We start from the raw sequence: 72,089 nt of genomic DNA on the forward strand, positions 1-72,089 counted from the left end.
TTATAGGAGAATATAACAGCATAGACGTAGAGTATTTCTTGGGCGAGCAATTTTATTGAGATTTGATGCATTCAAATTGCATGCTATAATTCGAAATTGCAATTTATTATTGCCCTGTTGTCAGGATATATATTTATACCATGCAGTGTCTTACCACATATAACGTACAGCGTTCTACCTTGACGAGGATAGGCTGGGCATAAAAGGTTGGAGCTGTTCTGTTGTTTGTGAGATGGTTCCTTTCTCCGTCCCTATCCCTGACATGGATATCCTGCTTGCGGGGCCTCATAGTGGCATCAAGATGGACTTTACAAAAGTTTTCCCAACCAAAACTATGACTTATAACTTTGATGAGTGGCGCCCCTCGACGAAATTAAAGCCTAGTAAACGACACAGCACTTGCATCGATTCTGATGAATGGATAATTCTTCTGGGGTTGGCTTGTTTTAGTGGGCTGAAAAACCTCTTCCTAGCTAAGTTATATATTATGGGTTGTCTCCCCGTAGTAACATAATGTTTGTAGGCATAAATTTATAATGAGTCGGAGGTAATGGGCTTGAAGTTGTCTCTGCAGGATTTCGACTCTTGTTGATAGAAAAGCATTGCCAAGTGTGGAAAATCATGTTATGAGCAAGATGGGCCCAAGATTACAAAAATCCTGCATTCAACTGGGAGCCCCAGGCACTTCTTGCTGTCCGGTTCTAAGCCAGCTTAAGCACTTCCTGTTGACTTGAGAAATTAGTCATATATTAGTCCATGTCCTGCACTAGTTCTAAGACCATTGCTTTTCCTGAGGCTAAATTGATTTCATGCAACTTCGAATGTTACGACGTTGAAAAACAACTATCTTACCGACATTTTGACTGCCGAGTTCAGGCGTTTCGAACTGGACTTATTAGGAGTTTCAGAAACTCATATCCCTGGGGTTAGCAACATAAAATTAGGTGATATAGAATTTATTTACTCAGGCAGGAGGGGTGGGGTGCATAGGCAGGGAGTAGGGTTCATCATGAACAAAGAAGCTGCCAAGTCTAGTTTACGTTGGGAAGGTATTAATAACAGAATGCAAGTCGCTCATTTTATGACTTCAAACTGCAGGGTATCAGTCACAGTAGTATCTGCCCCTGTAGAACCAACTGACGGAGATAGTAGTGACACAGATAAATTTCACTTACAGTTACAGGAACAAATAGACAGTGTCCCAGGTAAAAATACATTATTACATCGCTGATAGTGTCTTAGGGAAGGAAGTGAGAAACAGCTAGAAATATTAGTGAAAATGCTTTATGTTGGATAGAAAGGAGGAGGGGCCTATAGAAGAATTATTTGAGTGACTGATCATACGAAAATAAGAGGAATGTAATGAAAGTGGAGAAAGCATTAAAATGTGAATTAAGGAAGTATGAAGTGGAGGCCATGAATAAAATTGCCGAAGATCTGAAAGATACAGCCAGGCGGCAAAATAATTAAAACACTATAATTGCATTTTTTTTTTATTATTATTGTTTATCTTTATTATTATTATTATTAAATGAATTGATGAGAGATTGATTTTTTTTTTTTTTTTTTTTTTTTTTTTTTTTTTTTTTTTTTTTTTTTTTAGTGTTTGTATGTAATTTGTGTGTGTTGTTTTTTAGTGTATGTACCCGCCCAGTCACAAGTGCTTTTTGGTATCTTTCTTGGGGCGCGTATTGGCATATTTGTTAAATGTATTTTGATGTTAAATAAAATGAACTGAACTGAACTGCATGTTAATAAATTGAGAGGGAATTGTCAATCTGGACTTGTCCAAGTTAAAAATAAGAACAGGACCACAATTAGTGAGAAGCAAAGAATTAAAGAGAGATGGGCAGAACGTTTTGAGAATGTGCTTAACCGTGATAGAGTTACAGGAAAAGATATAGAAAATAATGATAAAGTTTTGACAATTTGGATGTGAAGGGAGATTTATTATCTGAGGAAGAATTAGTGACAGTACCATCCAGGGTCATACGAACAGCGGGTCGTCCCCGAACATGGTGGGAGGGTAAGAAAAGACTTAAGGGAAATGGGAACTTCGTGGTAGGGTGTAAAGAAGGAGCCTTTGGATAGATTGGGATGGGGGGGAGGAGCGTGCGCAGCTGTGTTGACCTCAGGCGGCTGGGTGCAGCAGTTGTTAGTAGTAGTAGTAGTATTAATTCAATCTTAAAACCTGAATTGCAAAATTCAGGGGAAAGCGGATTGAAGGATAACTAAACTCCCTTGGCACCCCGCAGCCCAAGAGGGTATGGGATCATACTCTCTGATATTCGTTTTAACCAAACAACCGAAAGCGCCTAAAAATGTCCTCTATGGGTAACATAATCCCAGTATCCCCAAGGGTAAGGGCTGAGAGTTGTACAAATGGTTCATTTGACAAAGATATTTGCCACTGTTAATACATACACAATACTACATAAATTAAAAGATTAACATAAATTAAATTAGAAAACGCAATTGCTCCATGACAATTAAGAATTGAAATTAAAACTTAAAATAAACATTCATTAGCTTATCTAAAGCCTCAATCTTCAAACGAAATCATTGTGAATGAAGAAATGAAGCCTCAAACGAGCAGACAGTGAACAATGAAGTCAAAACTTGAAATGAACAGAAGTAACTGAAATAATTTCTAGGGAAATTTGTCCCCCCCCCCAAATATTCTAATAGGATACTTCTAATGAAAGTAAAACCAAAAAGAATATTAATTTTTATAACACCTAAAATTTCCATTTTTTTATACCGCATAACAAAAAAAAGTATCCCAGTACAAATTATCTTCTGTCGTTCAATTAAATTTTATTGTTATAAAACAGCACTAATTTTTGTAAATGTTATTTTTCTTTTAAATTTAATAATTTCAAATTCATAATAATTTTACTAGCTTTTTAATTTGATGAGTTCAGAAACCATAGATGATGGTGAGCCCCTTGACGAATCCACTAGCTGCTACTCAGTCACATAGTTTACGGATCCGTAAATTATATGGTAAAGTACTTATGCAGTTAGTGACTGCATAATTGAATATTTCTTATCAAGCTATCAAGAATATTTACTGGCTAGGTATAATGAAGAATTCTTCTAGACAAGAGTGCACTCGCTATATTGTGATGTGAGATTTTTGCTCTTTGCAAGCTGTAGGATAAGAATTTTACACGAATTATTTTCGTCCTTGGTGGTAGATGTTTCCCCAATACTTATTTTATACAGAAGCTGTGGATGTACTTGCTTTACTGGCAAACCTAGTTGTAACCTTTGAATGAGCAAGGAGTATTTGAAAGCAAGAGGACTTAATTATTTACTTATCTAGGGCTGCAAGCTCTTTGGTCCTCATATAGTTGAGTCCAAATTCCAGGATCGAGTGCATATGGTGCGGAAATTTTAGTCCTTTAGAGATATTTGTTAAATTTGTTATTCATGATTAGAGTTGGCAGCAACTCTGTGGCACTTGAAAACAGCAAGAAGTTTCCAAAATAGCCAACGATTCTCACGATAAAATCACAAATATTAAAACGGTAAATGTTTTCATCACAGTTACGAGGACCTGGAAATTTGTTGAGTGTTCTACTAAGTACGTTCTGTTTTATGTTGTATTTTCTATTATGCCACTGGGGGAATCCGGTAACGTTAAGAAAAAACATTTTTCAAGAAAGTAGCGGCAGGTCTTTCTGTCATGGGAATTTCGAGCTAATTTTCAAAAATAACGTCAAATTCAAAGCTTTGCTTAAGTTATTTTGCCGTCAGAAATATTTTATGTTTGTCCCGTTTTTTCTAACGACGCCGAAAAATAGCCAGCTGACTTCAGATCCAGTTTCAGTGTATTCGGTCCAAACCTAGTCTGTCCAACTTGCTTCTTCTTTCAATGAGCAATGGGTCTACAGTTCAGAGCTTGATGAGGTGCAGCTAGTATTTAATTTACAAGGCCAGACTCACGATCGCTAGGTGAAGTTTTCTAACCGGTATATAAATGCCAAATTTCTGATGGCAAAGGAGTCAAACTTAAACTCTGCTTAGGCAAAAGGTGATTTCTTTGCAGTTCCAAGAGGGATTTTTACCTAACGCTGGAAATTGGGTAACTGAGAAAAAGAAATACCACGATGAGTTACCTTTGAGATAATTTAGAAGACCTTCTTTAAAAAAAAAAAAAAAAAAAAAAAAAAAAAAAAAAAATCCTTACCTAGCCTCTGATATAAAATATATGCATGCATTGAATAGAAGTGTATGCAGCTTTATTATCTCTTCCAGCTATAATATAGACAGCGTATAACATCACATACTTCTGTATGTCTTACAAAACAGGAAAAACTCAAAAAAACTAGGTACGTTTATATATAAAGAAAAAAACCCAAAAAACTTCGGGATGATAAAAGGAACAAAGGTTAAGCCTCAAGCGCCATTTTTGCGACATTTTCACCAAGGGCATCAATTGCATCTGAATCTATTGCTTCGCAAGGCTGTTTAACACTTGTCTGCTCTTGATCAGCAATTGAAACTTTCTTCTGGTGAAACGAGCGTGACCGATTCTTATGGGACTGCGAACGACGTCGATATTTCTCGCCACGATCTAATCTATTATCTGGATTACCTCCGTTTCGCAGAAGGCTTGGCATATCCTTTCGTTGCATTTGTGGGTCAAAATGAGTAGAAATTATATCAATCAGAACTTCAATTTCATCCGGTTTTCCTTTTACAGACTCTGTAATCATTTCGCGGACACCGTCTTTTCCTCCTTTACGAGCAAATGTTTCAGCTAAAGAAGCAAATTCTAGGTCAGCATCAACAAGAAGCCGTCGGAGTCTTGCAGCGTATGAGCGAACACCCATTCTTGTACGTGGGCCGAAGTAATAACTGAATATTGGCTTCAAATTGGCTTCTTTACTAACATATTCTTTGATCTTGTTCAGCTCAGCTTGAGCACTGGATGGTGAAAAGGTAACTGATTTTAAGGATTCCAATTTAAGCTCTTTTTCTTTAGTTTGAATCAAGTAAGCTTTTTCAAGGTAAACAGCGCGCTTTACAGCAGCATCAAGACAAAGTTGATGATCTCCAACAGACGTAGCAATAAACTTACGACAAGACTTGAATTCATGTTCTGAATCATTGAGGTTTGCAAAGCCTTTGACAATTTCAGTAAAAGCTTCAAACATACCATAGCGCATGTAGGCCTGGACTAAATGAACTGCATTGCTCTTTCGTCCATCACATCCAACAAGAATAACTCCGTCTTTCTCGCCTTTCACCTTTTTAAGCCATCCAAGAAATTCATTTAATCCAGAATATTCAGTTCGGGATGGTATGATAGCGTTGCGAACGCAGTCTTTTAGTTCTCGGTACTTACCACCAATAGTAACGACTCGCATGCCGTACAGATTTTGAAGATTCGGGGGTAAGTCACAGTAAGGCATAATAGCGGCTGAAAATTTGTCTTTGTTGTTGCAGTAGGCCCCAATGTCAATGATTTCATCGATGAGACGGAAACCTGTCAAACTTAGGTCATAAAACACAAGCATGTAGTCCCCATCAGGAAAAGATTCAGTGGGAGTAGCCGCTATTACAGCATCCGAGATATCTGGGGCCATTTTTCTGAAAAGGAAAAATCACATATATAATTTAGAAATTTCTGTTTCTTTTTTCTCAAGAAAAAAAGAGGTAACTAGAAGTGAAGCTAGAATAACATTTTTGAATGGTTGAAAGTACAAAGTAAACTCTGCAAAAAATAGGAAATTCGGAATATGCTTATAATTTTCCAATAACTTTATTATTCTTTATTTTTCAAAAAGAAATTGGAATTCTTATATGTGTAAGTCATTTGACTGTGACCCCACTCTCAAGTGCGATAACAAGTATACAATTGTAGTGGGTCCTAATAAGAATTTTAGTACTTCGGAATTTACGAGCTATTGAATCATTCCTGGGGTTCAAACAATTACTAATATTAAATGCAAAAGGCGCTATATAACGAATCGACCAGGGCCTGTTTACAATTAGATTTAGCGAACGTTCAGATGTACCCATTGCTAAAATTGGAAATGGGCTGATTCTGAATCTATCCACAGTGAAATTTAGCTAGTATTCAGAGCTAGCTCGAGCCAAAACCCAACTTCAATTTATACTAACATTTTTAAAGTGAGTTAAAGCCATCCAGATAGAGTTTGGTTATCAATCCTTAGATGTAAAGAAAAACCGACCAATCAAGAAGAAGAAAAATCATCAGCGAAATTAGTACAAAATATAGCGTTAGCTAAGTCTCAGTGTGGATTGAGTCAACCAAATTCTCGCAAATTTACTCGTAGATTTCAAATTGACATGATTTCAAACTTGGAGAATCTCGACTGCAACAGCATCTCCGAGAAAAATGTAACTTCAGTTGGACCATAGAAACAGCGCGTGTTAAAAAAAGTGAATTTATTTCTACTTGGTAACTAAATACAACCCAGTAAGATTTTACATGTTTTAAATATACAGTATATACGGTTTACTAGTTGCGTTAAAGTTTAAATTTAACCGCCGTATCTTAGCTAGCGCTTATAATGCATTTGCTGTTCCCTATCTACTTGCTCTTGCACCATTTTGGTCTCTTCTTACTGCTTCAGATATTAAGGATATACGGAAGTGTTTCTACAAGTATGCGAAATATTTGCTAAGGTTGCCTCTCTGGACTAATAACAGCTCACTATCCTTGCGGTATGGAGTTGCAAGTCCAGTGCCCGCGGTGCAGAAAAGAAAGGAGAGATATCGGAGGCAGATTATTGGTGAAAGCACCTCTGAGATTGTCCGTCGCTGATGATATGTTTGTTCTTACATAAAATTGCCCTTATCTGTATATTTTTTTTCTTGTTAATTCTTCTTTGCTTTGGTTTTGTTTGTATTTGTCAGAATTTATTTGTTTATTTCCGTTTTCTTTCTTTATACTCCATCAGTGTTGTATTTTACATTTATTATGAGCAATAAATTTATACATACATACATACATAGATGTAAAATTTGTACAGCGCAGTAGCTGTAAAAAATCCTGCCCATAATAGTCCGAGCCGAGTCTGTCCTAGCGGATTGGTTAGCACGCTAGACTTGAAATTCTTTATCTCTGAGAATAAGGGTTCGAGTCCTGGTGTCATTGAATATTTGCTTTGGAACAGGGGTTTGTGGCGTGACTCTAAGCTCAGCCAAAGTCAACCAGGCTCAAAATGGGTACCTGGAGAAATCTAGGAAAGGTAAACAGGAAGGGTGTGCAAAAGCACAGGATGGCCGGCCCCGAGCCCCCCATAGCACTTCCTGGATGAAGAGCCATGAAAAGGAGATCGGCACCGCCGGTAGGGACTGTAAAGTCCAATACCCTATTCTTTACCTTTACCTTTTTACTATAGTCTGTCAACTAAAATGGAACCTCAACACATATAAAAGGAAAATAGGAGATTAGCTCGATATTCCGCTAAATAATTTGCAAGAGTTGTTCTACAGCCGCCGCAGGAAGCATCCAACCGAGATATAAGCTAATAACATCAGGTTCCCGATTATATACCAACTAGGCCTACAAAAATAAAGATCTTACATTTACAGGTATCATCAAAATTGCAGACACGGGGAAGACAAATAACTGATGTAAAATATCGCTCCATCCCTCAGCCCGAAATGACAGCCTTTTCTTGAAAAAATTGAAGTTTGTTACCTAAGAACGTATTTTTCCGTGTTTTCGGCCCCTCACTCCTTCAAACCATCCTTTGATGTCCTCTCTCCGAGCGTAAGACCTGTGAGTTTTTACATTGCGTACCAACTTTTTTTAAATGAACAAGAAACCTTCAAAAATGAAGGTTTAAGAAATATTTGGAATATTCTTTAATTAAAGTGTTTATTTGTTTTTATTTATTGTTTCACTGCTTTACTAAAATTAAAACCCATTTTTTCTTGCTTAATTTTTCGTAAGAAACCTTCAAACGATTTTAAATAAAAAAAAACATTAAACGTAAGGTAGCAAATACGTTAATATACTTTTTTAAAATTGAGTTTTTAATAAATTCCGAAGTCTGATAAAAGCTCGTTGTTTACGTAAAAATTGGTTCTATGGCCAAGATTATTCAAGTCTTTTTGTTCACAGGTTAATTACTTTCTACATAAATGCTTCCGAATTGTGTAGAAAAAATATATAATAATGAAATCAAGGCCCTAAGCAAAGGGGTTTATGGGATTGAAGCTCAACTCCCTTAAAATTTAAAAATTCTTTTTGGCAATGTAGTGGCTAAAAAAGAAAAAACGCTAATAAGGACTATTGAAATAGTTAACCATCACCCACAGTTTACCGGCAAAAATTTCAGAATCTGGAAAAACCTATGGTATTCAAGAGAATGACCTAAAAAATAAAACTAAAATGAATAAAAACCAAACCGTAAAAAAACAACACTAAAATAAAAGTAAATTAAAACGTTTCTCAAGCCCAAATCTTACGACTGAAATACCAAGATCATGCGAGGAATCCCAAGGAGTGGCACCCTCGGCTCCTAGTGGTTGTTGCTGGGGCTTCAATGCTCAGTCCCATCCAAAACTTGAGATAAAAATATCAACAATTGGGTGACCGTTCTGAGTCATTTAACATTTTGATCGTTTGGTTATTCATCCTGCATATGTTCCCATGTTTAATAGCCAAACACCTTATTCCCAGTATACAAAAGAAAAAAAGAAAAAAGTTTAATTTGAAAACACATGTGAAACACAACCGTGTTGCCAAATTTTCAAAATTTCCGCATTTAAACCAGTGGTATGGCTAGAATCACATATAAGATGGAATCTGACATTTCTGGGATGAAAGAGGGTCTATGTCGGGGGAACAATCTATACAAATATACATAACAAAAACTTTTCTGTCACAAAAGTATAAACACTTCAACAGAATGTCACGGGGAGGGCAAGATAACAAGTTAAAAGTACAAATAAATTCGAACGCTAATTTCAAATTTAGACACAAAATATGCTCTAAATTGGTCTTAATTATTTTTGGTATGAAATGTCACGAAAAATGCGTTACACAACATATTTCTATGGGCCATTTTTTGAAGTCTGCATTTAGCCTGAAATCTATTGTGTTAAGTTTGGCCACAATGAATATACAGTATTGGATATAGTTTATCAAAAGCAATGGAATTATCTAGTTGGAGCACCTTCTGCAGTGGTGCAACTCAAGGGAGGTGGAGGGTGGATGTCTGTTTATTATTCTATTTCGCCTAAGACCCATTTTTCCTCTATATTTTACGCAACTTCGTAAATTCTATAAATTTATTTTCTAAACCACAGACGGCGAGACTGCGGTTGATGAGTCTCTTGTATTTTTATGATGATCCTCCTCAAAAATAAATGAGTTTTAGTTTTGTAAGAGAAAAAACGCTGGTAGTAAGGCTTCAGTGAAGGACCAGTCTTTCCACAAATTACATGGGACCCACTAAAACTAAATTTAAGAGTGTATTGATACATGCAGGATAGGTTATCTAATGGCGAGAATTTTTTCTTTTTTAGAAACTTATTGAAACTATGAATGTTTTACTTTGTTTGGATAAACCGCTCAAAATAGATTTACATAAAAAAGATTTGTCTAAGAGTTTAAAAGACAGTTTTTATTAAAATTTGTTGCTACAAGGTTACTCCATAATCAATAATTCATATACCAAGAATAAGCAGAGAATTGGACCTTTTTCCAGGGATTAACATGAAAAAAAAATCCCGGAAAAAGGATCGTCTTTAAAGTTCCGAATTCGAAGTTAGAACCAGAAAGCTTGTCTTCTACACCGACAGAATTAAAACTTCTTCTGTCACCAAAGGCGTTTGGCTACAGGAAGAAACTACTGTCCCCGAATTATTTGTTCAAGTCCTCAATAAAAACCAAAATTCTGTATATTTTGTAGATAAGCTTTCTGGGAGTAACTTCAAAATTAATATTTTCTTTTCAGATTAATTTTGTCGCATGTCTTATAACTAGTGGGAAAAGACCTTAATTTTTTGGGCTGATTCTAGACAAATAACTCTTTTAATTTTGGAGATACCAATCAGAAACTAACTTGCACTGGAACAACATGAGAAACAAAATACTTTCAAGAAAGAGGGTTGCTCAACGAATCTCAGCTATGTAAATTCCTTTTGGGTGGTAAATAAAAATTAGATAAAGCTTGCATGTTATCAATCAGTGTCATGGCAGCCTATGAGAGGGCAGGGGGCGCTATTCCCCTCCCCCTGCCATTTAAATTTTTAAAGGGAAAATCGTGTGAATAAAGTATATACAGATATTCAAGGATAAAAAGTATTTTTATAGCCCCCCCCCCATCTAAAATTCAGCTTATGGGTGCCAATGATCAGTGTCAATGGAAGATTTGTTTCACAACATTGAACAATAAAAAAGGCCAAAGTAAAGAAAATGTCTTTCAGTAGAATTTGAGAACTTTAGATCCCACCTGGCAAACCTTACTTCAACAGCGGTCAAGATTTAAACTTTCTCATTCTAGACCAAAAGGAACGGAAAGCACCAGGAAAGGGTAATCAAAAAGCAGCTTTTTAGACCCCATCCACACCTAATTTCCTTTTTTCAAGATTGTTATATTAGCAGTAATCAGTATTAATAGAAAATTAAGCTTGGGGAGTTCAAATTGTGTTCTGGAAGGGGGATGGGGTGACTTTCCCTTAGTTTTACGCTTCTTTTTTCAGACAGTAGAGCAAAAAATCCCTATCAGAGTTGCAACAGCTACAGGAACGCAATAGTTATGGCAAGTAAAACAAGTACATAACACGTGCCACAGTTAAACAAGTTCCAATAGTTAGCAAGTTTCACTTGAATATTTAGTACCCTTTTTGTATGATGAGAATTTCGTGAGGGTGAATTTATTTTCCCGAGTCCCGCCAACCGGTGGGTACGCACACATACGCGTATACCGGCGAACCTAACAGCTGATCGAGGGATTAATCCCTTCTTGTTGGATTTCTAGGCCTTGCGTGAGACTTTTTTTTCTTAAAAGGATATTGGGTTTTTCAAGGATAATTGACAAATCAAGAAAGGTTTCCGAATTGTAATCGAGATATTCGAGATTTTTGGAACGCGAAGAAAGAATATCTTCTTTTAATCTTTGGCATGTCAACAATGAACTGATCGTCCAAGTCAATGCTGACTTTAATATCGACTTTCACAAAGATGGCGTGCAAAGAGGATTCAACTCTGAATACCCATTTTTGAATCTGAGAAAGTGCTGATATTAAAGTTTGCTAGAGGACTGAACCGAAGGGTATATGAAACTGACAAGGTTGTAATCTTCGCTGATTTAACATAGGAAAATTGAAAAAAACAGCAGCACCACCTTTATTCGAGCGCCCACCGACTCCATTAAGACGGTAAAAACTTTTAGGGAAAATTATTTTAAATGAGATCCTTAATTAGGATATTCACAGGATTAAATCTGAGATTTTTTTTGTAGATAATGACCAGCTTATTTTATTTTTCAGAACGAAAATTCATAAAGAAATTAGCTTGCATCAAGCATCCTAACACTCCTATCCTATCCTAACACTACGTGTTAGGATAAGCATACTACTGGTATGTTTATAGTGTTTTGATGGCGAAAAAAATATTGGAAAAAATGCAGACTCTTAACCCGCTATGTATCCAGTTTGGATTTTCCTAACGCAGCTTTGATAGTAAAAAATAAATCTTGCCACCTGTTTTTTGTTGCTTTTGGTCCTAAATAAATAAAAAAACAGACGAATTTTGAACTCGATATGTTTCTTGATAAATTTTCTGGTTAAATTATTTGCAGATCTTTTTCTGATTTAAGTTTGCCATATGTATTTTAATTGGTAGGGAAAAATACCATTTTTCGGTTAATTCTAAGCAAAGGGTCTACTATAAATTTTGCAATTTAAAACCACAAAAAAAAAAAATGCCGTAGAAATTATCTTTAAGAAAAGTAATACTTCGGTGATTCCATTTATGCAAATTTATTAAGGAGCTTCAGCCCAAACTTGATAAAGCCTGAATATTCTGAACCAATTTCAAAATCAAAACTTTTGCAAAACAGAAAAACAAAAAAAAAGTCAAAATTAAAAAAAATGAGTTTTTAGGTAAAATTCAGGCTTTAAAATTTTATCGTTCTCGGTAAAAAAGAACAGAAAAACATCTGTTGAAGATAAATAGCAATATCAAAATGTTTTTCAGTCTCCTAATTCCCTTTTTAAATTGTTGGATAAACTATAGTGAAAATCTACAGAAAAAATAAATCATTAACGGTTACTTTTTCAAGAGAGCAATTTAAACATCGAGGACACTTTTAGTAGCACTAGAACCCTCTGGCCAGAATACAACCCCCTGAGTCCCCACCCCATCTGTGGGTATACGGCTGTATGCACATACTGCCAAGCTTAGTGCAAAAAGCGTTTGGTTCGTTTCTTGGGTTTCCCCTCCTTCAGTGGCGTAGCAAAGTTTTGTGACAATAGGGAGGAATTTCAACTTGTCACCCCCCCCCCCCCAACAAACATTTAAACATTGTTGATTCATATTTGTTTATGGTAGAAACATACAATTCAAAGAGATATTGGAAGTGTTTAAATTAGGGAGTGAAAGGAAAAGTAAATAGCGTGCTGTATAACATTAGTATGTAAATATTTTAATGTAAATAACTTACATAAATTTAAGCAAAATACAAAATTTTTAAACATATTATTATTATTACAATATCAAACAACATCATTTTAATTCGCGGCTTACATTAAGTAAGGCTAAAATGGGCAGGGGCTTTTATTATAAACGTTTTAAGAGGAAAGAAAAGAATAGCTCTTTCTTTCGTATTTTGCCATAGACCTATCCATGTTTTTTTCTACTTTGACTTCAAACACCCAGGTGATTGGATGGTATATATATACATATATATATATACATATACATATATATATATATATATATATATATATATATATATATATATATATATATATATATATATATATATATATATATATATATATATATATATATATATATATATATATTATCTGCACGAATATAACAAAATGTACTGTATTTTAAACCCATATTTTCATTCATAACCTCTTCTTTCTAACTTTGTTTTCTGCAAACTTAGAAATAGCCTCATCAAAATCTTTTTTTTCTACACCGTTTTCAATAGATAGTATGGCTAAGCTCGATAGTCGAGCTTGGCTCATAGTAGATCGGAAACAACGGTTAATAAGCTCGAATTCAGAAGCTCTCCTCTCGCAAGAAGCAACAGAGACAAATAGTGTCAGGTAAAACATTAATTCTAAAGTTAGTTTTGGAATAGAGTCTGGAAGCTCTTATTCAGCTATAAACTGCAGTAGTCTCAAAGAACTCCATTTCCGAGCCACTTCTTTAGGAAGGTTTGCCGCTTGTAAAAACCTCCTCGGATGTGGGATTTCATTTAATATGTCTCCTGAAGATACTTTTTTTTGTAATTCTCAACTAAACATCAAACTAATTTTAGCACTTCAGTTTCTGAACTCTTTAGCAAGTTCCTGGTCTCCAAAATAGCAAACCGAAGTGATATACATTCCATGCCTTGGCATGGAAATTTATGTCAAGTTAAGTGGTAGTGATAGTTACTAGGGGTGGATTGTGACTAGTGATAAATCACTAGGGGTGGTAACCCTGAGCGAAAGGGGATTTTTGGGGAACTGGTCTGTTTTCGAGAAGACAGATTTTTGGGGAAATCTTCTAAAATTCAGGGATAGTGGAAGCACTGGTATTTTTAGAAAAAATCTGCCAACAAATTTTACTAGGCCATGAAAACTGCCAAATAGCATGGCTACTATGCTACACCACTTTTTGCACTGCGGGCCCTAATCAATCATAAGTCCTTTTAGACCAATTTTTTTTCACCCCTCCAGGGCTGGTATCCGGAGCGGTCCTCCCCCCCCCCCCCGCATGCCCGCACCCACTTCCTAGGCTACTGCCCTCCTTGTTAAGAATGCCAGGAAGCCAGTCAACTGCATTTATGAATAGAAAAGTCATGACTCTTGCATTTTGAATTAATCCGATATTCGGATTAATTTCGGATTAATCTGAAATTGTAACAAAGTCAGACGCATCTTAAGCCGACTGCACCATCGACGTATACTAACAAAAGGTGTAGATTTTGAAATGTTCTTTCCTGGCTTAGGTGAACTCTTAAGAATAAATCAGCCTTTTTCTTGCATGAAAAAGCACGGCTTACAATAAAAATTATCGAAGATTACACACAAAACCAATAACATCTTAATTAGAGACGGCAGAGGCCTATATTAAAATCTTGGTTGCCTAAATTTGACTAGGACACAAAATTACGCAAATAGTGTTCTGTCTGAGGATTCACTTTGAAGGCCACATACCAGTTTCTCCAAGTTTCCAACACCAGAGTCTTGGAAAAAGACTATTTGGAAAAGCAATACGGCTATCCTCAGCCAAAACCTGGACCTTTCCTAATCTGAACAGTTCATCCCAACGGCGCAGACCAACTTTTCTATCTACTATGCTCTCTGAGAAATGGTCTAGTATCTAAAGAGGTAAGCCCAGACTTGACATGTTTTAAACTGTCAAAACCTATTACGGACACATAAAATCACAAAGCGTAGTATCAATAGGGCTGTTCTTTTACTCATCTATGTGCAAAGATCTTACATGTTTAGACAAAGAACGCTTAAAAGTGAAATCTTAGCACTAAGATCGTACATCTTATGGCGTTCTTTTGAAAACTTCTTTCATTATTCTGTTCTGATCAGCGGTCTGAGAACCATAATGAGTATAACATCGAAGTTCTCTCATCATTGTTCTATATGGCAGAAAGATGGCGTCCTTTAAACTTTTTGCTAACATTAACGAGCTGTAAGATCTTAGAACAAAGATGAGTTAAAAGAATAGAAATCTTTGCAGAAAGATGTGAGATCTTGTGTGTAAGATCAACAGAACGGGCTTAATATCAAGCAGAAAATGACAGCAAAGACGGGAAAAACACAGAATTCAAAAAACCTATTGAGGAAAATCTATACTTTCATATATTTCTTCCATTATAGCAACTTTTAAAACGAGTATGTTTCGATTTTCTCAAGAACTTGAAAAATACAGATGCTAAGTTTAGCAGAGAACAGCCGAATAGAACCAGGGACGTAGCCAAGTGAGGAAGTCTTTTTACAGCACATCATCAGCAATAACGATGACATACCATTTGTCTTGGCATTTCCTTTCTTTTGAAGTATTTGACGGTTAAAAGTTATTGTAAAAGAGTTCAAAGAATACCTCCTAGGAAGTTACTCTAAACGACGTTAGAAAACAGGAAGCAGCCTTTTGATAACTTTTTCTACCTATTGTTTCCTGATGAAGGTGCACAACAAACCTCCTCTCCTCTGGAAGCAAATTTCCTGACCTATCCCCCCGCAAAATTTTTGTGGGCTATCTCGATGACAAATTCACCTGAATTTTTAGATCATGAAATTTAGAAAGTTACTATCTTAAACTAAAGTTAATGTATCTAGGATATGTTTCGTTTTTGAAAAAGAAAATTTTTTTTCGCTAAATTTTTCTTCGCCTTTCAGTCATATTGTTTTTTTTTTTTTTTTTTTTTTCAAATTGCACCCAATATCCGAAATTAAAGACTTTAGGGAGCTTTAAGAATATAATTTCAAAATACAACTGTAAGGCCTACTTACCAACGTCTACTTTAAGCATACAGTATTTTAGAAAACAAGCAATGTCGATAATATCTCTTTCCGATGTCGAATCGAAGTCGTATTCTCCAGATCTAAACCCAGGTCCTCAGAGGCTGCCAATCTCTTTACCGACATACAAGAGAAGGAAGAAATCCCCCCCCCCCCCAAAAAAAAAACTTTTCTTAAACAAAAAAGAAGTAAAGTAAAGTGCTAGTTTTCTGTAATCTTATAAACATAGGGAAATATCACCAGTTGATTTATTTGCGCTAGTTTTATTGATATATGTTAAATAGACTGTGAAGAAATAATTTTTGTTCGTTTCAAGTTTCAACTTCGCTCTTTACTTCCCTCGGGAAAACTTTATTTTTCTTATTAATCTTTGCTCGTTTTTCATTAAAATTTAATGCAGTGACAATACTGCCATGATGTTTTTATTTATACGGAATAATTTTTGTTCGTGTTAAGTTTTAATGTTGCTCCATAGTTTCAGTTGAAAACTTTTTTTTTTATATAATTTCTAATCACCTCCAATCTAGGGGAGATAAGACACCTCAACTAGACCCCGGCGCCACGCCGGCGGATCGACCGAACGCCGCCGACGAGAGGCCCAGTCGAGCGCCGCCGGCAGAGGCGGCGGCGTTCGGTCAACTTTAAATTAATTTTGCGGCAATTCTTTATTGCGTCAACCACAAAGTCGGAGCTTTTCCTTCTCGTGTGGTTTAGTATTTCGATTTTCCTGATTGGAAATCAAGGAGGGCCTGCACTATCCCCAAATTTTTGGGTATTTCCCCGAAAAAAAATTTGGTTCCCCAAATCCCTGAAAATCACGCAATCACGGTGCCACCCTTAGTGATTTATCACCAGTGACTTTCCCTGCCAAATATTACTTTGCATACCATAATTCTTCACTACTCTCTTGTTCATTAATTTTCGTCTCTTTTGTTACTTTGCATAAAAACCAGACATATGCAATATGCAATGGCAAATATTACAATATACACAGTTCTTCATATGTTGACAAAAAAAGTCTCTTCTTTATGAAATGAATTTAAATCATTTCGAATGCAGTTTCCCAATCGCTATTTCTTACATAATTCGTAGTCAAGAATTTTATTTTCAAGTTGAATAGAATTATAGAGCGCATTCACTACTATACAGCTTCAGCCTTCAGTTGGATTTTGAAATTGACAGCTAACAGATTGTTTCTACAGCTGAATTATAAGTTTGCAGAGTTTTTTCTTCTTTTGCTGTTTTTAGATAAGATTTTCTTAATGTTTAATACTCAATTGTTGAACACCTGATAGAAAATACAATCTTCTTTCTGCAACATTTTTATCCCCCTCCCCCCAAAAAGAGCCCTTCTATTGAAACAAAATTTAGCTATAGACTAAGCTATGGACAAAGTTGGGGAATTAAAGATTGAAACGGAAGTTACCCCAAAAATATGATTCATAAACAAATTGTAAATTATTGCCTATAGGGGGGGGGATACGGGGCTATCGTTTTTAAATGATAATACCTCATTTTTTTATTGAAAGCAGGGATACCAAAAAGATAATTATTTTTTTCATTTAAAGGGGAGACAGAAGAAAATGATATTAAATTCCCTGGGAAACCATTGAAATATTTTTATAGACCCAGGGCCCCCCATTGAGACTTGTTCATTGTCTTGTGTATTTTGCGATTTCTCATAGGCTACTGGCCTAATTTGGCTTTTGTGTGTGCTCCCTTTTAATTAGATTCTTTGGATCTTATTGAATACCACGGCGAATCTATGACTCAGTTTTCCAATAGTTTGAGGTATATCTGAATAATTTAGATATTTTTCTTCTTGTCTTTATACCCCTTTACTCATACCCTCAAATTTTTTTTCAAGGAACACTAAGCTGTTTAACGTTATTTCGCGTGTTTGATTAAACCATATAGTGACCTAGTTAATTACTAAGTAAATTATTTTTTAATGTTAAGATGAGACTGTATCCTATTAAGGTGGTATCCAGAGAGGGGGGGGGGGTATTAAATTTAAATGATAATTTATTGAAAGCAGGAATTTATTGAAAACAGCAATTTATTGAAATTTTTTTTTATTGAAAGCAGGGATTCCAAAAAGTTAATTTTTTTAATTTAAAGCAGAGATGGCATCCTATCAAGGTGGTATCCAGAAAAGGGGGGGGGGGGTAGTGAGCTATCATATTTAAATGATAATACCTCGATTTTTGTTTTGAATAAGTTAATTATTTTTTATTTAAAGCGGAGACGGTATCCTATCAAGATGGTATCCAGAGGGGGGGGGGGGTATAGGGAGTTATTGTATTTAAGAGATAGTACCTTGATTTATTTTTTTTATTGAAAGTAGGGATGCCAAAAAGTTGAAAAGTTGACAAAAATTAATAAGATTTTCGTGAGTTATACTTGATACAGCGCTTGCATGGTTTTATCGTCCAAAGGGAAAGGGACATATGCGTCCAACCCGTTTTTTTTTTCTTATTGATGAAACGGGTTTTTGAAAACATTCATTCATAAGTACCAGGCAGATTCACACTAAAAAAAATTGGTGTGACGAAAGCGATATCGACATCCCCACCTAACGTTGCGCTCGAGTGACGATGGCGCCCTTGGTCCAGTGCCTAAGTTACATTAAAAGGCCAGGTCATTATAAAAGCTTTCAATTTGGGAGGTTCAAGGAGAAGTCTTCGACAGTCTTATGACCTCAGGGTACTAGATGTTGCAACGTTCTTACGCATCTACAGTGGTTTAAAAAATTCGATCACCCCACAAATGATTACCAAAAATATGCACAAATATAACAAATGTAACATTTGGAATATTATAACACTTTTTTCAAAACTTTGAAGAAAAGCAAAAAAGGCTAAATACCCCTAACTACGCTTGAAAGCTATTTTAAAAAGAAACTCTTTGGAGATTTCCATGGAAATGACCATAGCAGAAGCTTTGAGCCTGCATGGGTGGGGATCAAAGAGGAGTCTTTGAGTATTTTGACCACAGGTGACTAATTGTTGCGCCTTTCTTAAATTTGGTAATTTTTGTGAGCATTTGGAAATCAAAGCTTAAACTCAATAACTGATACTAAGTGTCCTAACATTTTGATTGGATTAAAGGTGACAAATTAGGATGAAAATCTCAACATCTTTCTGGAGCTACTTCAGTCTGCATATTATTTCATTTAATTACATTTAGAACGGATGAGCTTTTCATTTTTTACCTAAGAAAATAGCTGGCACTTCATTTTTCTTCATACCGAATAAACCATTAAGTGTTTTTTGTTTCATTGTAACTGAAGTGTTCTCATATGAAGTGTTCATCATGTATTTTTCTATTTGATAAATTTATTCCTTTTAGATGCAGTTTAGAATTTGACTGATATTAGGTATTTATCAGTTTATAATTTGGAATGAATCCCCAAAAGGAAAAATGAATAAAATACAAGAGCAGCCAAAAGCAATAAAAAAGCAGCAGTTCAGCCTTAGCCTACATGACATATATTCTATAAAGAAGCCAAAAAAAACTTTAAAATGCATTTTTTTTAAATTGTTATTAAAAACCGGTTTTTAACACAAGAAAGCTTCTTAGGAATCCAAAAGAGCAAAAAAAACAATCAATATCAAAGTCGCCAATTTCAACGGTTTTAAAGGTGACAAAACAGATATAGGCCAAAAGCATTATGAAAAAATTAAGCTTCCAAGTTCAAACTTATATTCAAAGTTTTTACCCAGATAACTGACTAATTTTATCATACGGTATTTGAAATTTTGTATGTAGTAACGTTCGATGAAAAAAAATAATAATTTTTATGATTATTTAAGTTAAGAATACATAGCTAATAGATACTTCAACTACTCGTATTATGCAATGGTTCTGAAACGCCACAGCCATTTCGTTTCTACCAGATTTCTACTTCTCTTGATGAGTAATGAAGAAGACCAGTTTCCAGCCAGCGACTTGTGAATTTTTGAACTCATGAATAGGCTCGAATCTGTCGTAAATTTAAGCTGTGATTTGAGAAAGACTGATGAAAACATTAATGTTTGCGGTCAACATTGATCGCGACGGCGGCACGCCGCCGACATCCTGCCTGCGGCGCGGCGCGCTGTTTTTGGCCCCGCCGCCACCGGTTTTCCCTCATTGGCGCGGGGCCGGGGTCTAACCTCAACCCTTATTAAGGAGCTGAACGAAGAAGCCTTACAAAATTTGTACGAAAAAATAAGTTTAGAGTGAAAAAAAGATCGTTAATTCTTTGTTTTAAAAAACTAAATTTAGTAGCACTTAAGAAAGTAGCTCCATGCGAGTAGCTTCGACACAAAAGGTTAACTAAGCGGGCAGCTTTGCATATCCAAACATATTTATTGCAAATTTTACTAGCTCAACTAAAATGTGCTTTTACGCTTAGGGAGTTGTTTGACCTGTCTCTAAATAGATTAACTAAAAATAACAAGTTTTTTTTTAACTGAAAGTAAGGAGCAACATTAAAACTTAAAACGAACAGAAATTATTCCGTATATGAAAGGGGTTGTCCCCTCCTCAACGCCTTGCTCTTTACGCTAAAGTTTTTTTTATTGTTATGAAAAATAAAGTTTTAAGACAGAGTCAAACTTTAGTGTAAAGAGCGAGGCGTTGAGGAGGGGACAGCCCCTTTCATATATGGAATAATTTCTGTTCGTTTTAAGTTTTAATGTCGCTCCTTACTTTCAGTTAAAAAAAACTTGATTTTTTTAGTTAATTTGTGAACGTTTTTGAATTAATGCAGCTTTGATTTTGGCTCACCGTACATGAATAATTAAAACGAAATTCGCATATTAATTTTCCTTTTTTTGGCTAATTGTCTTTCTCGAAATTTTGTTCTGACGTAACTTACGAATTCACTGACGCAGCAAAGTTCTATATTTGTATGTTTTTATTACGTATATTAGGGAGTTCGCCTCCCTAATCAATACCTCACTCTTTACGCTAAAGTTCGAATTTTGTTCGAATCACAAACCCCTGAATCACAAAGGCCGTTTAATTAGAATAGATAGTTCTTTTCAAAGTACTAAAAAAAACTTTAGCGTAAAGAGCGAGGTATTGACTAGGGGACGAACCCCCTCATATACGTGATTATTTCTGGTCGTTTTAAGTTTTAATGTTGATCCTTACTTTCAGTTGAAAAAAACTTGTTTTTTTATATAATTTCTGATCGTTTTTAATGCTGGGAAATCTGGCGCCCCCCTCATAGAAATGTCCCTCCCACACGGAAATATCCCCCCCCCGTAACCCCCTACTCTGACCCGGACCCCCCACTCCAAAAAAATTCCTCCTGGAAAAGCGTTTACATTTCCCGATTACCAATACTGTATGAAAGCAATGGGCAAAGCTTATGGCTTACAGCCCTTCCCCTAGGAACAGTGGGGGATTCAATCATCCTCAAATACATATTAAACAGATTTTCGACTATACTGAACAAAATGGTTATCTCAAAATTTTGATTGTGTGACTTCGAGAGAAAAATGACCGTAAGAGGGGGCCCGATTATCGAACAATTTTTTTGGTCGCTTTAGATTGATATTAGAAAATTTTATATCCGTTCGACTGATCCCTTTCTTGATATTTTAGGACTATTGAATCAATATAATCACTCCAGGGAAAAACAAAAAAAATACAAAAAACAAAGAAAACCAACAAATAAACACGTCCTCCGTGATCTTTCTTCTGGCAAAAAATACAAAATTCCACATTTTTAAAGATAGAGGCTTGAAACCTCTATAGTAGGGTTCTCTGATACGCTGAATCTGATGGTGTGATTTTCATTGGCTTTGACTATGACTTTTAGGGGTTGTTCCCCCCTTTTTTCGAAAATAAGGCAAATCTTCTCAGGCGCGTAACTTTGACTAAACTCAGGGGTATGACTAAACTTGATGATAATTGTATATTTGAAATCAACATAAAAATCCGATTCTTTTTATGTATCTAATGGTATCAAAATTCCGTTTTTTAGAGTTTCGGTTACTATTGAGCCGGGTCACTCCTTACTTACAGTTCGCTACCACGAACTGTTTGAAAAGCCACTCATTACTTAGAAATGAATCAAAATTTCAAAAAGATCATTTCTTGTGTAGGTACGATAAATGGTATTCTTAGCTTAGTTTGTTTTCATTTCAAAAATTTTGGGAAGAATTACCTAAATTCTTCTACAGAACTGTTTTCATTTGTCTTTTTTCTTTTTTGGATGCACAATCTTACGTATGGAGAAAACATTACGGTGGAATTGTTAAGTAAATAATTTGAATATGTAGGCCTAAGTATAACAATAAGTAATCCTTCTTTTAATATACAACTTTGAGTGGTTCCAACACCACATGCCTACACTTCTCCAACTACTAAATGGCAAGGGGTTGGGGTCAGGGGCGTAATTTGCTCTGAGGCAGAGGGGGTAACTGCACCTCCTAGACCTCAGTTTTTCCCCAGACCCCATTTTACACCCCTCCACCCAGCTGAAATTTAGTTTCTCCAAAAATGTTGCCAAAACTAAGATAAGCCTGCATAATTCAAGCAACCACTGAAAAAGGTCAGTTTTCTTTAGTACATCTTTACCTTTTTTATTGCTAGATGGCTCGTTTTTCAGTTTTCTCTGTCATTTTTACTTGATTTGGGAAAATTGGCTCAAACTTTGACTCCCTTTTACTTTAATTGCGTAGCCTATTAAGGAGGTTCGGAGGAGGAAGATACGAGAAATGTTCTAGCAAACCTCCAGTTAAGGGTATTGGGCCACATTTATTACAATGATGATATTGTTTTATACTTCCAAGCTTTTCTACTTAAAAAGTGACACCAAAAGTGTTATTTTTAGTGCTATATCACATTTACGAGTGGTAGAATTGATAAAAATCAGGTAGATACGAGCAGTAGCTTTCAAATGAACCATTAAACGTCACTCTAAAAGGTTCTGGTAGCCCACTAGCCCCAGTTTTTCCACTTATGGCACCAACAGTGAAGTTTTTAGTGCCATTTGGAACTTGCCGATGGTGGAATTTATAGGAAGGACGTAGATATGAGCAATATCTTTTATACGAGCTATTAAAAATCTGTCTAAGATACCTGCGATACTATTACACGCAATAACAATACGCACATACCGATACGTGTGATATCGATATGTCCGATACCAATGCAGCGTACAGCCCTTTCACCAAGGACTATGGAGGGTTATATCATCACCAAAACCATAGATACTGGACCTTGAAATTATGTTTAACAAAATGGTTAAGATAAAAATCTCAAAAATTTTTGACTGAATGTCTTTGGGGGGATGAGGCCGTGCGGGAGGGGGGCTAGTTGCCCTCCAATCTTTTTGGTTACTTAAAAAGGGCGCTAGCAAACTCAATTTCCATTCGGATGAGATATTACATAAAGTTTTTGATTGTTTTAAAAAACAAAGTTGTGTGACTGAGTCAAACTTAAGCGTAAAGAGCGAGGCGTTGAGAAGGGGACAGCCCCATTCATACACGAAATAATTTTTGCTCGTTTTAAGTTTTAATGTTGCTCCTTACTTTCAGTTAAAAAAACTTGTTTTTTTTTAATTTCTGAACTTTTTGAATTAATGCTGCTTTGATTTTGGCTCGCTGTACATGAACAACTAGAATGAAATTTGCATATTAATTTTACTTGTTTTGGCTAAATGGCTTTCTCGATATTTTGTTCTGACGTAACTTACGAATTAACTTTCGTAACGAACTTCAAAATTTGTGTGTTTTTATTACGTATATTAGGGAGTTTACCCCTAGTCAATACTTCCACTCTTTACGCTAAAGTTCGAATTTTGTTCGAATTACAAACCCCTGAATCCCAAAGGCCGGTTAATTAGAATAGATAGCTCTTTTGAAAGTGCTAAAAAAAATTAGCGTGAAGGGCAAGGTATTGACTAGGGGCGAACCCCCTCATATACGTAATAATTTCTGTTTGTTTTAAGTTTTAATGTTGCTCCTTACTTTCAGTTGAAGAAACTTGTTTTTTTTATTTAATTTCTGATCGTTTATTTTAAATAATGCTGGGAAATCCGGCACCCCCTTCATAGTAATGTCCCTTCCCCCAAGGAAACTTCCTGCATGGAAAGATTCTTCCCCGTAACCCCCTCCTCCAACCTCCCCCCACCAGAAAAAAAATCCCTCCTGAAACGTCTGTATACTTCCCATTAACCAATACTATATGTAAACAATAGGCAAAGTTCATAACTTGCAGCCCTTCCCCCGGGAACTGTGGGGGATCAAGTCATCCTCAAAATTTTGATTGGGTGACTTGGGGAAAAAATGGACGTGGGAGGGGGCCAAGTTGCCCTCCAATTTTTTTTGTCATTTAAAAAGGACACTAGAATTTTTGGTTTCCGTTCGAATGAGCCTTCTCATGATATTCTCTTTCTTCTTGCAAAAATACAAAATTCCACATTTTTTTAGATAGGAACTTGAAACTTCTATGGTAGGGTTCTCTGATGCGCTGAATCTGCTGGTGTGATTTTCATTAAAGTTCTATGATTTTTAGGGGTTGTTTCCCCCTTTTTTCGAAAATAAGACAAATTTTCTCTGGCGCGTAACTTAGGATGGATAAGATTAAAATTATTGAAACTTGTAAATTTGCAATCGGAATGAAACTATTGATTCTTTTGATGTACCTATTGGTATCAAAATTCTGTCTTTTAGAGTTTTGGTTACTATTGAGCCGGGTCGCTCCTTACTTACAGTTCGTTACCACGAACTAGTTTGACATCGGTTAAATTTTCCTACAAATATGTGCCATCTTAACAATTGGTAAAAATCACGAGTAAACAATATTGTTGGATAGAAAATATCCGGTGCAGACAAAAAAGCTTAACTCATTATAAAACATTAGCTGCAAAATTGTATTTTTTTATGTAAGGTTCATTCACTTAGTGTATTATACAAGAAAGCGTATGTAACAAGCGCCAAATATATATAGCCTATATGTTTGCGTTCCTGAATTCGTTATACTAACTCAAGTCAAAATTAAGTAGCCTACTCTAGTTCTTCCAACAAAAAGGTCTAATTTTGCTCTTTAGGGCTATGGAGTGTCCTTTCTAAAGCACATAAATATAGTAGGAAGCATGTTTTTCTAAGTAGCCAAAATAGGCACAGTTTATGAAAAGGACGAAAAAGAAAAAAGGAAACTTTCTATTTTCATATTTACAGGGGCGGATCGAGGAGGTAGTTATTTGGGCACCCTTCCCCCCTTAAGGTTGAAAGTCGCACTGATTACATCAAAAAGGAGAGAGATACCAATGGGAGAGAACTCTTTTCGTTGATGCACCCCCAAACATTAGCCCTGTTTTTTTTCACTCATCAATGTGCTAAGATCTTACATCTTTTGTCAGAAAACGCTTAAAAGTGAAATCTTTGAACAAAGATCTTACATCCTTGGTCGTTTTTGTGCAAATGTTTTTCATCATTCTGCTCTGCTCAGCGGTCTGAGAACAATGATGAGTAGATCATCAAAGTTCTCTCATCATTGTTCTATATGGCAGAAAGATGGCGTCTTTCACGTATTTTGCTAACATCACCGAGCTGTAAGATCTTATAACGAAGATGAGTTGAAAAACCGATAAACTTTGCAGAAAGATGAAAGATCTTAGCTGTAAGATCTTAGTGTTAAAAAACGGCCCTATTAATTCTGTATCCGTCCCTGCGCACTGACAGTGTTTTTCACTTGTTCAAATATTTTATTACTCACTAGCATTTTGGTCCATTTGGCTAAAATTTTTGTTTGTGACAGAAAACGATACTTTGCTATGCAATATCTTTCTTGACTTAAAACAAAGCTGATGATTTTTTTTTTCTGTTCCAGTAAGCCCCCTCATGACTACCTACAACCAGCGGTTCGGTATGATCACGCGCAGGGAGAAAAAAAAAAAAATAGGATACACAACAGTGTCAACAGTTATGCTACCCAGACTAAACTGTGATAGTCTGATTATTTTCGGTTTTCAAGATTGGGAGCTTCAAAGGTTCCACTGATATTTTGTCCAGTTAACTTCCCGTAAAATTAAAACATTAACAATCTATGATACCCAAAGACAGGAACACCTTCAAAGGAAAGCTATATTTTTCTTAAGTTGTTTGGTGCCATATGTTTTATCTATTGTTTGCTGATTCCCCAGAGGTGGTTTTAGGGGAAACAAGAGGGAACAATTGCCACTAGTGCAGAAATTTTGGGGTCGCAAAATTTCAAATATATAATCTAACGGTTATAATCATTTTGTAATTTTGAAATCTTATTTTTATTAAAATTAATTAGAGGGCGCAGTTAATAAATAAATTAATTAATAAGTTACTAATTAATAAAATAAAAATAATTTATAAATAATAATTTTAAAAACAATTAAATTAAAATAGTTAATACTAATTAAACTATGAAATAATTTAAATAAGAAATTAAAAAATGAATTATTAATTAATAAATTGAAAATTATTGTTTTACTAAATGACAATTTTTTTATAATTTGGCCGGAAAATTTGGTGAGTGAAAAGAGGGGGGAGGGGGGCTAATCAAGATTTTACCCCGGGCACAAGAGAAGAAAGAATCACCACTGTGACCCCCCCCCCCCCAATGCGTTTCTTTTTTAATTTTGTGCCAAGTACTACTAACATAACTGCAAATGGAGGTTTTTTTTATTAAAATTTGAATTCCCGATTTTTTTATGAGTTTTAAGACAGCCTATATATGGTTGTATTAGTTTCCAGTTAACAATTCAAACAATCAAGATTAATTTTCCATGTCCTAAGTAGCCTAGGTACTATCCCATTATGCGGGCCTCTCTAAAAAGTAAAGTTTGGTTAATGCTAATGAAATAAAATAAAATAGGATGAATATATAATAGTTCAGAAAAGAATTGGGGCTATATATTTGCACATTAGGGGGTGGGGGATGGGGAATAAAGCATTGCATATATTAAATACGTAACCTAACCTAACCTAGGTACCTTCCCCCCCCTAAACCCCAAAAAAACAACAGTTTAACATTGTATACGCAATGAAAACCGTGCTATCATTGCCTACTCTATAACAGTTAACACGTCAAAAACGGGTTTTATCATTGCATAGTCTATAGTGATTAACCCGAGAGGCCCACGTAATGGGATAGTACCGTAGCCTACATTAAGGCCTTTAAATTTTATATATCCCTAGCTATCATTTGTTTCTCTGAGACATCCAAACTATTTGTTTCTTAATATAAAAATAAAGAAACAACCAGGCGTTGAATGGGGGTACCTGAAAATATTGACCTTCTAAAAGAACTTAATTAGGGTAAAATAACTTTTTCTTAAAAAAAATACGGGTTTTTATCACGATAATTTTGTTTATCCAACCTTAAGGTACGATTGAAAAAATTAATAAAATCCTAGTTGAAAATCTTTTTCTCTTTTACGAAAATCTTAAGAGTCCTTGAATATCTTGTATTAGCGAGGGACTTCCTACTTTCCGCCTACCCGTAATACACCTTGGAGCACCAAGTGTGCAGAAGAGTTCTGCCGCGCGTGGTACAGTTCCACAACGGGTTTTATAGTTCCAGCATGCATACCACAGTCCAGGGTTGCCACCGTCAGTAGGATTTTACTAGATATAGTAAAAAAAAAACTAGTAAATTTAGAGGATCTAGTAAATGTCCCGAAATCTAGTAAAAAGTCATGACTTATAGTAAACAAAACTTTTTTTTTATTTTCAATGAATTCAGGGAAAAAAATTATCGTAAATATATGACAATTTACAATTTTTGCTTTTCTGTCTCTTAAGAGACAGACAAGCAGTCACCTATTTTCATAAACAGACACTTTACTTCCGGCATCTAAAGGTCGACAAAATTATCTTTCTGTGTATCAAATCTTACCAACTAAAAATTAAGCTGTAATGACACTTGGATTTCTGATGATTGGGAATCTATTGGAATCAAAACAAAAACCACCCAAGGTGATTAGGTGAATCTCCTCAGTCTGAAAATTATTATTGAGGAACAAGGAGCCTGCAGAGAGAAATTGAAAGCAAGTAGAAAAGTAATATTATATATATATATATATATATATATATATACGTGTTAGTTATCACTCCATAATATGCTAAAAAAATGTAATTATCAAACTTTGAAAGCAGTAAAAGTTATCTTTTTTTCAGACTTTCAGAAAATTATTAATTTTACTTGTAGATAGATAGTATATCATCGTTTCATCATAGAGTAGAACTAAGATAAATACTGCTATGTGTGGATTAGGGCGATAGCCGTTTAGGAACTTTCAAATGATTTAAGGTTTGGATATATGATATAGATTTGATACATTAATAAATATTTATTATTGTCAAATATTAAATAGTTGTTCCATTGTTTATATTTGAGTCTCTAAACTAAAAGGGCTCCTGACCTCTGTTTTAGGTGATTGCTGCGAACTTAAGTGCTTCTTCTCTTCTGAATGATATGACCGTTGGTTTCAGTCTGCGCAGGGGCGGATCCAGGATTTTTTTAGGGGGTGGGGGCGCAAAATAGGTTGATCCACAAAAAAATTAGGGGGGAGGGGGGCAAAATAGGTTGATCCAACAAACTGCATTATGAGCAAGTTTAATCAACGCAAACTTGAGTTTGCGTTAATTAAACGGAAGAAAACGGAGGAAAACGATTCTCCGTCACGTTGCACAGTTGGACCTTGAAAATCCGTGCAACTTTGGAAGCTGTGTCCCTTTTTAAAGACGCTGCTGGAAATGAACTGTTTCCATACTTGCCAAAGCTCTTTCTGACTCTCTGCAGCTTGCCTCATTCAAGCGCTGGAGCAGAGAGACAGTTCTCGATTTTGTCCGTCATAAAAACCAAAAATCGGAATAAGCTAAATATCTCGACTGTTTCGGCCCCTATGAAACAAAAGCAACTTGTCCTCAGGTCGTCAAGTAGAGTCCATGACAGGGTGATCCCCAGCGATTTGACTCGGGCTACCAAGAAATGGAAACAGGTGGATCCCTTGAGTAAGAATTTGACACTAATCGATGCTTTAAATTCGGATGAGGGCGAGTAAAGCCTTTTAAGTGCGACTTTTTTAATTATGACTACATGTTTTTCTTTTTACTGTTATATAAGTTTTCTTTTTCTTGACAGCCCTAGTCCAATTTGAGGTGTACTTTTTAACTTACATAATTTTACAACTAAACCGGTAGCCGATTACGTCGTTTCTGTTTTGAAGTGATATAGATTAAATTGATTTTTGATTCCCTAGAATACGAACGAGAAAGAATCCAGAAAAAATCAGTTAAAAAAAAAATCATAAATTAATTGCTTTAAAATCTGCCAGACATCTTTGTAAGCAGCTTATCCCGAATTTAAAGACCAGCCCAATTAGTGTTTTAAAACTGGAAAATTTCCTCCTAAAAATGTAAAATTGAAGGGTTTAGATTTCAAACCTAAAAATGGAAACTGGGGGACAAATTTCAAAAGCCGTCACTTTCAAACACACCTCAGATACTTAGCACTTCATCGCCTGAATTGCCTCGTGATGAGTTGCAGCTGTCTGTCTTCGTTAATTGTTTTTTACTTTTTCAATATACATAAATTTTATGACCGGAAGACTATCGGTAAATTTAAAGCCGGGCTTTAAAAGCAGGACTTCCTCAATCAAAGTTTTCAAACTATTGTTTGACGTGTTTTATACACTACTTCGGAATCAGGAAGAACATCTTGAAGCGTATCGCGATAATCCAAAAAAAGGATATTTTAACGTACAGGTTTCCAGTCTTTCCAATCATACTATGAAAACGAAAGAAAAGAGAAAAAAGATTATGAAAATCGTACTGATTATCCTCCTATAGTATAAATCGATGCTTGATGGTGCGCGTGCGGCTGGAGCCGCAAGCGCAATTTGTTTTTTTTTAGCATTTAGTAAAAACAAATGCGATCTAGTAAATTTTTCCTCTCAGATTTAGTAAATTCTTCCAGGCCAGGGTGGCAACCCTGCCACAGTCTCCACAGGGGTTGGCACATTTTCGCCACGCTTGAGACGCTCCACCTGGTGTATGTGATTTCTGAAAGTCAGGGCCCTAAATGAATGATAGATCCTTATAGGCTAGCCTAGACAATCACAAAACCAGTGTGATTTCCAGGCATTAAGTGAGGGGGAGGGGTTAGGATCCAGTTAAGAATAGAATCACCTGTGAAGTCATGGTCAAACATATGCCCTGAATTGTATACATGTAATACATTTTCCATCGTTTCGAAGAGACCATTAAATCAATTCGAAGAAAAGAAAAACGTATGAAAAATTCAGCACATATGTACAATTCAGGGTTTATATTTGACCGTTAGAGGGGGGGGGGGTAAAGTAAATTTGCTAGGATGAGTGGTATATTTGAATGAATTAAGATGAAGTTCTGATTTTAAAGGTGTGTGTGGGGGGGGGGGGGTAAATTTGGAGCCAAATTTCCCAAAACAATTGAAAATGACAGTTAAAACTGAAAAATGAGCCGTTTAGTACCATAAAGGTACTATTTAGTACTATAAAAGTACTATAAAGGTGCTTTATATTACTATAAAGGTAAATATAAAATAAAGAAAACTGACCCGCTTCTGTTGACAGCCTACTAGAACTATGCAGGCTTATCTTAGTTTCAACAGGATTTTTGAAGAAACAAAATTTCAGTTGGGGGGGGGGAGTAAACTGGGGTCGCGGAGGAGGCATACTGAGATCAGGGGGGCAGTTGCCCCCCTGCCCCAAAGCAAATTACGCCCCTGTATCTTAGCTATCTCAATAATCAGTGAATTGAAAAATTTACTCTGAAATGAAGGAAATGGAAATTTCCTTAGCATAATAAAGCGAGAATTAGGTAATAATGTAAGATAGTAAGAATTTTGTTATTATAGCGTTTAGTTCAGAAGAGGGTATTAACAAGTCGGTAAATTTCCAGTTTACAACATAATTTAGTTAGGATGAAAGTGAATATGTCATTTGATATCTTTTTTAATGCTCTTTCATAATTTAATAATTACTTTTGGGGTAAATTACATTGTGAGCCCTTAAAAGGCCAATAGGTCTCAAAACAGACCATAGTTTACAAAAGTTTAATAAGATGTTTCTAAAAAAAACTGGCTAGTGAGAAAAAAATTCCTTTGTAGCTAATTTCGGAATAATACTTAAGTACTTGCAAGGCCGTACCCAGGATTTTTTTTTTCGGAGGGGGGTTTTACTCAAAGGTTTTTTTTTCGGAGGAGGGGGGGGGGTTACACAAAAAATCCTGAAAAACGCATACAAATTTGTTTATATCCATTTTTGTTACGTTTTTACGAGCCAAACAAACATTTCGGAGGGAGGGGGTTCAAACCACCCCCCCCCCTCAAGGTACGGCCTTGGGTACTTGTTTGCAATCCAGTAAACATGCAAAATGTGAAGTTTGGTTAATGCTAATGAAATAAAACAAAATAGGATGAAAATATAATAGTTTAGAAACAGGTTTGGGCTATAAATTTGCACATTAGGAGGGGGGGGGTAAAGCGTAGCATATATTAGATATGTAACCTAACCTAAGCTAGGTAGGCTACTTTTTTTGCCCCTTCAACCCCAAGAAACTAAAGATTAAATAATTTCCATGAAATGAACAAACAACTCACTAGCTTGCGGAAACCCGGTTTTGAATAGCATCTTAGACATTCTATATGCGTTTCTTTTTGCGTGTTTACTGGATTGCATACAAGTACCAATAATTATTATTTTCCTTGGTCTTTGTATTAAAATGTTAGGCTGAAAACAATTATGCAGGATTTTTTTAAAGAGCTAAAACCAAAAAAAATGACGCCAGTTTTGCTGTGACGTCAATTTGAGAGGTTTCAGTCACTTTTTGAATTTCTAGAATTTTGTTTTCAAGATAACATTAAGACAAAGGGAAATAATCATTACCATTTCCTGAATCAGCTACAAATGACAATTTTCCTCACTAGAAAGTTTTTATTTAGGAAAACATATTTATATGGGCCTGCTATGGACTGTTTCACCTATAGGGGCCCCCTTAAGAGCTCAAAATGTAATTTCCCACAGAAGCAATTAGGCTATTGGATCATGAATGAGATAAAAAACATCAAGTGATATATTCATTTCCAGGTAAACATTTACCAAATCATATTATTGAGTAGGCTAACAACTAAAGTGAATATAGCCTACCATTCGAATTTTAGCTCCCCCCCCCCGATCTGTGCCAATTCAGGGTATATATTTCTACATTTGGGGGGGGGGGTAAATTTTATTTCTGATGTAAATGGGAGGTAATTTTAAACTTTAACCCCCCCCCCCAAATACTCATTTTCATCCTAGCTAAGTTAGGCCTATTTTGAAAACTGCAAATTTACCAACAGCTCTGTTAGCTCGCGAAGGTGTCTCCACCCTTTCCCTGCTGAAATAAATTTCTGCATAACCTAGCCCAAGTACCTGACCCTCATTAGGCTAGCATTTTAATAAAACTAGGCTAGACTGATTTTAATTGCTGGGCTATTTTGTTCAATCTAATCATAGCTAGAAAAGGGTGCCCTCAGACTATGCTCCCATCTGGAGTAAGCAGCAAAATTTTCTCAAGATTCAGGGTTGGGTGATACAAAGGCTTTAAGAAAAGTAGGCTACCACCATTTCCCACTTATCTGGCTAGAGCTTTTATTTAGACTATTTGCTGCCTTTTAAAGGAGCCCTACCATATCATCCTTGCAGAAATTCAACAACCTTAGAGAATCTCACCCCTTCACATGTAGCCAGGGCTACAATTTTTTCATAGACTATATTTGTCAGGCGTTCGATTTATTTCTTATCATACAACATTTTCAACCGAATCTAAAGTAAGGGCCTCATCCCCAGCCAAGTATAAGAAATTAAATAACATCCAAAACAATTTAAGCCTAAAATACAAACTCACCCTTCAGTTGTTATGCTAAAAACTTGTTTTCTCTTCAAACTTCGACTTAAGACTGGATTGAAAAATTCTTAAGTTTCTTTAAAATCTATCCATTCATATGACGAATCCTCAGAGGAGTTGAAAAAATTGCACTAGTCAATGCAGTATCAAACTGTAACAAAATAATATGATCCCAATTTGACAAAGCTTTGGAATAGTTTTGACACTGATAAGATAAAGGTATTGCGATCTTCATAACTGTGATTAATTGCATTATGAACTATCATTTTTTTTTTATATAAAAATGAAGTAAGCCATTGGCAGGCATGGTTGTGGTTTTTTAGGGAGGGAAGGGGGTAAGTTTTAGAAAATGTGAATTGTGCATAAAATTTAGATAGTTCTTGAAATAAATAGTAAAATTCTTGGAAAAAGGGGGATAGGATACGAAATCCACCCTGCCAAAAAAAATTGGTTGGAGTTGAGTCTATTGTTCAAAACAATCAATCGAGCAAAAAAAAAAATCAGATTTTAAGAATCCACATAATTGATTAAAGATAAATAAAATAGTTTCGAATTGACAATAACGCCAATTGAAGGGAAAGGGCAGGGGAGGCATTTACCCCGTCCCCCCTAGATTTTGAAAAATTCCTTTTAAGCATATGTTATCTAAAATGTCGGTACTTCCGTGTTCTAGTGACCACACCAAAGAAGTGAAGTTAGGTTAATCAAACTGAAATTTACCAAAATATGATGAAAATATAATACTTTAGTTACAAAATAATTGAAACTACAATAGAGAATTATGGAAAGCAGGAGGCCCAGAACACATTATATTAAAAATTTAAGCTAACTACCTCTATATATTAAACATTTAGTTAAAATATACCTGCATAGATACCGTTTATCTCGGTTAGGCTAAGCTGATTATCGCCGACTGGACACGGAAAATCGCTTTAATTACAATCCAAGAACAAAGTGTGGTCGCTATAACACGTAAGTACCAAAATATGTTTTTTGAAATGTCTATTGAAAAACTAAAAAAAAAAAAAAAAAAATGAAAAGATGCCCTTCCCCTTAGATTTGAAAAATGAATTTTAACCCTGAACCCTCTTTGAGTTTTCCTGAATTGACGCCACTAGGAGTTGAACCTTTCGGGTCAAATGACCAGTCGTGCAAACTAAAAGGTCATGAAATTCAGGTCCGTTAAAATCGTAAAAACGCGAGCTTTAGGAGGATTGGGCCATTAAGCCCCCAGCATACATCGAAGTCTGGTACTTTCTTTCAGAGGCTAAACTACGGAATAACTCCGTCTTTTCTAAAGGAGACCCTAGACGGTCAAACATTTTGATCAAAAGCTTCCGTCAATCGATTGACTCAAGCATGATTGACCTTCTAGGAACCTGTTTGATGCTTGAGTCAAACGTTGACGGTGATTGATAAAAAGTTTGAACGAATCAACCATTTTGATAAAAAAACAATGTGTTAGATAAGCTTTTGGTCAAAAGTGCCCTTCCCCTTAGATTTGAAAAATGAATTTTAACCCTGAACCCTCTTTGAGTTTTCCTGAATTGACGCCACTAGGAGTTGAACCTTTCGGGTCAAATGACCAGTCGTGCAAACTAAAAGGTCATGAAATTCAGGCCCGCCAAAATCGTAAAAACGCGAGCTTTAGGGGGATTGGGCCATTAAGCCCCCAGCATACATCGAAGTCTGTTACTTTCTTTCAGAGGCTAAACTACGGAATAACTCCGTCTTTTCTAAAGGAGACCCTAGACGGTCAAACATTTTGATCAAAAGCTTCCATCAATCGATTGACTCAAGCATGATTGACCTTCTAGGAACCTGTTTGATGCTTGAGTCAAACGTTGACGGTGATTGATAAAAAGTTTGAACGAATCAACCATTTTGATAAAAAAACAATGTGTTAGATAAGCTTTGGTCACGATTGAAGGGTCGATTGAAGGTTGATAAAGCACATGTCACTCGATTGATGGAAACTTTAATAAAAATTAAGCCCGAGCATACATCGAAGTCTGTTACTTTCTTTCTGAGGCTAAACTACGGAATAACTCCGTATTTTCTAAAGGAGGTCCTAGAAGGTCAATCGTTTTGATCAAAAGCTTCCGTCAATCGATTGACTGAAGCATGATTGACCGCCTAGGAGCCTGTTTGACGCTTGAGTCAAGGGTTGACGGTGACTGATAGAAAGTTCGAATGACTCAATCATTTTAATCAAAAGCGATGTGTTAGATTAGCTTTGGTCACGATTGAAGGGTCGATTGAAGGTTGATGAAAGCACACGTCAATCGATTGACGGAAACTTTTGATCTAAATGATTGACCTCTAGGGCCTCCTTAAGGAGGATTATTTGAAAAAAAACTACGTTTTGTAAAGAGTTACAGGGGGTGAGTTACAAGGTCGAACCTCAAAACGTACAGGGATTAGGAGGCACAGTTGGGGGGCTACCACCCCCCAAACCCCCCCGCTTTCGCAGCCTTTAAATATATAAAAAAATTTCTTTAAACTGAAAGTAAGGAGCGACATTAAAACTTAAAACGAACAGAAATTATTCCGTATATGAAAGAGGCTGTGCCCTCCTCAACGCCTCGCTCTTTACGCTAAAGTTTGACTTTCTCACAACTCTTTTTTTAAACAATAAAAACTTTAGCGTAAAGAGCGAGGCGTTGAGGAGGGCACAGCCTCTTTCATATACGGAATAATTTCTGTTCTTTTTAAGTTTTAATGTCGCTCCTTACTTTCAGTTTAAAGAAATTTTTTTTTATATTTAAAGGCTGCGAAAGCGGGGGTTTGGGGGTGGTAGCCCCCCAACTGTGCCTCCTAATCCCTGTACGTTTTAAGGTTCGACCTTGTAACTCAGCCTCTTTAACTCTTTAGAAAACGTAGTTTTTTTCAAATAATTTCTGCACGTTTTTGTACAGTTTATTACTTATTATTGCTTGACTAACTGTTAGCTGATCGTGTCAGGAGTTAAAGTTGGGGGGCTGCCGCCCCCAAACCCCCCGCTCTTGAACATTCTTGTGTTAAGGCTTTTAATTCCTGAATACTCAAATCACGTCGTACAGGGTGCCTCCTAATCCCTGTACGTTTTAAGGTTCGAACTTGTGACTCAGCCTCTTTAACAGCCCCCCAACTGTGCCTCCTAATCCCTGTACGTTTTAAGGGTCGACCTTGTAACTCAGCCTCTTTAACTCTTTAGAAAACGTAATTTTTTTCAAATAATTTAAAAAAGAAACTGAGTTTCTTTTCAAAGTATATAAAAAAGTTGCTCTGATGGTGAATCGAACCCGAGTTTTCCGCCTGAAAGTCTGAAGTCTCAGCCGCTGGACTATACAAACACAATAGTAATTGTTGTTTAGCAAATAGAAGGTATTTTCGACGCAAGCAAATTCCCAAAAATCTTGATATGTGGTTTTTGGAAAACAGGGAAGGAGTGATCAGATTGAGCTGAAATTTCGACGATAAGCTCCCAGGCCCCAGGAAAGCTTATCCTCTAAATTTCAGCCCGATCAGACAACGTTAAAGGGGGGGTTGTGGAGGGAAAAATTAACATGGGCTAATATAGGAAAACGAGGTTTTTCGTAAATGTAAATTTGGGGGATAATTTTTTCGGTCTGAAAATATCAAAAGGCCCTAACAGGTCGAATTCTGCTTCGAATGAGTCCTCATTCAACCGGATCCGGTGCCAACTGTGGCCTGTCGGCGTGGCTAAGAAAAAAAAAAGAAATGAAATATAAGTGGCTATATTTGGTTTTTTGAAAACAGGGAAGAAGGGATTGGATTGAGCTGAAAATTTGAGGATAAGCTCCCAGGCCCTAGAAAAGCTTAACCTATAAATTTCAGCCCAATCGGACAACGTTAAAGGGGGGCTGTGGTGTGAGGAACCAAACTTCCGGCCCAGTTTACCCCATGAAGATAAAGTCGGAGGAGGATGAAATTTTGCAAGTTTCTTAGTTTGAGCTTGGGCTACAAAATGCAATTACCGCCGTCTCTCTGCGACCTCTAGGACCTGAAATCGCTTAACATTGTGGTGGGTCGCCTCTTTATAGAGGCACAAGTGTGCCTCCTTGATATACCAGAAAAGAGAATAATTTAATGAATTTCTCAAATTTTTAGGGAGGAAGCTGAAATTAAAAAACCCTCCGGTACTTCCTTGTTAGCTAGTACACACTCAAGAATTTGTATCTTGAACATGAGACAATAACCGGTTTTCACGGTCTTTATACTAGACAATTAGCTTCGGTTTGGTGGGAAAAAAACACTGTAGCTATATTTGAATTAAATATTTAGTTGGTATTTAAGTTAGGTTAGGTTAAGTATTTAATATAATGCGGTCTGGGCGGCCCCCTTTCCATAATTATTTTCTGTAGTTTCCATAATTTTGTTACTAAACTATTAGAAATTTTTGATCAAAATGATTGACCTTCTAGGGCTTCCTTAAGGAGGATATACCAGAAAAGAGAATAATTTAATGAATTTCTCAAATTTTTACGGAGGAGGCTGAAATTAAAAAACCCTCCGGTTCTTCCTTGTTAGCTAGTACACACTCAAGAATTTGTATCTTGAATAAGATACATTAACCGGTTTTCACGGCCCTTATACCAGACAATTAGCTTCGGCTCGGTGGGAAAAAGAATTGTAGGTATATTTTAACCAAATATTTAGTTGGTATTTTGATTGGGTTAGGTTATGTATTTAATATAAATTATTTTTATATTATATAAATTATTTCAGTTTTTTTACTTTAATGAATAAAAAATTCTCAAAACTTTGAGAAAGAAATATCAGTATATGCATATTAAACTGAAAATCTACGGTCATTTTTTTTTTTTTTTTTTTTGCAGGAAAGTGCAGGTTATGTTCTGTTCTTGAGAAGGTATGAGGGTTGTAAGCCCTACTCACGTTAATTTCTGGTGATTTTGAGTTGGACTCGGTTATTTATTGTAAATAATTAAAAAAATATTCCGAAAACGAATTTTTCTAAAGAAAAGTAAAGTGTGCTTTACTTGAAAGCACCAATGACTGCATCATTGGCGCTTTACCGAAAACTATATGTCTTGAACAGTCTTGAAAAGTACAAATAAAATCAAATTCAATGTTTGATACATAAGGCTATTAATTGTTGAACGATCATCTGTTCAAGATTTTATTTCACTACAATTTTATTTTCCTTTTCAATGCTGCAATAACTGGAAAAGAAAATATTTGTAAAATAATTCGTTTTCAGTGAAGCACCAATGACGTAGTAGGCTTTAGACTTTTACAGTTAGAGAAGGGGGCAGTATTCAAACTCTTCTTTGTAGTGAGTAGTAAGCTTGTATAAGATTTGACGGGGACATGGACGGGGACAAGGAAACCTACAAGCCTGAGGTATGGATATGTGTGCAGTTTCACGCCTACACACCTTACCACGGTCAGTCACCAACTACTACAGAAGAATACATGTCTTACCAGACGGGTTTCTGAGGCAACTTCCATTTTTTGGGGCCAATCAGAGAGAGATGAGGCTACTCCATATAAGGTAACTTGATTAGTAATTGGATTCAAATATAAGGGTTAATTTCATTGCAGTTCATATTAGTAGAAGAATTGAATTCAGAGACAAAACAGTTTATTTGAAAGCTTATTAGTTGAGGAAATGTGTAGTATATTTACACTATAGAAGCTTGGTGTTGGAGAAGTTAGCAGCAATGATACAAGGGCGAGAGCACCAAACTTGGCTGTGGAAATAACACGATGATGTAGACTAAGCCTTGAATGGGACGATATATATGCTAGATACGTGATATCATTGATCAAATTTCAATCGGAGGAGTAATTATGCTTTGCAGCAAAACTGAACATATAAATAGACTTCAAGCTGAATTAGATGCACTAGTGAAATATATTGATGAAAACAAATTGAATCAGTGATTATTATTGTTGTAATTATACTCGATAAAATTGTTTCTAAATCGAAGATATTTTTTCTTTCTATAGTAGGCTAGCGTATATTTTTAGAGTAGAAAAAGAATCCTGGTTAGTCTGAAGTTGGTTGTGAGACTGTTAGGACTATAAAAAATAGATAGATTTGAGAAAGAGCGAATCATGGGGAATCTTGTGTTTATGGAAAAACGTTTGATTCTAGGTGATGATTTTCCAGAGTTATCCATTCAAAGGAAGATATTTTCTCAGGAAATGCTTATCGATATAATGAAAACTGATTCTCGGTCATTAGAGTATTGCATGCAGCTTTTACGTCTTGGTCCAAAGGCATTTACACAATTCATTGATATATTAATCACGACAGGACAAAATTATATTGTGGATTTGCTTTTAGACTCCCACACTAGTTTAAAAATTTAAGACTTTTATCATGAGGAAAATAATGTTCAAGGATGATTTACTCCTCTCTCTCTCTATCTCACTCAATTTGTTGATAGTAGCTCAGTTTTATTTTGGCGGTGAGAGTGTCAACACATGAAAAAATGTTCCATACATGTCCAATATGCATGTATACACTGGGCAGCTGGTCATCATGTGTGACTTGTACAATGATCGATAAGCATGATGAAAAGTGCAAATTATGCAACCCGTGTAAATTTCATAGAGGATATGCTATACAAATTAAAGAGTGTAATTCCTGTATTGAAGGGATGTGTGACTCTGATGCTCGAATTGCCTATGCATCTATGCTCGAATTGCCACTATGATAAATGTAATCAGTGGGTGAATACATATCCTGGTGTGATTGGAAAGAATCCTAAGCGTGATTTTAGTTTATTGCTAAGATATTGGTATCGTCGTGGCTTTAGATTGTTCTGGGAGGAGGAGCCAGGTCTACGATTCAGCTGTTGGAACAACAAAAGAATTTAGTTTCTACGTCATCGTTGTGAAGACAATGGCTACTATGATTATAAGCCCACTGATTTTTGTTTGGCTGTTACGGAATGTGATTCGCCACTGGACACTGTATTTGACATTGATTAAAATAAGCGAAATAAAATATGCTAACTGTATTAAATTAATGACATTAGTGTCATTGACTGTACAGATAAACGCGACAAGAGTGCAATTGCAGTCTACTTCAGAAAATGATACACCCCCATGATAAAGCACTAGGATCAGTATACTGTAAATTGAGATAATGTATCTGCATTAGTCGTTCTCGACCAATACCTATACATAGTAGAAGATGAAATCTAAAGAGTAGAAAAGTTTTTTTTTATCATGTATATACATTATTTTTATTAATAAACAATTTAACATACATTTTTAGAACATTTTATTCGTAGGGCACTAAAATAAATATTAAACACACTTGAAAGTATATTTTTCATTAGGAAATCGTTCAATCGCGGAGAGTCAACGTAAATGTTGAGAAACTGCTTGTAGGTATATGCACGACATCTGAACATGAAAAAGAGTAGCGCATGAAAGCAACATGTTTTAGTCGATAAATCCTGTACTTTCTTCTGGTTTTATACCATAGTTTTCCCACTTCTCTGAATGAAGTTGCTGATATATGGAGTCTAAAATTTATATAATATACCATAAGGATCGAAAAATTTGATATTGTTAGTTCTCTGAAACATGCATAGTCAAAGACCTGTATTCAAAGTCGATGTACTGCAATTAACAATGATTAGGGTTTTGTTAACCCATGGAATTTTTTCAATGAAATCCAATGGTATGCAATGGAACTTGTATTGACACATGTATGGATCCATATTAAATACACTGATTATTTGGTTTGTGTTCATGGTGCTCTGTCTAGTAGAACACTGCCGTCGGTTGTGATTTCCCAATAGGTTTCAAATTGACTAGAAGATATTAGTGTAATACCCAAAGTCAAAGCATTAGCAAATGTGCACACTAAGGGTATATTCCATGTTCGCACTAAGCTCGCACCCCGGGTGCTCGGCATATCCAAAAATCCTAAACCATGAGTTTTTGAAAACATTGAATCAGTAATCTTATTTTCTAGTAGTTAAGAGTGATAATATAGGAATGGTAAGGTTAATTCATAGAGAGTTCTATAGGATTTTTTATCAAATGATTGAGTTTGCAGTGGAATACCATTCACTTTGCACACAAGGCTAGACAGACCAAAAAAATTAAAATCATGGGGGATGCAGTCCAGGATCCAACGGCACTAGTACTCTTCACAAAGGCCAAAGAGAGCTTTGATGGGATTTTCCATTGATAAATGATGAATCGGTATAACTACGAGAACCAGTGGCAGTTTGACATTGACTAATGATCGTATGGGGGAGAAGAAGTTTAATGTTGTTACCATTGGCTCTTAGCTTTTCCACTGCCAATGCAACAGAACTCATAATTTGTTGCTTTCGAACAAGAAGCATTGCCAAAGTGATAGTGAAGTTTGCATTGGGTGCTGCAGGAAGCGTTTTTCTCCAAATTATATTCAATGGAGCTACTTGCCACCTAAAGTCAATTTTGACATTAGGGGTACCCAATGGGACATATTGAATATCTCATGATTTAATTTTCCAACTAAATGATACTCCTGGGTCACTGCAGTAGTTAACTCACCGTCATCATAAATTGTATGTAGCTTGCATAGTTGGAAAAATTATTGCTAGTGCTCACCAATGTTCCATTAATAAATACATTAATTTGTTAGAACAAGTTGTTTAGGATACAGTTTTCATAGGACAGACCATCGGCAGCAGTTGGAGTTCTATTATCTGACTTTTTTTTCACCGCAACATTTAAATCAATAAATGTTTATGACAAATCAATGAAACAGTCCTCATTGGAAAATATCTGAAAGTGTATATTTTCCGAGAGGGGTTGTTAAGGATGAAATTGTTCATAGTAGCCATACTTGACACTGGTATCAACATTTTCAGCATTGAACAGATTCAATGAGGAACTTATTGATGGATGTGATTCTTTGTGGGGGAGATAAGTGATCTTAAGAGAATAAATCCTTCTTTGATCTAACAATCTTTTTCTTCTTCTCCCTCTTATTGGTCTTCTTCGTTTTATTCCTCAAAGTCGTTGTTGATGTCATTCGCTTCCCGCCTGGGTGGAGACTGATGAGTGAATGATGCCCACGCATCCTTTTTAATCCCTTCCCATTTTTCTGAGATGTTAATTTCTCACCAACGGCTCTTGCTGAAGATCTCATATTTTCCTTAACACTCTCGTTGAAATTTTTACCTTACCCCCAGTCCTGTAGTGTTGAGGCAGCAAAATTTGATGCAGCAGGTAAAAGATATTTTCTGGCAAGGGGTAGTTCAGAACGAAATAGCCTAGCAAACCAGCTACCAAGACCATAGCCAGACATTGCAGTACGCCCCTTGTGATTGTCCAATCCATGACATATTTGACGTGGACTCAGAGCACTAACATAGCAATTGATATCAGGACAGACAAATGGAATTGTTCTATTGTTCATTTAAGGCAGTGACGACGATGGGTCGAAAATGACATGTAATAACAGCTAAACCATTTGTTATTGCTAGAGGATCACCCAATTCACTTCTTAGTGTTAACTGACAGAGTTCCAGATACGAAGTGTTTACAGGAACATACTGTAGATGCTTTATATTCTAGTGATGAACATGATCGTGAGTGGTTTATCATTCAAGAACAAGTAGGAGGGGGATATCTGTATTACCAACTCTCGATGTTTCCACAAAGGATGCATAAAGAAACATGCAAGAGTCCGAGGCGAAACCATGTGGATAATCAGCAAAAATAACATGATCCATCCCGCTAACAGTGCCAGCGTTTTTACCACTGATCATATTCTGTTTAAAGCCAAGAACATCTCTTAGATTATCATTGAGATGAATCATTTAAGTGTCAACAGGTGAGGTAATGCAAATCCTATCATGTTCCATTGAATAATTAAAATGGAATGTACCAATCCTACGATATGAGATTTTTCTATTGATTGTACGATACAAATCCGTCATAGTACCATATTCTTTATATTTCAATGTGACATGTGGATATTCGCTAGATTTAAGTGCTTCAACCCATTCATACTCGACAAAGAGTGACCAATCGAATGGTATAACTTTTATATCATACACACGATCCTTTCTCAGGATATCATAGGTATTTTTGAGAATACAGTCGGCAAGAGCCACTTCATACTTTCCGTCCTCGGATTTGAAGGTGGGGGAGAGTTTCGTCCAAAAATCACTTGTTTTATTCAAGTCATTGTAGAGAGGATCAGAGACGTTGGACATAAATGTTACATAAAAATCATTGGGCATTGTCAATGTCTTCAACACCGATTCAAGAATCAACATCAGAGTTTTATCCTAGCCAACGAACAAGTAACTGTTTCTTGCCCCTGCGAGTACGAGTCTTTATTATCTTTTCAATTTGATAGATTCCGCTATTATTTTTAACTTTTTGTAGTTCATAGTCATAAAAGCCACGGAGCATCGCTTTCTCTTTGGTATCTCGTAGACAATAAGGTTTTGCTTTGATGTCTAGGATTTTTGTCACTTTAAAAAGTTCAGTGGACCACAAGTAATTGCCCTTTTCAAAAACATTAATTGTTCTATTAATTTCGAAAAGTATAACCAACATTAATAATTTTTTTACAATCGTTTCAATGGAATATTATCTAAGAAAAGTATCAATTGTATCATGATCAGAATGATGAACTTCCGTTGGGGTTGAGTTGGACAATGATCGATGGGGTCGTTGATTATATATCAACAAGATTTTACCTAAATCATGAATAAAAGCAGGTGTATTTTGCAATGTATAGTATCTTGAAATTAAAAGTCGAAGAGTTCTTATCAATCTTTCGGCCAATGCAACCTTTATAGGACTTGACTATGATAGAGCAGTGTATTATATTTCACTAGTACTTTTTCAACATAGGGATTAACAAATTCAATACCGCGATCCCTTTGAATTTTTTATACGAACCCTGTTCGAAAATACTTTCAATAGCCTGAGCAATTTCAATACCTCTCCTTCACCGAAATGGAATGGCATATGCATAGCGACTATAAACACTGATTTCAGGTAGACTGTACGTGCACGGTGTATTATGACGCCTTTAAATCTCATCTAGAATTATGACATCTGCTTGCGTTATATGTAGGGGGAAAAGGATTTAGTTTTTCGGTAATGATTAGCACGAAGCCTATGATTTCTATGCGGAGTGTAACTTGTTTCATTTCGTAGATAGTCTTGTACACTTTTAGTGTGAACACCAGTGACTTTGGAAAGACTGCTGAGGTAACTTCAACTTCCCGCTGCGCCAATATTTTCAAAAAACACCTTTCAGAACATCAAACATTTTGAATGTAAAAACGTAGTGAAACGTTCACTACCTTTTTGTATACTATTGGTTGGTGGTGGTGGTGGTAGGGTTGTCTTGATACGTGCTCGCTTTTGTCTATCTATCAGTGGTGTGCTCATCTTTCTCACCATTGTGAAATCAATTTTTACACTAGAGGTTCTAGTTTTTCTTGGGTTTGATTTAAAACCTTCTTCTTCTTCTTGTTTTTATTTTATTCTATTGAAGATGAGGTAGTATGTTCATTTAATTTTTTTAAGATTTGTTTAATGCTTAAAAAACTTTAGGGCAAGTTACTACTAAATACTAATGTTCATAGAAACTAGCATAAATAATTGTCAAATGATAATAGTCCTTTACAATTTGTAACCATAGCATAGATTAAATCAAGTAGATTATAGCTCTTGCCCTGAATTATAATCCCTTTCCCATAGCTATCAACTTGAATATGATCTTGACCACTTTCCATGAGCTATGTTATGAGTCGTTTACTTTGTTCAAGATATGAGTGCGGCATTAGATTTCCAATTCTCGACACTATTGAATCCAATTACTTTTTCTTTAATTGTGTTCCTGCAGTGATAGCAGAAGAATCCTGAGGAGATGGTTCTTTTTTGTGATCAATAACACTCATATTGCCACTGGCTCTTGCACGATAGGGCTTATGTTTGTCCACTCGGCGAAGTGCATCTTGAAGTAAAAGAAGTTTTTTATCATCCTCAATATTCTCGTTGTCAATGAATTTACTCAGATTGTCCTCAAAGGATTCCACGGGTGAGAGAGCGAGTTCTATTGGAGTCAATTTATAGGGTTTAGCCATCTAGAGAAAACTGTTTACAAGTCCTGCCATTATTGGCAGTATAAGTGTGAAAAAGCTACCGCCTGCTTGAAGAAGACGTTTCCTTTTAAAATTCTTTCCTTTCGTTTTACAGGCCAATGTACGTACAATAGAATGATGATGCTTTTCCTGTTGCTTAACTACTTATGGCAGTTTAACACTGCCCTCGGTTAAATTTAAACAAAGTTCAGATATTAGATTTATGAAATCATTGTCAATACTATGTTTAAGTATGGCTTTCCTTAGTTGGGGTTTTGAAGTACTTAGAATGGAAAATAAATGTCTATTTTCATGTAGTTTCTTCAGTGTCATGATGACAATTAATAGCCTTTTTTGTTGTTCCTTTGGAAATATCCTGTAATTTCATTGTCAAAAATATCTGTGACTACACGCAGATCCTCGGGTGTGTTTTGATTAAGGTCCAATAGGATATAGCCGTAGGGTCTATTAGTTGCCTGATTGTATGCTGAAAGTAGAAATTTGGGGGCGCTGGGGTATATTTTTTTATTGAGAGTTATTAGCGAGCTAGAATCACGAACAACTCTGTAGATGATATAGTAGGTACAGTTCAAAGCAAGTGTTCACATACATTTGCTCTGATGAAAGAGATTGTGTAGAACCAGAGTAACGGAAATCTGCTCATGACGAGAGCGAACAGTGAACAGTTGTAGCATTTCCTTGGACCATTGTTCAATGGAACCAAGAGTTTGGTTCAATAATTTAAAAAACATCAAGCCCCTGTATAAATTTTATCTGCACACCCGATATAGCAATTGCTTTTATTTTATCGTATGACTCCTGCGAAATACTGTAACAATAGTAGATTTTTTCGGATTTTCCACAAACATTTTATCGCAATTCTTAATTATTTTAGTTAAGAGTGTCGTTTTGCCTGACATTGATGGAACACACAGAAACGATCTGAATGGTGTTTTAAATTGATACATGCTCCCTTCAAAAGTTCACCTACAAATAACTGTAGACTATAGATGTCTAATAATTAAATAATTCCCTATTAGTACTACTCCGTTTATGGTATACATGACGTTTACAGTGTCTCATGTGATTTTTTAACTTTAAATCAGAGCGAAATCTTGATAGGCATGATGGACAGTAATATCACACATCCCCCTTTTTACGCTCCCCCAAAACCCTACTAATATCTGTAATCGGATTAAAATGCCCAATTGAATCAGGCTCTGTGGGTGGCGTGTATAGAAGCCAAACCCAATGCTTCACTAACTCAATTGACGGAGCCCTCACTGGAAATAATAACACTTTTTTATCTAAACGCTGCCCCTCCTCAAATTCTGTTTCATACTGCAACACCGTAACAATAATATTCAAATGTGCATTAGCCCAGTGAAAAATATCGACTGCTCTTAATGTTAAGGGACATTGATCATTGAAACAATTTAAATGTAGTATAGGAAACTTTGACCCCTCTATCCAATTAATTGCTAATTTGTCCAACTTTTTCTTAGAGGCATTTTCGCGAAGAGGTCTAGAGGCGGCAATTAAAAATGCATGCTTGAAAACTGTAGCCTCGTATCGAAACAGATTCGTTGTATTCCCCTATTACCCTCTAAATCAGAATGATATTTTAAAACAACAGCCCTCTCCCTATGCCCACTCTTTAAAATAAAGTCCTTTTTAAATCTTCAAATATTAACGTTTGAACTTCCAATAAATGAAGCCATCGACCCACTACTTCCCTCTTTATAATTATCCAATTTTGTTTGAATGCTTCTTACCCAACATTAAACAAACTCCTTATAATTTGAAAATTTCCGATGAATTACTAACATCTCTTTATGCGATTATTTTGAATATAGCATTTTCATTAAAAAAAAGATTTTATAGTGCTATTGATGCTTTTAAACTTTTTCTCCCTCCTCACGCCCCCATCTGTTGTTCAAGAAGGGCTCGAATCTTGTTAACATATAAATGAGTAATATCTAGGCGATGTGTTATTATATCCCACGACATTAGGGAGTTGAAATGGTCACAGAATTTTTCGAAGTAAGCTTTTTCGTGGTGCAAGGCAGAGTTAGAAAGGAAAAAATCTTGAAGTGTAAATGCTTGTAGGGGGTATTTTTTCACTACTGCTACTACTATCGTTAACCTCAATGGTGGGGGTGACATAGAATCGTCAATAGCACAACACCCAGTCTGTTCAATGGCATTAGTGGGCCCTGGTGTGAAATCGCCTAATTCGCAGAGTATGGCTTCCAGGGTATTTGGGGATAGCTGATCAAACCAGCCTGTATTGTCATGTGACAGAATTTCTTTATGAGGACCCGGTTTAGATGCACTTGTACTACTATCACCTAAAAATCCATTCAAAACTCTATTTGATCATTCCAGTTCCTCCACCGTATCTATGTCACAAGTTAAGTCATCTAGACTGGCCATGTCCCCAAAAAAATCATTTAGAAAGCCACTTTCCCACACCATATTATCAACAACTAGAATATTGTCGTCTCTAAACTCCACCAGCGGTGCAGTGGCTGACACAGGTTCACTACAAATAAGTGCTTCTTGAGCTGATGGCGGTGCTAATTCATTGTTCCTAATCTATAAAAACAGGGTTTATTTTCCATGTGAAATATCCATTATTTTATAAAGTTAAAAGACTATGCCGATTTTTCACCCCCTCAAAACTTAATTTCCCTCCTAGCATAATATTGGCTAAATACTTGCCACCCTTCACCCATATAAAGTAGCCAAATAGAGCTTAATCAATTTTTCATTTCATCATTTTTATGGTATAAATATCACTGAAAAAAAATTGAACAGAAAAATTTCTGATACATAATTACTACTTGGTCTGGCACACACACAATGTAACCTTGGACTCATGGCAATAAAATAAAGTACAATAAAAAACAATCTGTCTATGAGCTGTCATTATCTTAGTAAGAGGCTATAACCTACTTCCTATAAAGCATTTCAATACTGTTTAACCCACGGGTCTACCAGATACTAAATAAGTACCAAAAGCCATGTAGCAAAGTTAAGGTTTTTTCCCCTCTTTTTTTCTTCCCATCCCCCACCCTTTTCTTCAACATCCCTACTCCTTTTTTCCTAAGCGACATTGTGAGTGCATTATGAAGTTGAAAACTACCTGATAAATGGGGGTTACCTTAGAAGTTGCAGGTAGGTCGCTAGAAGTTATCTGTCAATCTGAAGCTCGAGAAAAGCGGATTACAATATCCCTTCTCAAGTCAAAGAATCTGATTAGGTCCATGTCGGTTCTAAGAAGCCCGGCACTCCTCTTCGTCCACTTTTGGCCGATGGTTTGATTACCAGTGTCCTGAAATAAAAATTGATTTCAGTTTTTTTTCACTAGGTAACTTATATGCGTATAGGCATAAATTCCAATCTACTTAAACACATAGAAAAAAGAAGAAAAATAAAGTAGCCAAATAGAGCTTAATCAATTTTATATTTCACAATTTTTAGATATTAATTTCACTGAAAATAATTGAGCAGAAAAAAATCCCAATACATATTTACTAATTGGTATGGCACACACAACGTGACATTTGGGTAATAGCAATAAAATAAAGTATGATAAAAATAATATCTGTCAAGGAGTTATCATTACCTCAGTGCGAAGCGATAAGCTACTTTCCGTGAAGCATTTCATTACACCTTTTCTTCCATGTCTACTAGGTAATGAATAAGTATCGAAAGTTGAGTAAAGAGATTTAGGTACTTCTGATTAAGGTTTTTTTTTTATTTTTCCCTGTCTTTTTTCCCATCCCCCAGCCCGTTTAATCAACACCTACACTCCTTTTTTTCCTATGCGAAATTGTGAGTGCATTATATAGATAAATACTATCTGATAAATGGGGGTCAACTTAGAAATTGCAGGTAGGTCGTTAGAAGCTATCTGTCCATCTGAAGCTCGCGCAAAGCGGATTACACTATCCCTCCTCAAGTTCAAGGATCTGATTAGGTCCGTGTCAGTGCTATCAGGCCCGGCATCCAACTTCGCCCGCTTTTGCCTGGGGTTTTGATTACCAGTGTTCTGGAATAAAAATTAATTTCAGTTTTTTTACTAGGTGACTTATATGCATATAGGCCTAAATCCCTGTCATCTTTAAACACATAGAAAAAAAAGAATGCCACTTCAACATATGAGAAAAGAAAAAAAAAATTTTTACAAATAGCTTCGTTTGATATTTTATTCAGAATTTTAATAGGGGGAGTAGCGTCCCCACCTCCCCAAACCAAAGCCCCCTCCAAATACATTAACGATATTGTCTATATTTAAAGGAGACGTATTGTTCAGTTTTAGTATTAAAAATTAGATATTTCTTTAAAGTACTTAAGAAGCATTTTAAGCCAAATAGCCTATATCTCTATGACTGCCATAAAACATATTTTTAAATACGATACATAAAGAAATAAAAAAAAAACAATTTTTACACTTAGCTACGTATGATATTTATTTAGAATTTGAATGGAGGGTAGCTTCCCCACCTCCCCAAAACCAAAGTCCACTCCAAATACATTAACGATATTGTCTATATTTAAAGGCGACGTATTGTTCAATTTTAGTCTTAAAAATGAGATATTTCTCTAAAGTACTTAAGAAGCATTTTCAGCCAAATAGCCTATACCTGTATGGGGTGCCATAAAACATATTTTTAAATACGATACATAATAAATAAAAAACACTTTTTTTACCCCCTCCCCCCGTTTTAAGCTTGATTTGCATATTCTACTTAAACTTTACTCGTTTTGAGGTTTATTTATTCATTTATATTAGTACCTGCTGTATGTTTTTTTTTCTATGATTGTTTATTTAATTTCTGTTCGTTTTGGGTTTCATTTATTCTTTAATTGTAATTAATTAAAAAAAACTTCTTTAATTATTTAAAAAATAATTAAAATTCAAAGGGCTAGTGCCCTTTTTAATAGTCGAAAGTGATTGGAGGGCAAGTAACCCCCCTCTCACGCCCACCTTTTCCCCAAACTCATCCAATCAAAATTTTGATATAGCCATTTTATTCAGCGTAGTTTTAAGAGTTGTAAATTAGGTCTTTGAGGATGACAACCCCCTTACAGCCCTCAAAGAGGGATCATGCATGCAAGGTTTTTATAGAAAATAGTGTTGTAAAAACATCAAAAAGGGCTCATTGAATTGAAAATTGAAAGGGCTAGTGCCATTTTAATGGTCGAAAGTGATTGAAGAGCAACTACTCCCCCCTCTCACGCCCACCATTTCCCCAAACACATCCAATCAAAATTTTGTGATAGCCATTTTATTCAACGTAGTAGGCGTGGCTCGAAGGGGGGGGGGGGTGAGGGAGGGTGATACACCCCCCTGCCTCTTGCTAAGTTGTATCAGTCGTTTATTTTGGCCTCATCCATGTCCCTGGCGCTCATCTCAGTCAGTGACGGTCCGAGTCATTTTTCTTCCTCCTGGAAAGACTTTCACTCAAAGACAAGGTCGTTTAAATTAAACCAGGTTTCATAACCCCGTTAAATATCTGGTCAAAAGATTCCCAAAAGGACTGGACTGGCAGCAACTCGCTTTGTTTCAAAACCTGTTCTTACTCGCATATAATTTTTGTCCCAAAGGGACTGGACTGGCAGCAACTCGCTTTGTTTCAAAACCTGTTCTTACTCGCATATAATTTGTGTCTGTCTCGGATAGATCGTTCAGATTTAGCCTGTCAACATTATTGTAGGCTAGTTGTTAAAGTGAAGTCTGACTGGATAACATGAATAAACCGAAAGTGAGAGACAAGTTTACGTGCATGGACTGTGGGTCAAACTTTGACTAAGAGTGGAAAAGAAGGCATAAAATTTCTAAACACAATGGAAAGGCAATCAGAATTCAAATGACAGGAGCCCCGCGAAACCCCTTTGAAGCAAGTGTATCTAGGACAGTGAAAAAAGCTCGATTACAAAACGAGTCTGAGGTTGAGGTGGATACAGCGCTTGAAAAGGACAAGGAAGATTTGGCCATGTTCCCAGAATTTGTTTCCCAGGGCAGGGGTTGTTCTGAAGACGCTGGAATAGCTCATTCAAGTCGGGAGGTAAGTTTTTGGCTTCGACTCTAGTGAAACATAGTTAAAAACTCGGCTTGTTTGCGAAACTTTCCGTGGAGATGTCCCCATAAAATAATTTCCTCTTGGCAAACGCCCGAATGGCGAAAAGTCCCCAAACATAAATTTAGTACTTTGCCTTGGTCTTAAGCTGCATTGTCGTTAAATAGCAGCCGAATTTGTTTTTAAAGTGAAAAGAAGAAAAGGTAAATTTAAAAAGTGTTATCATTACAACTTTCTTCGATGTTTTTTTTTGTTTTTGCGTATATATTATGGTAGTTTCTTGTGTTATAGAAAGTTATAATGATAGAAATCTTTCTTTAGTTTTTTTTATTGTTATTAAATTTAATAGTTTGTTTTAGTTCCTTTTTTGGGGGGGGGACATGACGGGTCTCTATTTGGAAAAGTTTCATGTGTTGGTAAGAGATAGCCACCGTAAGAAGAGTTTCCTGTGGGGGAACGACGCCCTTTTCTACGGTTAAGGCAAGTTTTTTATAATGGAAAAGTTTTAGGTAGTGTATGGTGACTTATTGTGTGTCCAGTTCGGCTGCTAATTGATATCTAAAAAAGTGTAGGTGACGCATAAAAGTTAAGAATTAGATTTGTTGCTTAAAGTAAATTTGTTGTCACTGAGAGGAGAGGAGGGAGGATTTAAAAAAAAAATAAATAAAAAATAGGCTTATTGTCGAAGTAAAAACAAGACCAAAGATTTCGATGGGATCCCAAAAATGGAATATTTATTGGACTTCTTGGTCCAGACAATCGGGTTTGTAGATTTCCGGTCTTCGCCAGACCCGTAAGCATGTTAGCATTTATCCCTAATCAACCGCTTGAAAATGTAAAAAAAAAATGATACCGAAGTGGGGTTTTCGACCGATTACGACCAAACGGCTATTCCGCTGAGAAGACCAAGTTCAGATATGGATTCAGCAGCTATGTTAGTAGACTAAGAAGTACCATTTTGCGCAGGCCCCCGTACAAACAGGTTTTTTTCTGGTAGTTAATTCTACAGGTCATTACACTCTTTGCCAAGAGGAACGAGTATCTTGATTGGTGATTAGGAGTATTGCGATGGTTAAGACTGCCTCACGGGTAATTAAAGAATGGGGTGCTTGCATCAACAATACAAAGAATAAGCTCAGATACTTAATAGATTTGACGCTTACAAGAGACATTGCTAGAAAGTATTCAACAGCTTAATTGAAAAGTAACGATAGAATGACATTGTGACTTGACCTAGCTTTACCTCGCCGATGTGTTCTGTATAATACGTAAGTAAAGTTTGAAAAATATTGTCAATTTAAAAAGAAATGTATGAAAAGTGTTTTGAGAGGGATGTGTTGCATGGAGGGGTGAGTTGCACAAGGGTTCAGTTAAAGGGGATACAGTTGCACGGGGATTGATTTAAATGGGAACTGAGTTCCACGAGACTAGTGCTTTGTCGTGGTTTAGCTGTGAGGTCCCTTACCACACCCCCCCAGGCCTCCGATCCCCCCCCAAGTATTGGTTATTGGAGTATACAGAAGTTTTAAGGGGGAATTTTGTCTGGTAGTTGGAGGTGGGTGAGTCGGAGGGTTACGTGTGAGGATCTTTCCATGGAGGAATTGTTCATTGGAGAAGGGAACATCACTGTGAAGGAGGGCGTCGGATAAAGTTTACTTGGTTGTCATTTAAAACGAAATTTAAATAAGTTTTAAGGGGGAATTTTGTCTGGTAGTTGGGGGTGGGTGAGTCGGAGGGTTACGTGGGAGGATCTTTCCATGGAGGAATTTTTCATTGGAGAAGGGAACATCACTCTGAAGGAGGGCGTCGGATAAAGTTTACTTGGTGGTCATTTAAAACGAAATTTAAAAGAGCTTTAAGGGGTTTGAGAGACTCAGTTGCCTGATTCCGTGTCCACAACCCCAAAGTGTTCCGATTAGCAATTTTGTTCAGCATGGTCGAAAAAAATACAATAAATGTTTCTTTGAGGATAACTTAATCCCCCACACCCCCTCGGGTGAAGGTCTGCAAGTTATGAACTTGCCCCAATGTTTACATAAAGTATTAGTTATTGGAGAATACAGAAGCTTTAAGGAGGAATTTTGTCTGATCGTTGGGAGTGGGTGAATCGGAGGGTTACGTGGGAGGATCTTTCCATGGAGGAATTTTTCATTGAAGTTATGAACTTGGCCCAATGTTTACATAAAGTATTGTTTATTGGAGTATACCGAAGTTTTCAGGGGGAAGGGGTGCGGATAGTTGGGGGGGGGTGAGTCGGAGGGTTAATCTATGACCTTTCTAGTATTCTCAATAATCAAAGGTTCAAATGAAAGAACTTATTGATTTTCTTTAATTTATATAAAAATATCTAATCTATCATGATGAAAACAACAAATTAAAGTATATTTTTTACATGTTCTACACTTATATGTTGATTCATATCGATGTATATCTCGCCATATCAAAAACCTGTTCCGCAGTTTACACCAATAGCATCTATCGTCTTTGACCATATCATCGGGGTTATGGGGATAGTACAATACTTCTTCGGGTTTCATTACAGAACTCTGAAAGTAAACGTATATTGAATTATTAAGAAGCCTATTTCCTTCATATTAATACTTTTCATTTTAAACTTAAAATATGCTAAATTATTTATTTTCATTCAAACTTATTTTATTTCAAAGATTGGAGAAAAAAAAACCATCTTCACAATAAAGAGTAACAAGTTAAGGATGAGACAAACTTTTCATCGTTTACATAATTAAATAAATAAAAAAAATTGTATATTTGAAATAAGCATAAAAATATGTTTCTATTGATGTATCCATGGATATCAAAATTCCAGTTTTTTGAGTTTCGGTTACTATTGAACAGTGTCACTCCTTACTTACAGTTCCTTACCACGAACTGTTTGAAAAAATATTAATGTTGTTCCTTACTTTCAGTTAAAAAAAAAAAAAAAAAAACTAGCGATAAACTTATTAGAGTGACAAAAAAAAACTTTTATATTACACCTATGAAAATCTAAGAAATCCAGCTCAGAAAAGTAAAAAAAAAATAGCAAGCCACACATCCCAAATCATAGATTTCAGACAACACACACACCAACGAAAGAAAGAAATCTAGAGCCGAAAAATACAATGAATTAAACGGTATGAGTTTGATTAAAATTCACTGATTTTTAGAGTTAGTTTCCTCCTTTATTCAAAAAATAATGCAAATCTTCTCAGGCGCATAACTTTTGATTGGTAAAACTAAATTTAATGAGTTGAAATCACTTATATATTTGAAATCAGCATAAAAATATGATTCTATTGATGTATCCATGGATATCAAAATTCCAGTTTTTAGAGTTTCGGTTACTATTGTATTTTATTTTTAAATCTTTGGTATCTTACCTTTACGAGTCAAATAAAAAACTTACCTTCTTATTTGTGGATTCTGAATATGGATATAAACCACATCAAAGTCACCATTTATAGTTGAATAGGACATGGTTGAACAAATCGTCAAACCTACTTGATCTAATGAAGTGGAACAGAAGCTCACTAAACTGAAAAGATAAATGTAATAATTAAAAATTATTAAGTAGATCATTGCTTAATCTAAATAAAATTGCTTTTTACTACTGATTGCCAAGCAGTAAGAGGAAATTACAATTTACCAATATATGATATATGTAAATCCTTTTCTTACATCTCCGATGTTTTAATAGACATTCTAAACGTTCGATATGCTAGCTTTGATAGTTGGGGGTGGGTGAGTCGGAGGGTTACTCTATGACCTTTCTAATATTTTCAATACTCAAAGGTTCAAATGCAAGAACTTATTGATTTTCTTTAATTTATATAAAAATATCTAATCTATCGTGATGAAAACCACAAAGTAAAGTATATTTTTTACATGTTCTACACTTATATGTTGATTTATATCGGTGAAGGAGGAAACAGCTTCCTTCATTTAAAGAATAATCTGTTCAAAAAGGTTTCAAAACTGTTCTTACTTTTGGTTCAAAAACTCTTTTTTTATTCAATTTTTGATTGTTTTCCAAATCATACCCAGGCCGAACTGAGATAGTAAGTGAAGTATCGGTCCCTTACATCCTTGGTTAATTGCTTTTTAAAATATTTAAATCAGTAATTGCACGTTGATGATGTTGTTAGAAATCATTTTGTTTTGTAGCAAGTATTTTAAATTTTGCAACAACTATTTTTTATTCTGTTAGTACCATTTTGGGTTTGTCTAAAAAAATTTGTATTTCGTAAGAATAATTTTTGTTTTTTAAGAACTATTTTTGGATTTTGTTTGAACTTTTTGTATTCTGTAAGAGCTACTTTCGGTGTTGTTAGAATTTTCGTACTTTGTGAAAAGTATTTCATATTTTGCAGAAGCTATTTTTAATTCTGTTAGAAGCATTTTTGATTTGTGTAAAGGATTTTTCTATTTTCAAGAATAGTTTTTGTTGTTTAAGAACTATTTTCGACTTTCTTACAACTTTTTGTATTTTGCAAGAATTGTTTCTGCTTTGTAAGAATTATTATTGGAATAAGTTTGAATTTTTTTTATTCTATAAAAACTATTTGGGATGTTGTTAGAAATTTAGTGTCTTGAAGCAAGTATTTGGTATTTTGCACCAAGTATTTTTTATTTTGTAGGAAATATATTGATGTTGTTTGAATTTTGGTGTTGTGTCACAAAACAAAATACTCTAAGAACTATTTTTGATGTTGTTAGAAATCTTTTTGTTTTGTAAGTATTTCGAATTTTGCAACAACTATTTTTTATTCTGTTAGTACTATTTTGGATTTGTCTAAAATATTTTTGTATTTTGTAAGAAAAATTTTTGTTTTTTAAGAACTATTTTCGGATTTTGTTTGAACTTTTTGTATCCTGTAAGAACTACTTTCGGTGTTGTTAGAATTTCCGTGCTTTGTGACACGTATTTCATATTTTGCAGAAGATATTCTTAACTCTGTTAGAACTATTTTGGATTTGTGTAAAGGATTTTTTCTATTTTTAAGAATGGTTTTTGTTGTTTAAGAACTATTTTTCATTTTCTTACAACTTTTTGTATATTGCAAGAATTGTTTCTGCTTTGTAAGAATTATTTTTGGAATATGTTTGAATTTTTTGTATCCTATAATAACTATTTGGGATGTTGTTAGAAATTTAGTGTCTTGAAGCAAGTATTTGGTATTTTGCACCAAGTATTTTTTTTATTCTGTTAGAACTATTGTGGATTTGTGTAAAGTATTTTTGTATTTACTACGAATAATTTTTGTTTTGTAAGAACTATTTTGGATTTCTTGGAGCTTTTTATATTTTTTAAGAATTATTTATGTTTCTTAAGAACAATTTTGATTTTGTTTGAACTTTTTATATTCTGTAAGAACTATTCTTGATGTTGTTAGAAATCTTTTTGTTTTGTAACAAGTATTTCGAATTTTGCAACAACTATTTTTATTCTGTTAGTACTATTTTGGATTTGTCTAAAATATTTTTGTATTTTGTAAGAATAATTTTTGTTTTTTAAAAACTATTTTTGGATTTTGTTTGAACTTTTTGTATACTGTAAGAACTACTTTCGGTGTTGTTAGAATGTCCGTGCTTTGTGACACGTATTTCATATTTTGCAGAAGATATTCTTAACTCTGTTAGAACTATTTTGGATTTGTGTAAAGGATTTTTTCTATTTTTAAAAATATTTTTTGTTGTTTAAGAACTATTTTTGATTTTCTTACAACTTTTTGTATTTTGCAAGAATTGTTTCTGCTTTGTAAGAATTATTTTTGGAATATGTTTGAATTTTTTGTATTATATAATAACTATTTGGGATGTTGTTAGAAATTTAGTGTCTTGAAGCAAGTATTTGGTATTTTGCACCAAGTATTTTTTTTATTCTATTATAACTATTGTGGATTTGTGTAAAGTATTTTTGTATTTACTACGAATAATTTTTGTTTTGTAAGAATTATTTTGGATTTCTTAGAACTTTTTATATTTTTTAAGAATTATTTATGTTTCGTAAGAACAATTTTGATTTTGTTTGAACTTTTTATATTCTGTAAGAACTATTTTTGATGTTTTAAGAAATATTTTTGTTTTGTAACAAGTATTTAACTATTTTTAATGTTGTTAGAAATCTTTTGTTTTTGTAACAAGTATTTTGTATTTTGCAAGAACATTTTTTATTCTGTAAGAACTATTTTGGATTTGTCTAAAGTATTTTTGTATTTTGTAAGAACTATTTCCGGATTTCTCTGAATTTTTTGTATTCTGTAAGAACTGTTTTCGATGTTTTTAGAATTTTTGCTATTTTTGAATAGCATTTTATATTTTGTAGTAACTATTTTTTATTCTGCTAGAACTATTTTGGATTCATTTAAAATATTTTTTCTATTTTGTAAGAATAATTTTTGTTTTGTAAGAACTATTTTGGATTTTTTAGAACTTCTTGTATTTTGTAAGAATTATTTATGTTCAGTAAAAATTATTTTTAGAATATGTTTGAACTTTTGTATTCAATTAGAACTATTTGGGATGTTGTTAGAATTTTCATATTTTGAAGCAAGTGTTTTGTATTATGTAGCAAATGTTTTTAATCTGTTAGAACTATTTCGGATTTGTGTAAAGTAGTTTTGTACTTTGTAAGAATAACTTTGGTATTGCAAGAACTATTTTGGATTTTTTTTAACTTTTGTGTTTTTTTTTAAATTATTTCTGATTTAACAAACCATTTGAGATTTTTTTTTTTAACTCACATTAAAATTCGATCGTTAAAACTGAAAAAAGTTTTTTAATTTTCAAAATAGTCCTAGCATCAAAATAATGTGAGTTTCTTTTATATTGTTTCTTTTTCGTTTTTTTGCTGAGAACGGCCCTTAGATATGGGGTCGAAATATTCATTTAAAATTGCATTCCACTGTCTTATAAAATTTTCCCTGTTGTTCTACTTATTGTTTATGATGGAAAGATAGTGTGGTCTTCGTCACCAGTACAGATACTTCATTCAAGAAACGTGATTAAACATGTTTTGAAACTACATGCTATTTGTATGCCTTTCCTTGACACCTTTCCAAACGAGCGGGGATTCCCCACTGGTTCCTACACATTGCAAAAAAGTGAGCAGTACGAAAACTCCACGTTTTCAACCGGACTGGTTTTTAGGGACCAATCGGGAGAGATATGTAAAGACGACATAGCTTTATTTCATTTTTTTAAGGTTCATTTAGACGAGGTTACGTCCGCCCACGGAACCTCATCTAAATGAACCATAAAAAAAATGAAATAAAGCTATGTCGACTTTACATATCTCTCCCGATTGGTCCCTAAAAACCAGTCCGGTTGAAAACGTGGAGTTTTCGTACTGCTCACTTTTTTTGCAATGTGTAGGAACCAGTGGGGAATCCCCGCTCGTTTGGAAAGGTGTCAAGGAAAGGCATACAAATAGCATGTAGTTTCAAAACGTGTTTAATCACGTTTCTTGAATGAGGTATCTGTACTGGTGACGAAGACCACACTACCTTTCCATCATAAACAATAAGTATAACAACAGGGAAAATTTTATAAGACAGTGGAATGCAATTTTAAATGAATATTTCGACCCTATATCTAAGGGCCGTTCTCAGCAAAACAACGAAAAAGAAACAATATAAAAGAAACTCACATTATTTTTATTCTATGACTATTTTGAAAATTAAAAAAATTTTTTAATTTTTAACGATCTAATTTTAATTTTAGTTAAAAAAAAAAATATCAAATTGTTTGTTAAATCAGAAATAATTAAAAAAAAAACACAAAAGTTAAAAAAAATCCAAAATAGTTCTTGCAATACCAAATTAATTTTTACAAAGTACAAAACTACTTTATACAAACCCGAAATAGTTCTAACAGATTAAAAAACATTTGCTACATAATACAAAACACTTGCTTCAAAATATGAAAATTCTAACAACATCCCAAATAGTTCTAATTGAATACAAAATTTCAAATGTATTCTAAAAATAATTTTTACTGAACATAAATAATTCTTAAAAAATACAAGAAGTTCTAAAAAATCCAAAATAGTTCTTACAAAACAAAAATTATTCTTACAAAATAGAAAAAATATTTTAAATGAATCCAAAATAGTTCTAGCAGAATAAAAAATAGTTACTACAAAATATAAAATGCTTTTCAAAAATAGCAAAAATTCTAAAAACATCGAAAACAGTTCTTACAGAATACAAAAAGTTCAGAAAAATCCGGAAATAGTTCTTACAAAATATAAAAATACTTTAGACAAATCCAAAATAGTTCTAACAGAATAAAAAATAGTTCTTGCAAAATACAAAATACTTGTTACAAAACCAAAAGATTTCTAACAACATTAAAAATAGTTAAATACTTGTTACAAAACAAAAATATTTCTTAAAACATCAAAAATAGTTCTTACAGAATATAAAAAGTTCAAACAAAATCAAAATTGTTCTTACGAAACATAAATAATTCTTAAAAAATGTTAAAAGTTCCAAGAAATCCAAAATATTTCCTACAAAACAAAAATTATTCGTAGCAAATACAAAAATACTTTACACAAATCCACAATAGTTCTAATAGAATAAAAAAAATACTTGGTGCAAAATACCAAATACTTGCTTCAAGACACTAAATTTCTAACAACATCCCAAATAGTTATTATAGCATACAAGAAATTCAAACATATTCCAAAAATAATTCTTACAAAGCAGAAACAATTCTTGCAATATACAAAAAGTTGTAAGAAAATCAAAAATAGTTCTTAAACAACAAAAACTATTCTTAAAAATATAAAAAATCCTTTACACAAATCCAAAATAGTTCTAACAGAGTTAAGAATAGCTTCTGCAAAATATTAAATACGTGTCGCAAAGAACGGAAATTCTAACAACACCGAAAGTAGTTCTTACAGAATACAAAAAGTTCAAACAAATTCCAAAAATAGTTCTTAAAAAACAAAAATCATTCTTACGAAATACAAAAATTTTTTAGACAAACCCAAAATAGTACTAACAGAATAAAAATAGTTGTTGCAAAATTCGAAATACTTGCTACAAAACAAAATGATTTCTAACAACATCAAGAATAGTTCTTACAGAATATAAAAAGTTCAAACGAAATCAAAATTGTTCTTACGAAACATAAATAATTCTTAAAAAATATAAAAAGTTCCAAGAAATCCAAAATAATTCTTACAAAACAAAAATTATTCGTAGTAAATACAAAAATACTTTACAAAAATCCACAATAGTTCTAACAGAATAAAAAAAATACTTGGTGCAAAATATCAAATACTTGCTTCAAGACACTAAATTTCTAACAACATCCCAAATAGTTATTATAGCATACAAAAAATTCAAACATATTCCAAAAATAATTCTTACAAAGCAGAAACAATTCTTGCAAAATACAAAAAGTTGTAAGAAAATCAAAAATAGTTCTTAAACAACAAAAACTATTCTTAAAAATAGAAAAATCCTTTACACAAATCCAAAATAGTTCTAACAGAGTTAAGAATATCTTCTTCAAAATATGAAATACGTGTCAAAAAGCACTTAAATTATAACAACACCTAAAGTAGTTATTACAGGATACAAAAAGTTCAAACAAAATCAAAAAATAGTTCTTAAAAAACAAAAATTATTCTTACTAAATACAAAAATATTTTAGACAAATCCAAAATAGTACTAACAGAATAAAAAATAGTTGTTGCAAAATTGGAAATACTTGTTACAAAACAAAAAGATTTCTAACAATATCAAAAATATTTCTTAGAGTATTTTGTTTTGTGACACAACACCAAAATTTTAACAACATCAATATATTTCTTACAGAATAAAAAATACTTGGTGCAAAATACCAAATACTTGCTTCAAGACACTAAATTTCTAACAACATCCCAAATAGTTTTTATAGCATACAAAAAATTCAAACTAAGTCCAAAAATAATTCTTACAAAGCAGAAACAATTCCCGCAAAATGCAAAGAGCTGTAAGAAAGTCGAAAATAGTTCTTAAAAAACAAAAACTATTCTTGAAAATAGAAAAATCCTTTACACAAATCAAAAATGCTTCTAACAGAATTAAAAATAGCTTCTGCAAAATATGAAATACTTGTCACAAAGTACGAACATTCTAACAACACCGAAAGTAGCTCATACAGAATACAAAAAGTTCAAACAAAATCCAAAAATAGTTTTAAAAAACAAAAATTATTCTTACAAAATAAAATTTTTTTTTAGACAAACCCAAAATAGTACTAACAGAATAAAAAATAGTAGTTGCAAAATTCAATATACTTGCTACAAAACAAAATGATTTCTAACAACATCATCAACGTGCAATTACTGATTTAAATATTTTAAAAAGCAATTAACCAAGGATTTAAGGGACCGATACTTCAAATAATATCTCAGTTAGGCCTGGGTATGATTTGGAAAACAATCAAAAATTGAATAAAAAAATAGTTTTTGAACCAAAAGTAAGAACAGTTTTGAAACCTTTTTGAACAGATTATTCTTTAAATGAAGGAAGCTGTTTCCTCCTTCACCGATATGAATCAACAAATAAGTGTAGAACATTTAAAAAATATACTTTAATTTGTGGTTTTCATCACGATAGATTATATATTCTTATATACATTAAAGAAAATCAATACTTTATTGTATTTGAACATTTGAGTAATGAGATTATTAGACGGATCATAGAGTAAACCTCCGATTCATGCACCCCCAACTCTTAAAACTAGAAGATGAAACGCTTAGAATGTCTATTAAAACATCGGAGATGCAAGAAAAGGATTTACATATATCATATATTGGTACATTGTAATTTCCTCTTACTGCTTGGCAATCAGTAGTAAAAAGCAATTTTATTTAGATTAAGCCATGATCTACTTAATAATTGTTAATTATTACATTTATCTTTTCAGTTTGGTGAGTTTCTGTTCCACTTCATTAGATCAAGTAGGTTTGACGATTTGTTCAACCATGTCCTATTCAACTATAAATGTTGACTTTGATTTTGTTTATATCTATATTCAGAATCCACAAATAAGAAGGTGAGTTTTTTTATTTGACTCGTAAAGGTAAGATACCAAAGATTTAAAAATAAAATACAATAGTAACCGAAACTCTAAAAACTGTAATTTTGATATCCATGGATACATCAATAGAATCATATTGTTATGCTGGTTTCAAATATATAAGTGATTTCAACTCATTAAATTTAGTTTTACCAATCAAAAGTTATACGACTGAGAAGATTTGCATTATTTTTTGAATAAAGGAGGAAACTAGCCCTAAAAATCAGTGAATTTTAATCAAAATCATACTGTTTAATTCAGTTTACTTTTCAGAGCTAGATTTCTTAGTCTTTCATTGCTGTACGTGTTGTCTGAAATCTATAATTTGGGATGTGTGGATTGCTATTTTTTTTTTAATTTTCTGAGCTGTATTTCTTAAATTTTCAAAGGTTTAATATAAAAGTTTTTTGTCAATCTAATAAGTTTTATCGCTAGTTTTTTTTTGTTTTTTTTAAATGAAAGTAAGGAATAACATTAATATTTTTTTCAAACAGTTAGTGGTAAGTAACTGTAAGTAAGGAGTGACATTGTTCAATAGTTATCAAAACTATAAAAACTCGAATTTTGATATCCATGGATACATCAATAGAAACATATTTTTATGCTGATTTCAAATATATAATTTTTTTTTATTTATTTAATTATGTAAACGATCAAAAGTCTGTCTCATCCTTAACTTGTTACTCTTTATTGTGAAGTTGTTTTTTTTTTCCAAATTTTTAAATAAAATAAGTTAGAATGAAAATCAAGAATTTAGCATATTTTAAGTTTAAAATTAAAAGTATTAATATTAAGGAAATAGGCTTCTTAATAATTTAATATACGTTCACTTTCAGAGTTCTGTAATGAAACCCGAAGGAGGATTGTACTATCCCCATAACCCCGACGATATAGTCAAAGACGATAGATGCTATTGGTGTAATCTGCGGAGCAGGTTTTTGATCTGGAGCGGTATACATCGATATGAATCAACATATAAGTGTAGAACATGTAAAAAATATACTTTACTTTGTGGTTTTCATCACGATAGATTAGATATTTTTATATAAATTAAAGAAAATCAATAAGTTCTTGCATTTGAACCTTTGAGTATTGAGAATATTAGAAAGGTCATAGAGTAACCCTCCGACTCACCCACCCCCCGCTCGCAGAACAAGTTCCCCCTGAAAACGTCCGGCTACTCCAATAACGAAGACTTTATGTAAACAGTGGGCCCAGTTCATAACTTCAATGACAAAGACCTCCATGGAAAGATCCTCCCACGTAACCCTCCGACTCAGCCACCCCCAACTATCAGACAAAAGTCCTCCTTAAAGCTTCTGTATACTCCAATAACTAATACTTTATGTAAACATTGGGCCAAGTTCATAACTTGCAGACCTTCACCCGAGGGGGTGTGGGGGATTAAGTTATCCTCAAAGAAACATTTATTGTATTTTTTCGACCATGCTGAACAAAATTGCTAATCGGAACACTTTGGGGTTGTGGACACGGAATCAGGCAACTGAGTCTCTCAAACCCCTTAAAGCTCTTTTAAATTTCGTTTTAAATGACCACCAAGTAAACTTTATCCGACGCCCTCCTTCAGAGTGATGTTCCCTTCTCCAATGAACAATTCCTCCATGGAAAGATCCTCCCACGTAACCCTCCGACTCACCCACCCCCAACTACCAGACAAAATTCCCCCTTAAAACTTCTTTAAATTTCGTTTTAAATGACTACCAAGTAAACTTTATCCGACGCCCTCCTTCACAGTGATGTTCCCTTCTCCAATGAACAATTCTTCCATGGAAAGATCCTCCCACGTAACCCTCCGACTCACCCACCTCCAACTACCAGACAAAATTCCCCCTTAAAACTTCTGTATACTCCCATAACCAATCCTTGGGGGGGGGGAGAGGAGGCCTTGTGGGGGGTGGTAAGGGACCTCACAGCTAAACCACGACAAAGCACTAGTCTCGTGGAACTCAGTTCCCATTTAACTCAATCCCCGAGCAACTGTATCCCCTTTAACTGAACTCTTGTGCAACTCACCCCTCCATGCACCCCATCCCCCTCAAAACACTTTTCAGCCAGTTCTTTTTAAATTGACAATACTTTTAAAACTTTACTTATGTATTATACAGAGCACATCGGCGAGGTAAAGCTAGGTCAAGTCACACTGTCATTCTATCGTTACTTTTCAATTAAGCTATTGAATACTTTCTAGCAATGTCTCTTGTAAGCGTCAAATCTATTAAGTATCTGAGCTTATTCTTTGTATTGTTGATGCAAGCACCCCATTCTTTAATTACCCGTGAGGCAGTCTTAACCATCGCAATAATCCTAATCACCAATCAAGTTATACTCGTTCCTCTTGGCAAAAAGAGTGTAATGACCTGTAGAATTAACTATCAGAAAAAAAACTGTTTGTACGGGGGCCTGCGCAAAATGGTACTTCTTAGTCTACTTATGTTTACGCCTAAATATCATCTCCAGTCGACAATCGAATTTAGAAAAATATTTTACTTTTACTGAATTCCCGATTTTAGCAATTCCGTGCGAACTACTTTTCCGGCAGGAAAATAATGTTCAAAAACAGGTTCAGCGTGTTTCATTACCCCTCTATCGAAACTCTTATTAAGATCAGAAAAATATTTTTACCAATTTTGGCCGGATTCCGGGCAAACTAATTGTCCGGCAAAAATATAAAGTGACGGATGAGAAAGTATGGATTCAGTATGCAATTTTACTCTATTTCGAATTTATAATCGACTTCATAACACACTTTTATTTCTAGTATGCTAAATTTCCGGGTAAAAACGAATGCAGTATGTCTCCTTACCCCTTATACTTCGGATTTTGTTTTCGTTTTACCAAATTTCCGGTTTTGGCAGGATTCTGAGCGAACTACTTGTCCGGCCCAAAAAAACTTCAGATACAGATTTAGCATGTATCTTTACCCCTGTACCGAATCTGTAATGGACTTGCAGACACATTTTTATTTCTTCCAGATTTCCAGTTTCGGACGCATTCTGGGCAAAATATTGTCCGGGAAGAAAATAACGGTCGAAAACGAATTCAGTATGTGTCCTTACCCCTGCATCGAACGTCTAATCAGCTGCGGATACAACTTTTACTGTTAATCATTTTTCCGGTTTTGGCTGGATTCCGGGCGAACTATTTGTCCAGCGAGAAAATTAGTTTCAGATATGAATTCAGCATGTCTCCTTACACCTCTAATTCGACTATGTTATTTACTTTTAAAATATCTTTAACTAATCCCCACCCCTAGATATAGAGCTACATAGCCGATCTACAAAATTGACCTATACTTTGACCCCAATAATCCTCACACTAAGTTTGACCAAAACATCTATAGGCCTACCCCTTCGGGAGTTATCATGCTTACAGACGGACAAATTGTAAAAAGTCATAGATATCCCGTCACTTACGTTTGGGATCCCAAAATTTTAAGATTTTGCATCGAATATTTAGGAACAGTCTTATAGGCACGAAAAAGCGGATGTGGGACCAGTTTCGTAGGATATTCACCGTTTCTCTCAAAATATACAGTCTTGTCCTGGGCTGGCCTCGTGCATTAGTAATCCTAGGTCGTTATAAGCAAAGGTTGCAGTAGTGGCAGTGCTTTCTGTATTTACTGCGGAAAACTTGAAAACCTGGTATTTCTGATTAACTGTCTCCACGTAGTCAAGCAGACCAAAGGTTTCGATGGGATCCCAAAAAGTGGAATATTTATTAGACTTCTTTGTCCAGACAATCGGGTCTTGTAGATTTCCGATCATTGCCAGACTCCGAAAACATGTTAACATTTATCCCTAATAACCGCCTGAAAATTTACTTCTGCATCGCAATCACAGTTTATATAATTATCCAGTAAGCTTATCGCAGATAATTTCTGGTCTTCGTTCTCGGTGCGAACAAAAAGCTCCTCCCACTTCTTTCTTCACTTATGGATCAGTGTGTTTGCGTCTATCAATGAGAAATGGCTACAAAGTGCATTATTCGTAATAGCGGGTTTCCACTTGTTTCCGATTGTTTCGCGCCTGACTTGTCTACCCGTGAAAAGATCTGATGCCGCTTATGTTTATATCTGCAAAAACTTTCTCCGGAGCACTCGCACCCCGGTCCGGGTTTTTATAATGGGTGAGATAGGGAATGATCATACTGGATAATTATATAAACTGTGATCGCAATCCAAATCAAAGCTCTGTATGACTTCAGAATTAAAGTTAGCTTTTTATCAAATTTCCGGATTGCAGGATTCCATACGAATTCCTTGTCCAGTGAAAAAAATAAATTTTAGCTAATACGGATTCAGTATTTATTTTTACTCCGAACTCGAATCTCTAATTGACTTCAAAAGAAACTTTTACCTATAGCCAATTTCCCGTTTTGGTCGGATTCCGGGTGAACTGCTTATCCGTCAAAGAAATAAAGTTCAAAACTGAATTCAGCATTTCTCCTTATCCCTATATCGAATTTCTAATTGACTTTAGAAATAAACTTTAATTCTACCAAATTCCCGGTTTTGACATTTACAAACTTGACCTGTACTTTGACCCAAAGGATTCTCACACCAATTTTGAACAAAATATCTCAATCCCTTGCTAGGTATCCATCACTAACGTTTTAGGATCAGAAAAAGCGGAAGCCTAACCTGGCTCGAAAAGAGTCGAACAAGGAGAATGCAAAAATCAGTGTAGTTCCGTTAGGGTGGAAAAGAATGGCCTAAGAAGTTCGAGATCTCGGAATCTGACGTAACTATGATAAGGCGGGCCTGATGCTTTAATAAAACCAATCAGACAGATAAAAAAAATCAATCAACTAAATATCGCAGAAAATCCTGATCAAGGAGTTATGTCACAAACATGAAAACAAACGAGAGATCAACTGATATAGCCCACAAATAAGCCAATAAAATATAGCACAAAAAGAAGACAGGACACACTACAAAATTTTGAGGTCATAAATTAATCCGCTTTGAAAGAATATTATTGTATTTTAGCCGTGGACGTTTTTTTGGGATCCCAAAACGTAAGTGACGGATACCAATTTTTCCTTCTGTCCGTCTGTTAGTACTATAACTCTCGAAGGGGTTGAGATATTTTGTTCAAACTTGGTGCCTTTTGGTCAAAGTAAAGGTCAAGTTCGTAGATGGGCTCCCTAGCTCTATATTTGGGTGTGAGGGAGGGGGTTTCAAGTTAAGGGGCGAAAAAAAACATTTTTTAAATGCCAATGAGATAGTCACTTTAGGGGTAAGTAGAAATGCTGAATAAAAAGCTGAAATTTATTTTGACGCCGGACAATTGGTTCGCCCAGAATCCGGCCAAAACCGGAAATTTGGAGGATGTTCTTGAAGCTGATTAGAGGGTCGAAATAGGGGTAAGGAGATATTCTGAATCCGTTTTTGGCTTCATGTTCTTACCGGAAAAGCAGTTCGCCCGGAATCCGGTTGCTAAGAAGGTAAAAGTTGTTCCTGAAGCTGATTATAGGGTCGATATAGGGGTAAGGAGACATTCTGAATCCGTTTTTCAGCTTCATTTTCTTACCGGACAAGCAGTTCGCCCGGAAAGCCAAAACCGGTAATTTGGCGGAAGGTAAAAGTTGTTCCTGAAGCTTAATAGAGGGTCGACATAGGGGTAAGTAGACATGCTGAATCCAAACCTGAAATTTATTTTGACGCCGGAACATTGAGTTCGCCCGGAATCCGGTTTTGAAGAAGGTAAAAGTTTTTCCTGAAGCTAATTAGAGGGTTGATATAGGGGAAAGGAGACATTCTGAATCAGTTTTTCAGCTTCATTTCTTTCCGGACAAGTAGTTCATCCAGAATACGGCCAAAACCGGTTTTGGGGCGGTCTCCGGCGAAATTGTGTTTACTGACAATTTTGTTTCAGGAAATGCATGTTACAATTACCAAGGAAACACTTGGCGTTAGAACACCGACCTTGACAGAACACCTAGTGACAGAAACGAGAGATAAATTCGAAACCGGAGAAGACTTCATGCCATCGGTCAACACAAATGATGATAAGAAGTCAGATATAGGGCAACAGGTCTCCGATCAAAAAAACAACATGAAACTCTTTTCATGTGTCGCCAAGCAGGAGCGCATTATATCAGTAGTTGCTGGCTCCAGTGACATAGTTAAGACCGTCCGGGAAAATTCTGTTTTGAATGCAGGAGATATCTTGGTGGAAATACAATCTACATCATCTTCTGTGTTTGAGCTGTGCAAGCAACTAACAGTCCATTGCACTGAAGACCTTCATAACATTTCGGCAACTAGTGGAGTTGTTGTCAAAAATCACAGTGACGACTCCGAAAGTGTAGTTCACAAGGATCCTGTAATAAGGAAGCCAATCTCTAGCGAAAACCAAAGGAAATACCTGATTTCATGTGGTCCTAATCAACCAAAGCAGAGTGTGTTCCCAGCTGATCCGTCAATATCAAAAAAGAAAGTGTCGTTTTCACCCCGGCTGGTTTGAAGATTACCAGTTCCTAGAGTACAGTATCGAGAAAGATGCTGCCTTCTGCTTCATTTGCTCGATTTCCCTAGTGGTCCGGGGCGAGACCAGTCCGAAAACGCTTGGGTGGAAGACGGTGTGCGGCAATGGCACAAAATGAAGAGCCAAGGAAAAGCAAGGGAAAACTGGCTAGTCACTTCTCTTCCGGGTCACACAAAGCAGCTTTGTCGGATTATTGTCACTTCGTCAGCAGTAATGGTCATGTTGATTTCTTACTTGATAAAAGAACTTGAGCTAAGCTTTTGCAGCAAGCAAAAGATGAAGAGACGAACAGAAAAATTGTGACAATTCTTTTGGACGTTGCAAGAACCCTAGCGAGACAAGTCATTGCATTTAGAAGAACGGAAGAACAAGAGGGCAACTTTGTTCAATTTGTTCAACTTCTAGCGAGATATGTGCCTGCTCTTGAAGCTTGGTTAAATGATTCTCGGTATAGACCATACAAAGTCACCTATCTACACAAATTGTCCCAGAACGAGTTTATTGAATTGCTTTCAGCAGAAGTCAGAGAGAAGATCCTTGACGAAGTCCTGGATTCAGAATTTTATTCTGTGATGGCGGATACGACACCCGATGCTTCACATTCTGATAAGCTTGCAGTCGTAATCCGCACCATCAGCTCGGAAGGGATGCCTAGAGAGAGACAATTAGATGTTAGTGAGGCAAATGACAAAACCGGTCGAGGTATGGCAGAAAGTATAATAGGAACACTGACAAGGAGAAGAATTCCGCTGGATAAACTAGCTTTTAAGTCGTATGACTATGCAAGTGCAATGTCTGGTCAGTTTAATGGAACCCAGCAGAAAGTATCGGAACTTCTCAGTCGCCGTGTGCCTTATATACCCTGCCAGGTAGAGCATAGTTGCAATTCATCTCTCTTGATAGCCGAGCTTTTCAATATCCTCGAAGAAATGTATGTGTTCTTCTCTTCATCTACAAAGCGTTTTGCCGCCCTTAAAGAAAAACTCTCTTCAATTGAAAACAGCCTTAATCTCTGAAACTTATCACGAACCCTGTGGACTGCAAGGGCTGAAACCATACAAGCAGTGGTTACTCCGTTTGAATCAATAGTCTCAGCCCTTGATGAAATAAAACAGATGAAGATCGCCGATACGAAGACGAAAGCACAAGCCAGCGGCCTCCTGAAAAGGATTCTCAACTTCGATTTTATCGCCTGCCTCATGTTCATGAAAAATATCATGTACAAGGCCAGGATTGCAACAGAAAAGCTTGAAGAAAAGGAGATGAACATCATCGACGCAATTGAGATGCTAGACGCTACGAAGAAACTTTTTGAAAGAATATCTTGTGAGGAAATGAACAGTTTAATTGACAGTGCAGCACAGTTTGTCAAAAGGATGGAAGTGGGCCCAGAGTCTGATTTCATCAGACACCATCGTCGGAGACTTGGACCATCTTGTTATGACAGCCGAGCTCAAAGTCAAGCCGATATCTCAATGCATCAGTTCTATAGACAACATTTCAGAATCTTGCTTGATAAGTTGACTACAATGATGGGAGATAATCTCAGAGCTTGCCTTGCATATTTTCTGCCATTTTGCACCTTACTCCAGCCTCCTTTGAACAAAAGTATCTCAGTTGCAGATATTGAGCAAGTAACAAAGTTTTTCCCAAACCAGGAAAGAGCTCCAGACGCTACTGCTCTTCAAGTACAGCTTGAAGTTTTGTTCCAGTTTTGCCAAGGCGCTGCTTGCTTTAGAGAAGTCCTTGGTGAAGGACATCGCCGGAACCGTCACCTTAAGCAAGCCAGTCGTCTCGGCAAATTGGCAGAGACTGCACCTGTTGCAGTTGCAGCTGCCAAAAGAACATTCAGCAAACTCAAGTTTGTGAAGAATTGGCTGAGAACTACAATGCGTGATTCTCAGCTGGATTTCCTCCTGTTGCTGGTGAGTGAGAAAGACCTCACTGATGGTGAAGACTTAAACAAGATTGTTTCGCGTTGGTCCATTTTCAAGAGGAGGCGACTCCTGATTCAAGCTTTTCTTAGTTGTGTATTTGCGCATGTAGTATTCCGTTTTTGTCCTTCTTTCTTCCCGTAGATAAGTATAAATGATAAAATACTATTGTCTATGAAATTTGTAGGTAATGACGAGTCACAGAATGTGATCTACAAGTCGTTTAAATGAGGGTTCTCCCCCCCCCCCCCTGGCCTGAGTGCTTCGAGCCACCCCTGCAACATAGTTTTAAGTTTTGTAAATTAGCCCTTTGAGGATGACAACCCCCTCAAATCCCTCAGAACAAGGGTAGTAAGTTATGCCCTGGGGGAATATAAAGTTTTTATAGAACGCGTTGGCGTAGAAACTTCAAAAAGGGCTCATTCGATTAGAAGCTGAAATGGCTAGTGCCCTTTTTTAATAGTCAAAAGTAATTGGAAGACAGCTAACACCCCTTCCACGCCCACCATTTCCCCAAACACATCCAATCAAAATTTTGAGACAGCCATTTTGTTTCACGCAGTTAAAGCTCAGGAAATTATACCTTTGAATAGGACACTCCCCCCACAGTCGTTAGGGCAAGGCTCGTTAGTTATGCACCGGGGGCATATAAGTTTTTATTGAAATGTTTGCCGTGGTAACTGGAAAAAGAGCTCAATCGATTTGAAATTTAAAGTCATAGGGCCTTTTTTAATAGTCAAAAGTGGTTTGAGGGTAGCTAGCCGCCCTCTCTCACTAACCTTTCCCCCAAACACATCCAATCGAAATTGTTAGATAGCCATTTTGTTCAGTGCTGTGGATTTCCACATAGAAATTATGTTTTTGAGGAAGACACTCCCCCCAGCCCTTAGGGCAAGGGTTGTAAGTTATGCCATGGGGGCATATAAGGTTTTTATAGAACATGTTGTCGTAGAAATTTCAAAAAGGGCTCATTCGAATGAAATTCGAAATGATTAATGTTCTTTTAAATATTCAAAATTGACTGGAACGCAAGCAAAATTCCGTCCAAACCCACAGTTTCCTCAAACACATCCAATCAAAATTTTTAGATAGCCGTTTTGTTTCACGCAGTTTAAAGTTCAGGAAATTAAACCTTTTAGCCGACCACTCTCCCCCCCCCCACCAGTCTTTAGCGCAAGGGTTATAAGTTATGCCCTGGGGGCATATATGGTTTTTATTGAAATTTTTTCATAGAAACTTTAAAAAGGGCTCATTCTATAGGAAATTCAAAAGGCTAGTGCCCTTTTTAATAGTCAAAAGTGATTTGAGTGCAACTAAACCTCCTCTCACACCCACCTTTTCCCCAAACACAGCCCATCAAAATTTTTAGATAGCCATTTTATTCAACGCAGTTGAAAGGTTTGGAAATTAGGTCTTTAAGGTTGACAACCCATCCCCCCCACTGTGGTAACGTGATTCTTGTGTTGTTTAAGTGGTGTTAGGGTGATGTAGTGGTAGATGCCTTTATTCTCCCTTTATAGGGGAGATAAAATCTCGCCCTAAGGTATTTAAACTTTGTTAGCGTGCCTTAGGCTTTGACCAGACTAATGAGGTGTACCAGCTGGGTATTTTCGAGGGACTAAATGTAGATTGAAGAGAGGTTGGCTATAACACAATACTTTTATTCAGTTAACATATACTGATACAAGGTTTGATAATACATATATATTCTGCTGGGACTGGTTGTCCCAAGTAGACCGCAAGTCCCAGAAAACTATGATAAGATATAATA

The 72,089-nt window shown here is 35.3% G+C and overlaps 2 protein-coding genes across 2 annotated transcripts; one reads left to right on the forward strand and one right to left on the reverse strand.

Annotated features, from left to right (window-relative positions):
• Positions 1-4,230: 4,230 nt before the first annotated feature.
• LOC148942792 (maternal protein exuperantia-like) lies at positions 4,231-32,766 on the reverse strand. Its single transcript, XM_089102771.1, has 2 exons — positions 32,610-32,766; positions 4,231-5,601 (listed from the first exon to the last, which is right to left on the reverse strand). The coding sequence occupies exon 2, from the start codon at positions 5,595-5,597 to the stop codon at positions 4,398-4,400; it is 1,200 nt and encodes a 399-aa protein (XP_088958897.1). The 5' UTR covers positions 5,598-5,601; positions 32,610-32,766; the 3' UTR covers positions 4,231-4,397.
• A 36,733-nt stretch (positions 32,767-69,499) lies between these two features.
• Positions 69,500-70,462, forward strand: LOC148942793 (uncharacterized). Its single transcript, XM_089102356.1, has one exon. The coding sequence runs from the start codon at positions 69,500-69,502 to the stop codon at positions 70,460-70,462; it is 963 nt and encodes a 320-aa protein (XP_088958482.1).
• The last annotated feature ends 1,627 nt before the right edge of the window (positions 70,463-72,089 follow it).

The sequence above is a fragment of the Artemia sp. Qi Xiang Cuo genome, chromosome 16, assembly GCF_049724085.1.
Source record: "Artemia sp. Qi Xiang Cuo chromosome 16, ASM4972408v1, whole genome shotgun sequence".
NCBI classification, from domain to species: Eukaryota; Metazoa; Arthropoda; class Branchiopoda; order Anostraca; family Artemiidae; genus Artemia; species Artemia sp. Qi Xiang Cuo.

Coding starts and splice junctions, on each gene's coding strand:
- LOC148942792 (XM_089102771.1), bottom strand. CDS start 5,597: ATGGCCCCAGATATCTCGGATGCTGTAATAGCGGCTACTCCCACTGAA.
- LOC148942793 (XM_089102356.1), top strand. CDS start 69,500: ATGAAGATCGCCGATACGAAGACGAAAGCACAAGCCAGCGGCCTCCTG.